General features: G+C 33.6%; 1 protein-coding gene across 1 annotated transcript; it reads right to left on the reverse strand.

The window, feature by feature from the left end:
- Window positions 1–36998: 36998 nt before the first annotated feature.
- Window positions 36999–39887, reverse strand: LOC149160190 (uncharacterized). The gene is made up of 5 exons (XM_089434534.1): window positions 38917–39887; window positions 38762–38833; window positions 37943–38507; window positions 37440–37843; window positions 36999–37146 (listed from the first exon to the last, which is right to left on the reverse strand). Exons 1-5 carry the CDS (start codon window positions 39885–39887, stop codon window positions 36999–37001), a joined length of 2160 nt encoding a protein of 719 aa, XP_089290660.1.
- Between the last annotated feature and the right edge of the window lie 32202 nt (window positions 39888–72089).

Genomic DNA, 72089 nt, shown 5'->3' on the forward strand with positions numbered 1-72089 from the left:
GAAGTTGTGAACAGAAGTTTGGCCAATATTTTAAGGAGTCTTACTACAGAACATCCAAAGCAGTGGGATCAAGTATTGGCACAAGTTGAATATGCATATAATGACTCACCTAACAGGAGTACAGGACAGAGTCCATTCCATATTGTTTATGGAATGCATCCAAGAGGAGTATCTGAGTTAAGAAACTTGGGAAAAGATGAGATGAGAAGTGCAGAGGGTGAAGATTTTGCTTCAGAAATGCAAGCAATACATGAACAAGTGAAACAACAGCTGCAGGATAGCAACATCAAGTACAAAACCAGAGCAGACATGAGAAGAAGAGAGGTGAACTTTGAAGTTGGAGATCTGGTTTTAGCACACCTCAGAAAGGAGAGGTTTCCAAAGAGGGAGTATAACAAATTGAAGTTCAAAAAAATTGGACCGTGCAGAGTGTTGAGGAAATTTTCTGCAAATGCCTATGAGATTGAGTTACCCCCTGATGTTGGAATATCACCAATTTTTAATGTTGCAGACCTGTACAAGTATGAAGGTGAAACTGCAGATGATATAGCACAAGATCAAGAGACCCAAGAGATTGACTGGGTAAAACAATTACCCACAACAAAGAATTTGCAGCTAGAAAGAATTCTGGACAAGAAGGTGTTTAAGAAAACAAGGGGACAAGAATACTTCCAGTATTTGGTAAAGTGGAAGGATATGCCAACTGTTGAAGCTACTTGGGTTACAGAAGACATGCTACAGAAACTAGGCAATTCTGTAGATGAACTCATGGACAGGAGCCCATGAAGAATTTTGTCCTCAGGAGTCTGATGTAGGAGCATGTGACTTGGAGGGAAAATCTTCAAACTTATTCCAAAAATCCAAAAAAATCTACAGGCAAAGGAGTGGGGTCCTTTAGCCAACAATTTCCATGCTTTCTAGTTTAAGATAAGGATAGAATTAAGAATAAAAGCATTCTATAATAATCGCTTATGGATAAGTGATAATAAGTTTTTATGCATGATTGCTTTAAATCACTCTATGTAAAAGGCATGTTTTTGTATGGATAAGGACCAAGACGTCTTATCTATTATTTATAAAATGAAATGATGGGATGCTCAGAGTTAAGGGAAGCCTGGAAGAATTATCATCTAAAAAAACCTCTCTTTGTGCATCTGATTGAATGATTCTCTGTCAACTGGAATTTGTATGCGCTTATTTTCTTCTAAACTTTGTTAATGTTGATTCGAAATTGGTTCTTCTATTATATACTTGATTTAAGCTTGTTGGTGAGTTTTCCTCTTGTATCGGCACACCTGGTTCTCTGTTACATGCATTGTTGAGTTCTGTGGTAAAACTCTGTTTACACAGGAATTCTTTGAAAAAGACTTAATCTGGATGTAGTTCCAGACTTGAAATATTATTAAGTTCTGGTTCATTCCCGTATTGGGTCCGAACCAAGATTGCATCGCATAATCACAAGTGGACTAGAAAGGGCCTTTGGAGCTGCCGAAGTCCAAAACTCCGATAGCTCGGAACCGAAACACTATAGAGCAGAATGAATAAGGTGTCGGGTCTGCGAAGCTAATCACATCGCAAGGTCGAAAGCGGGAGGAGCTAGCATTGGAAGCATTGAAATCACCAATTGCAACCTCCGATAACACTACATGTTATCGCATTGGGGAAGAGGCTATCGAAAGGACGAACCAAGAATTGGTGTATTAAGGTCGCCGACAGCGATTGTCGAAAGGCACGTACTATCGCATTAGGGTTATTGGAGTGTTATTGCTCCATTCCATGTGGAATTTCTGACAACGATTATAACCGCTGATAGTGTTAATTGCCTTAGATATATTTCTTGAAATTAAAGCGCCGATAGTGTAATTCTTTCGAATTAACACTATAGTAGTATTAAGGCACCAATAGTGTATTTCCGTTCCTTGGGAACAAAGGCCTGCAACTGTGTTAATTGCGTTTTAAAATGCATTTCCCTCTATTATAGGAATGATAATTATTTATATAATTCCTATGGAATTATAGGTCAAGAAAAGGGGAAAATAGGCCTATCGCATTAAAGCGCCGATAATGGAGGTTAGAGTGTATCAGAGGAAACTCATGAAGCTGTCAATAGATGACTGATACACCTGTTGAAGCAGAAAGAGGAATTCAGCCAGAAATTGAAGAAATTATATCAGGCTTCGGCCATTTGTCCATATCGCCTGCACGCAGGCCACCAATATGTTATAGTTATATGTTAGTTGTTTTTATGAGAGAATATGAATAAGAGCTTAGTGTACGTCTTTCAAATATATATATAACCATAAATGAGATTATACATGTTGTTCATTTATTGAAAGTAAATTTTCAAGAAGATAATGATGCCTTGATTACCAATGGAACACCATTAAATTAATTAAAATCAATGATGTATGATTAATTTAAAAAAGAAATAGAGTGGTCTTTACCAAGTTTCCATCTATTTTTTCTACATTCCATTAGTTTGTTGAGATGTAACAACAGATTTTTGGTTTAAGAATAATGAGGCAGTGATGATACTTTTTTAACAACATCAATGAATGCTAGTACTTACTAAATATATAAGTTATGTTGTTTCCATGTGGGTCTACCCTTAGCTATAAATTGGCTCCTAAAAACATGAAGTTTGCTCCCTAAGCCACAAACTACCTCAAACCATAAAATGCTCTATAGGTCACACATGTACAATAGGGCTCCATATTAGTTTGGGCATAGAATTAATGGCTAGATCAACAATCTAGAGTGTTTGTGTATTCATTGTTTGCATGTTTCATGGCTACTCACACCATTTGCTGAATTATTATTATTATTATTATCCAATTTTAAGGTCACTGCCAAATAGGTCCTTTTCAACTTTAAGTTGTGAGTTATCTCTATCTTTACTTTCATTCTTAAAGGTCAATTGCGAGTCCTTTTAAATTTGAGTAACCACTTTTTCGTGTCATCATTTTATTAGCAATATTTACTCAGAATCCCATTAGCTACATTCATTTAATTGAACAAATTTTATAATATAAACATGATCTCTTTTTACTAAAAATAATACATTTTTTCACAATGTAAACTAAGTCAATAAATACAAAAAAAAAAAATTCATCACCATAACAAGGAAAATAAAGGACCATTAGCTACATTCATTTAATTAAACAAATTTTATAATATAAGCATAATCTCTTTTGATTAAAGATAATACATTTTTCCACAATGTGAACTAAGTCAATAAATACAAAAAAAAATTCATTACCATGAGAAGGAAATAAAGAACCAGTATAACTATAACTTAAAATTATAATTTATAATAATTATAATTGGTAATTATAGTAAATTAAATTAAAGAATATTGGTTGTTTTTTTCTTTAATTTAATATTATAATGTCATTCTATTGATTATATAATATACAAAATATATATAATAAACATATATAAGAATGAGTTCTAACTATGCTATAATTTTTTTATCTTTTATAATAAATTTATATTTAAAATTGTTTTTAAATATATAAAATATTGAATTAAATTTATTTATAGTTTATTTGTAAAATTTTATAATTTTAAATATAGAATATTATTTTGAGTGGGTTAAATGATTAAGAAGATGTGTTTTATAAGACTATAAGTTTAAATTCAAAGGAGTAGAGTATATACATTTTTTTTTCTTTTTCTTTAACAAACAAATTTTTATGGGAAAGAGAGGTCCTTGTTTTACAAACAAAAAGATGACATGCACCAACTTGATGTTTAATTTAATTGTAATTTTATATAGAAATCTCATGCACCAATTTGATGTCCAATTTATATATATATATATATGAAAATTTTATATTCCTATTATTTACTTATTACATAATTTATTTTTTAGATGTATAATTTGAATGTAAAATCTAAGAATGATCTGAGTTATATGAAAGGATAAGAATATGCTATGATCTTGATTACTAGATAATTATAATAGTTCTGTGGATTATAACATATTTTTAGTTTTTAATAAAATTTAGATAATTCATGATTTTAAAATGTAATTTCCATTTTTTTTGCTATAACTAGCACAACTACATTAATGGATGTGGTTGATGTATGCCGATAGGAATCAATCATATGGACTTAATATTAATATTAACATTGATATTAATAATAATAATAAAGGAAGCACTAGTGCACACTTACCGTGTTTTTCATTGGGAAACCAGTAGCTATTGTTTGGGAAATGGTTGGGTGGTGGATTTAAAAAATAATTATTTGTGTTCTGGGAAAGGTTAGCTCGTGGATAATATATTTATGTGGTTTAAGAGAGCATCTGCATAACCTAATGAAAAGGGCTTTGCTTAGAATGAGAGCTTTGAAATCAATGGGATCTTGTCTTTTTTTGATGTCTTAATTTTAAAGAAGGACGATGGATCATTTTTAGACTAGGTTTTTCAGAAGAAAACTCACACAAAGGAGTGTCTTCATGTTAAGTCTCATCATTTCCCTGCTCAAAAGTTGGGTGTTCTCAACACTTTAGCCACTCGTGCTTTAGAGTTTCTGATCAAAGCCTCCTTGAAGATGAGAAAACCCATCTCCTCAAGGTTTTAAAAATAATGGCTATAATAAGCTCCAATGTCTTAGGGCTTTCTTTAAAGCAGGAAAGGGGTTACAAGATCAAAAAAGAACCTACTGATCGGTTTTCTAGGGTGTCCCTTCCTTTTATACAAGGGACCACTGACAAGATTGCAAGGATTCTAAGAAATCACAAGGTTCCCTCAACCTTTAGGCCCCTTAACACCATTCAAAGTTCCCTAAGATCTGTAAAAGACTCGGTGGACCCTAAGAATATGAAAGGTGTTTATATAATCCCTTATTCATGTGGTACACCCTATGTTGGTGAAATTGGTCGCTCAATAAATTAGAAGATTCAGGAACATGCGACAGACATAAAAAAATGGGAGGACTTGCTCCTCAGAATTAACAAAGCATGCAGAAAAGACAAAACACCACATTTGCATTGAAGACGCCCGGGTCATTGCTAGGATAGATAATTTTCATCACCGTAAGTTTAGGGAGGCTATAGAGATTGAAAGGAGGCCAAACAATCTGAATAGAGACGATGGCTGGAAAATTAGCAGTTGTTGGATCCCTCCCATTTCCTCTTAAGTTTTTATTTATTTCCTTGATATTTATTTATTTTATTTATTTTCATTTTTCTCCTAATTTCTTAATTTTTATTATTTATTTGTATTTTATTTTATCTTGACTACTACAATGATTAATTACTTTATTTTCTTCATTTAGTTAATTATTTAATTTTATTTGTTTATTTATTTATTTTTCAATTTATTTAATTTTTTTTTGACGATTAATTATTTTCAAGATTTTATTTATTTATTTTTTTTTTTTTTTTAAGTTTGAAACATATATTAGTTTTATTTTATTAATTCTTTTGATTATTTAGGTTTGACCTAAATATTATATTTATGTTAGATTTCATTTCATTAAAGAATTTCTTTTGATTAATTATTTTTTTAATTCAATATTAACAACTATTAATTATTTTTTTAATTTAAGATCTCATTCTTCATTTTGTTTTGATAATGAACCACAATAGATGGTTCAAAATGGTCGACAAAACTCTGATGATGTGATTTAAAAAAAAAAAAAAAAATGTTACTTTTTTTAATGATATAGATCATGGGAACCTAAATTCAATTATTAACTAATTTGTAAAAAATTGAAACAATTATTTTGACAAGAAAATTGGAAGTCCTTAAAACAAGCTGTATTAAAAGAATTGAAATGGTCAAGTTTGGTCCAAGAACGTGGTATAGACTTTCACTTAATCACTTTTAATTTATTTATTGGGTTAATTTTAATTTATTATTTTTTTAATTATTAATTTAATTCAAATATGTTGTCTTTTTAATTAAGTCAATCAACTTTATTGGGTCCATTTCACTTTTTTCATTGAATTAGGTTAATTTCAATTCGCAGTTTCTTTAGTTAAATCCATTTTAATTATTTCAGTGAGTTAATTTTTTTTCTTCATGAAGTCGGCTTAACTTCAATTTGCTACATCTCTATTTGAGTTAATTTCAATTAATTTTTGGGTTAATTTGATTTTTTTTCATTAGATCAAGTCATTTTCAATTTGTTACTTAGTTAAGTTAAGCAATTGGTTTATTGGTTTAACTTCACTTCTTTTATTAAATCAAGTCATTTTTAATTTTTTGCTTCTTTAGTTAAGTCAATGGTTCATTGGTTTAGCTTCTCTTCTTTCATTAAATCAAGTCATTTTTAATTTTTTACTTCTTTAGTTAAGTCCCTTTATTAAGTTAGTGATCCATTGGTTTAACTTCACTTTTTTCATTAAGTTTATGAGAGATTTTTGGGCGTAAATCACAAGAAATTTCATTTGTCAAGGCTTTTGGAACCAACTAGTGTGGTTCATCGTCAAGACAAGTTGAAGAGTCAGATCTAGATTACAAGTTAAATAGTGTGGTTCATCGTCAAGACAAGTTGAAGAGTCACATCTAGATTACAAGTTAAATAGTTAGAGCAGAACATCCAACGATAACTAACTAACGACTATATTTGACTAGGAAATGACTACAATAACTAACTAACGACTATATTTGACTAGAAACAACTAATTGAACGAGATCCAAAAAAAAGATAATATGTATATATATATAGAGTGTTAATTTTTTACTTCTTCAATTAAATTGGTTTATTAAATTAACTGCACTTCTTTATAGTTTATTAAATTAACTTTAATTCTTTTATTAAATCACATCAACTTCGATTACTTTACCATGTCACTTCCCTTATTTCTCACTTATTTCAATTGGTTTAAATTAACTTTACTTCTTTCATTAATTCACATGAACTTCAATTACTTTACCATGTCACTTCACTTGTTACCGTAAGTCAATTTCAATCCGTTACTGTTAAATATTAATGCTTATACGAAGTCCACTACAATTTATTGCTTCTAAATATCTAATGCTCATGTTTTTGTAATAGATATATCATATAAGGTCATGCTTTGCTTTTTCACACTTTCTAGAGTCCATTATGAGTAATATATAAAAATACATTTTTAGGGTGGTTTAGGTTTATGTTTATGTCTGTAATATTTATATTTTAAATAATTTATATAAATAATATTTAATAATTAAAATTAATTTATAAATTTAATTATTTTTTATATTATTTTTATAATTAATAATTTTAATAGTATGTATATATATTTTATGATGTAATAATTATTAGTATAGATTTATTTTAATCACTGATTTAACATTAATATGAGTTAGAAGGATCAAAGTGTAAAAAATAATATGTAATTTTGTATTGTTTAAATTGTATTTTTGAATGTTAAAAATATTACGTAACATGTACGTTGAGCCACTTATCAACACAATTTTGTTATTAATATATTTTTAAGTATATACCAATATTAATTCATATTAAAATATTTTATTCATAATCCATATTGGATATTTTATTCTATACAAAATTAAAATATTTTCTTTTATTTTTATTTTTTTTCTATATAGATATATATTTGGTTGACGTGTTAAAAATCTTACTCAGACATATTTTTTATTTTATTTTTTTTACTTCTAATTACTTTACATGAAATTATATTAGGTCACATGGAAAACTAATTGAATATGCATTGCATAATTTTTTTCTTTTGTTTATATGGTGGATATTGTTTTTCTATTTAGAGAATATTTTGTTTTTATTTTAAGAGGGACAAACATACTTACACATTACCTTCATACTGGATATTGCTAAAATAAAAACAAATTCTCATGAGTTTCATATGACATGTTACTTCTAATTACTTTACATGAAATTATATTAGGTCACATGGAAAACTAATTGAATATGCATTGCATAATTTTTTTCTTTTGTTTATATGGTGGATATTGTTTTTCTATTTAGAGAATATTTTGTTTTTATTTTAAGAGGGACAAACAAACTTACGCATTACCTTCATACTGGATATTGCTAAAATAAAAACAAATTCTCATGAGTTTCATATGACATGGGGTTCTAGTCAAGTCCTAAAACACCATAAAATAATTTAGAGTTTGTTACCTTTGTGGTACTAAGAGAATTGAAAATGAAAATCACTTTTTCTTAGATTGTCCATTCTATATTCACATTTAATCTAATTTTCAAAATATGTGTCACACTCACAACTTTCTTGACCTTTCAAATCAACAAAATTATAGTAATTTTCAAATATTTCTCTTAAATCTTTTTTTAGTATAAACTATAATATCAAAATTATATATTTAATATACTTTTAAGGCAATAGCACTTTAAGAGAAACTTTTTGTGTGTCAAGTGGATATCAAATTTATCAATGCAGTGCCATGCTGCTTTGACCTCTTTTTCTATAGTAGAATAGTTTTTTTCAAGTGGGCCCCAAGTCCCTTAGACAAACTGAACTATTTATTCTTCTCCTTATTTCTTTTGCTTCAAAATTCCTCCTTGCCCTTCATTGTTGGCATCTGTTTCAAAATTTTTGAAAGAATCTTCATCAACGATATGAAGAATAGGAAGAGTTTTTACCTTCATTTTAGTTCTTCTGATAGCTTTAGTGTGGGCCTGAGACCAAGGTTCTGGATGTTTTTGCAGTCTTCTATTGAGTAATGATCTATCTTTGGCGCAATCTTTGTAAAAGCTGCTTACATAGTTTAAATATCCCAAGAATCTTTGTAATTGAGTTTTGTTAGTGATAATATCTAGAAATTTATCAGCAAATTGCAGAGCATGTTTTTGCAGAGTGATCTGCCCATCTTTAATTGTATGGCCAAGAAACTTGATACTTATTTGAAAAAATTCAATCTCTTTCTTACTAAGAACCAATCCATTGGTTTTGACAAGTTGTACAAATTTCTAGATATGTTTAAAGTGATCATGGACGTTTTTAGAAAATACGAGTATATCATCAATGTATACTAGTAACCAGTCAAAATATGGCTTGAAAATATTATCCATAACCTTTTGGAATTTGGAGGGGGCATGCTTTAGTTCGAAATGCATGGCGTTCCATTCATAGTGTCCTGTTGGGACACTGAAAGTTATCTAAATTTATCATCTTCATTGATTGCCCCCTTGCAAAATTCTGATTTCATATCAAATTTAGAAAATACTTTAGCCCTTGCTATTCTTGCTAGAAGATTTCCTTTGTGAGGAATGAGGTAAGTAGCATCTGAGAGTACAGTATTCAGAGGTTTATAGTTTATGACCAGTCTTGGGATACCTCTTAAATTTTTTGAATGTTTATTAACATAAAAACCATAACAGTTCCAAGGACTGTTGGATTCTCTAATCAATCTTCTTTCCAGGAGGATTTCTATCTCTTTTTGATAGAGATCTCTATATTCTTTGTTCATAGGGATTGCTCTGCTCTTGCAGGGTTTCCCTTCATACTCATCTTTGTAGGGCAATTCTACACACTGATGTTTTCTATGCCAAAACGCATTTGGTTCTTCAACACATAATTCTTTTTCTATCTATGATCTCACACTTGAGATCCTTTGTTTAATTATAGGAGTCTGAAGATAGTCTCCTATCTTTATGGTGGTCTTTAGCTCCTTAAGCTCTTCAATTTTATTTTTTTCTTTTTCTATCTGCTGCATTGATTGTACCATAGTAGACACTCTGGGAGTAGAGACAAAGGCTAACTTGATTGTTTGTAATTTCCCATCTGAGCTTGGTACAGATATAAAATAACCAACCTTGCCATTTTTCAATGTGGTTGATCCATGTGGTTCTACAACTGCTAAAAACACATTCCCCAAAATACAATCAATAGGAATGTCTGCAACAACAAATTTTAATTTGATGCAATGCTCTTTAAAGCAAATAGAGGCCTGAGGGACTTCATACAGTAGATATTTTTTTCCTAACCCAATCACTTGTCTAAAAGATTTTACCCAGTACTTTGCAGGTACTATTTTTGAGTTCAGAATATTGACATCTGCCCCAGAGTCAATAAGTGTTCTTAGGGAAAACATTTCACCATTTATACAAATATCTAGCATAACATGATGTTGTTGATACTGGATAGCCATTACTCTCATGTCGGTGAAACCTATAGTATCATCCTTTTTTCCTTCAAATATTTCAATATTTGGGTTAGTGTAGTATTCATCATATGCATCCTCAGTTTTCTTCCCTTTTTCTAACTCAGAGACCTATGCTTTTAGAGAGACAATCTCTTTTTTGAGATGATGAATCTCTTGGCTGACTTCTCCTAATGTGAGGGCTCTAGTCTTAGATTGTTGTTGGCTTCTTTGGAAAGACCTTGTATTTCTTTCAAATGAGGCATCAATGAATAATGCCTTTGGTTCAGTTTTAGAGGCAGTCTTGCTACTGCTCCCCTGATTTTTGTGCATTGTGCTTAGAAAAGTTTCTAGTAAATTTTCCTTCAACTCTCCTTCTCCTAATGTTCTGATATGGGCAAGTAGCTTTGTTGCTGCATCATCCATGGTTTGTGCCATGAGAACTTTCTCCTTTGGCTGAGAAACATGGTCTTCATCAGATGGGATTTCTGATTCAGTGCTTCATTCACACTGGCAGTTTAGGACTTGACCAGAACCCAATGTCATATGAAACTCATGGTGTGGAGGAGAACTTGAATTGCCAATAAGCATGTTTAATTTTTCATCAGAGCATTCTGAAGAAGAAATTTAAGAGGATCCAGTGTTGAACAGATTTTTCATTGTTGTATCTGTTCTTTAAATGAGATGTTTGGACAATTTTTAGATTTGTGATTCTTAGAACCACATTTATAACACAGGATTAGCACCATGCCTTCTGTTTTTACTGTCCTTTTCTTCTTTGCAGCTTCAAAGGATTTCTTTCCTATGTTTCTCTTAGATTCTTCTGATAAAGGATAGCAATTGGAGGTATGTCCAGGTTGGCCACAGAGCCAACAAATCAATTTATTCCACTGATATTTCTTCTGTGTCTGCAAATGAATATCCTTGGGTTCATAGTAATGTGTTTTTGGCACATATTTATAGTATCCTTTCTTGGTCCCTTTTCTTTTCCTTTGTGGATATTTTCTGTATTCTTGTCTTTTTTCTTTCTTGGCCTTCATTTTACTATGGGGTCATCTAGAGCAAGGCCATACTTGTTACAGATGGCTTTGTTGTTTGGTAATCTTGACATCTTCTGTAGAGATTTATTAACTTTCATACTAGTGCATAAATTTACCAGAACTTTTGTTATGATGTTGTATATTTCTCCCCAAGTAAAAGATTCAAAAGGCAACTGAAAAGCATCTTGTTGTCTTAGATAATCTACAAATTTTGAAGGCAATGCTGCTAAGTAGATTTGCTTCCACAAGAGATTTTTGCTATCTTTAACCTCATTTATTCTTTGAATTCAATCTCTATGAAAATCTTCATAATGAGACATTTTATTACATTTAATATTCATGAGAATTATCTCATGCTTATTGGCAAGTTCAAGTTCTCCTCCACACCAATGTTCTAAAATAAATGAAGTTAGTGCCTCAATCATATTGCTTTATGGAGCTCCATCAGAATTATGAATGATATCTCCCGCTTCATCTTTCAAGAGCTAATTTTCCATTTTTGCCACTATTGCTCGTGATGAATCTGTTTCCCACCATCTCAACAAAGTTCCAGTAAAGCACTGAACAATAGATTTACAAGCTTCTATTTCATTTTTTCCCCTTAGACACATAAGCTTGTATTCTGTAAACATAAGATCTATCATTTTTTGAATCTGAGCAACACTGAGATTGTCAATATTCCATTCTTTGTGTGATTCGGGATGGAAGTTATGTGTTTTTGGAAGTTTCCCTTTTCCAGTGAGATCTGGTGTTGGATACCTGGTATATTGACTTTGGAGAGGCTCATAGATAGGGAACAGATGTGGTTCTAAGCTTTCAGGAGATAGTCATTGGCTCAGATTTTTCTTCAGCCATTTCTTTAGGGAAGAGAGAAGGAAATCTATCAACAGGCTTAACAAGATGCTGAATATTTACAGATCTCTTGAATAGAGAAGAAATAGGAATCGATTTGTCTCTCGGAGCTATATGCAGTTTATCAGTTTTTTCAGATAGTCCTTCAATAGATTCTGGAGTAGATTGTTTTCCCAGATCTACTTTTCTTTCAACATCTTCTATCCTTGTTAACGATTCTTTAAAAAAGCCTTTTAGTATAGTAGTGGAATAATTCACATCATTTAGAGTTCTGTTAATACTATTTACAGAGACTTGTATATTGTCAAAACCTTCTTTAACTTCAATAGACTTTGCACAACTCATTTCTAGCCCTCTGATGCGTAGGCTTTCTAGATTTGACTCTAAAGAGATGGAAGCAAGAACTTCCTCCTCGAACTAAAAAAACTCAAAAACATAACCAAAATCACACTCACACTCTGAATGCCCCAGAATGAGCCTTACTCCTTCCTTATATAGTAAAATGAGGGTACAAACATCTGACAGTCAGGTAGACAGATTCAGTACTATCTTTCGTTAGTCAAAGAGATGTGGCTCAAAGCTCACCAAAAGTTGGAGAAGTGCTCCGAGTCTCGTGATTGAAGAATCTTCGTACTAGGTTACACTGTGGAAGATTTGAAAAAATCCCACGGAAAACATTGTACTGTAAATAACTTTTACATAGTGGATGCTTTTAAACAGAAAATCCCACGAGAAAACTGGTCACATTCAGTCTTGTGACTAGACATCATTATTACACTGTGGAAGCTTTAAGGACAAGCCCACAAGAACCATTAGTCCCCCAAGGGTGTGGCCCCTGGAAATCTTATATGAGAATATCTACAAGAATCCCAAGCCTTTGTATAAATTCTTCGTACAATCATAGGCTTTCTTAAGATGATTTTTTGTTTAATCTTAGTCATGACTAACCATTCATGGTGTCTTTTCATAAAGTAAGCAAGAATTTGACTGTCTTGATAATTATTGACATCTCCAATAGTTTTACATGGAGAATGCCAACATTCAGTTAAAAATCCGCAAGTGTCACATTCATATTGAAAGTTACGCTGGAAGAAAAGAGGATCCATAGTAGTCTTGTTGAGGCCAAAATTGTTCCACCATTGTTGAAGCCATTCACATTGGACCCGTATACTTTGATTGCTATCCAAACTTTTCTGTATACACATTTGATGAGCACATCAAAGATATCCCGCAACTACAAGTTCAAACAACAGGGTTTGATATGAAGAAAAAGAGAAATAATATTGCCATTCAAACTCATTGTTGTTTCAGACATACAAATACCCTCTATCCTGTAGTCTTCCATGCTCCCAGCAAAGGATCCAAATCCAGTGTGGTTGTTCTAACAGATACCCAAAATTAGAAGTTAGAACATCAGATTATTAAATGGGAAGAGTTAAGTTTCCCAGAACTTTGGGTTATTGATAACCCAAAACTTCCAACAATGCAAAAGATCACTTCTACTGATATACAAGAAGGACCATCATCTGTTGTAGTGTCCTTTCCTAGAAGATCTACAATATATCACAGAAGGATCGATTTAGCTTGCAAGTCATCGTCTATGTATATTGATATACAAATAGTAGATACTACCAGTTCTTTTACACCATTTGTAAATTTCCCGCATATAGATCTATTTGAATATGCCCATATTGTTAATTTTTCATCTCTGCAAGTCATTTTTCCAAGCCGCAATCAAAAGATAAATCTTAGCAGCCTTGCTGATTTTGTCATACATCAGAACCACCATCTAAGGACAGGAGAATCTCCTCCTACAACCTCTCTCACTCTGTGTCCAAATCCTAAGTGTTATGAAATACCATTCCCTCATAATACTGGTCATGTATTAATGATTCATGAGCTTCCATCTTTGGAAAATGAAGATCCCCGTCTCAAAGACATTTTTAGCAAAATGTGTCCTACTGGTATGTCGCGTTATGGTCTAGGGTATTTGGAACAACTTGATGAAATAACCCTCAGTCTAGATTTAACAACTTTGTGCCTTCTGATTGTAAGAAGCCTTCAAAACCAGAAATGCACAAGTTCTTTTTAGTAATAAAATTTAATAAATTTTAACATAATAATATTTTAGTTTTAAAAAATAATAATAAATATACGTAAGGATTTAATTAACTTTGTCGTATTTGTAATATGTGAAGATCGGGTGATAGTAGGGCTAGAATTAATCCAAGAGATGGAGGAACATGTAAAACAAATTAGACAACGGTTAAAAGAAGCACATGATAGAAAAAAGAGTTATGCTGATGCCCACAGAACTGTCAGGAAGTATGAAGTAGGGGATCATGTTTTCGTTCGCATCAAACTAAATAAAAGCACTATCCGATTCCGAAAAGGGACAAAGTTGTCACTCTAATTTATCGGACCATTTAAAGTCATGGAAAGAGTTGGACCTATCGGATATCGTCTTGCACTGCCACCTCACTTCCATAAATTTTATAATGTATTTCATGTCTCTGTATTAAGGCATTACATAGCTGACAAATCTCATAACCTTCAATGGAAGGAACTGCGGGTATCAGACGAGAAAATCATTTTGGTCGAACCATTACGTATACTGGAATGTAGGGTTTTGACAGCTTAGGAATCGTCTGGTAGACCAAGTTAACGTCTAGTGGGACAAGTATAGCCTTGGATCGAATACTTGGGAAGATACATAAATCATATGTCAAAAAACCCCAATTTGTGTCAATTTTGAAAAACTTTAAGCCATATTTTGAATATATTTACTTTACTTTAAATCAAATACTCAAAACCATTTTTTGGAAGGATCATATATAAACGTGAATTTTTATGTTACTGAAATATGATATATGTTATTTGCTTAATTCTACTGGTACGTGGATACCAAGATGAAATATGTTATTTAAATTAACCTTACTGAGTTATGAATACCAAGATGAAGTTCAATATTTGATTAACCTTGCTATAAAATCTAAATCATGAATTATGATATTATAAATTTTGCTTCATTTATGCATATCGATATAATTAATGAGATAGAAATAAAATAATGATTACAATTTCAATGTGAAAGCTAATAACATGAGCAGGACATGACCAAATATGTTATACTAGAGATAACAACATGTATGAGCTATACAGAAACTGTTTATTTTATATATATTGATGCATATGTTATACTGGAGATAACAACATGTATGAGCTATACATAAACTATTTATTTTACATATATTGATGCATATGTTATAATATATGGACAAGTGTTTACGTTGCAGATAGCATTGTTACCAAAACAACCACGTGATGATAAAAACTTCAGTACAATTAAGACTCAATGAGGTTCCATGAAAGAGCATTGGCTCAGGTCGCACTAGGAGGGGTGGAGGTATTGCTCATCGTTTATCCTCCAAAACCTGGAGTCATGGGAGGACTGTGTGAATCACGCTCCCCTAGACGTGTGATGATGATTGCTAGATGCCTACTGAGCAATCAGGTTGATATAATCGACGCTGACACCCTTAAGAGTCTATGAATGGTTAATCAGTATAGCTAACGCCATGGCACACTCTAGTAGAGGACGGATAGGATGGAAGCGAAAGAGATTAGGAAGGATAGGATGATTCTAGAGTAGCTTGGGGAACCAACCGAGGCAGAACATGAATATTATAGTTGTAAAATTTTAAAATATTTAAGAAAATAAAACTTTAAATACCCATATAAAACGAATTCAATCTTGAAATATAAAAACTTATATACTCACATTAATCACTAATATATTTTAGAAACCCTAACTTCGAGACGAAGTTTTTGGAAGGAGGGATGTATGTAATGACCCACCTATAAATAAAATATGAGTATTAGCATACATACGAGACCTCCATACGATAGCTACATATGCATGGACCTACATATATCGCACTACATATAAGCTAGTTACTACAAGAGGAGATATAAATTAAGATAATGGATTAATATCTCACCAGAGTATCATATTTATGATAAATCCTTAAAACCAGCAGAAAATGTTAATTTTAATTTACAAATTAAAATTTAAAATTAATAAAATAATAATATAAATCAATTAAAATTATAAATTAAATAAATTTAATTAATTCATTAAAATAATAAATAAACTTTATTAAATCAAAATTGCGTATCCAAATAAAATCAATGAAATCAAATGAGATTTGATTTCATAAAAGTTACACGTAACCAAAATATTGACACGAATATGGGAAGAAGGTGGTGGATGAGGAAATAAAAGAAGGAAGGAAATCTTGAAAGAGATGGAGAAAAGCTATTTTTACGCAGGGAGCAAACATGAAAACAATTTTGGAACACGGTGGTACAAATATGAAGGGAACTTGAATTTTGATTGTACTGGAGTTTTTGTGCACGGGGGATCAAATCGCTTTGATTGGAAAGCATTCTAAGACTGAGTACCCAAGTTGTACCCAGTTCGGTAGGGTGGTTTTGGTCCTTTTGGTAACGCAACCAGAACAAGAATTGCAGCCATGACAAAATTACAGTAGAACAATTGTAGTAGAGCTTTGCAGCAGATCAGACAGGTTGGTATTCATTAGTTAAATTAGTTAAATTATGTGTTAAATTACATATTCTGATATTTGAATTTAAGGTTCTTACAGTGATTTTAAAATTTCTATATACTGAAGACCAAATCTTCCCCCTTTGATTTGAAAGCTGCTAAATATAGAGCCTGATTTCAATATCTATTTCCTTTTCTTTTCACTTTGCTTTGAACACGAATTCAAGAATTGAGTACTATCGTTATTTACAACACGAAGTTAATAGATAAACAATTTAGTTATTTGTGTGGAAGGCATTTTTTTTTCTTTGTCTTTTTCGACATTAATGTTTATTGGAATTTATTGGAATCAAAATGTTTGTTTGATAATTTTTTTTTGATAAAAATTATATAGAAGAAAATCTCCTCCACGAGTTTCAAACTAATTAGTGTGGTTTATCTTCATGACAAGATGAGGAAGCTGATCTACGCATCGAAATAAATAGATGTAAAGAAAAGCCAACTAGCCATTAGATTATAATGGCTAGTTTGACTCAAGAATTTTTATTAATATTAATCAAATAATTATATAGAAAAAATAATTTATTCAAATGAATTAATTATAAATAATAATATTTATATAAATTAATTATTATTAAAATATTATTATTAATAAAGTGAATTATAATAATAATATTGCCAAAGATTATAATGACCAATTAGATTAAAGAGCCGTTATTAATAAAATAAAAATTATTTTATAGTAACAATATTTTTTATTTATAATATTTATAAATCTATAGAAAGAAATTGTTATAATAAATTTGTTAAAATAAATAAATAGTAATTAATTTTATTATTATAAAATAAACATATATATATATATATATATATATATATATATATATATATATATATATATATATATAATACTTTTATTATTATATATATATATATATATATATATATATATATATATATATATATATAATACTTTTATTATATATATATAATACTTTTTTTATTATAAATATTTTTATTAAGTAAAAAATAAATAAAAACAAAAATCATTTCTAAAAAAATTTAAGAAGATAGTTCAGGGATCCAACACTTGCTGATACTCCAACCATCATCTCTTTTCAGATTTATAGGTTTTTGTAAATTTCCAAGACCTCTCTAAAATTGATGACCTTGGATACAAATATATAGATGTATAAATGTACAAGTATATTAAGTGGCATCAAAAATGAATTTATAGCCATAAAAGTGCATGTTTTTAATGTCCAAGCAAAGTGAAGAAGATAAAATGTTAAAAATGAAATATTAAAAAAGATGATTTCTAATGAAAATGTAAAGTATTAAATTTAAGAAAAAGTTGAAGTATTAAGTTTCTTATCATCCTAACACTGAGCTATATTGCAAAGAACATCAAATTTAAAATGGGTTATTAAATTTAAGAAAAAGTTGAAGTATTAAGTTTCTTATCATCCTAACACTGAGCTATATTGCAAAGAACATCAAATTTAAAATGGGTTGATGTGGTTTTTTATATAGAAACAATAATATTTTAAAATATTCTATGAGTGAGGCCTATGTTGAAAAGACTCTGACTAACTAACTTGGAGTGAGGCCTACGTTGAAAAGACTCTCACTAACTAAATTGTAAAGTATGAAGTCATGAATCGCTTCTTGAAATGTGGGCTGCTTCAGGAGACATTGAAATGTGGGCTGCTCGTGGAGACAAGGAAATTGAAACGGCCCTATCAAAAATGTGAAGCAAATTGACCTAGTCCATGGAACAAGGTATATCCAAAGAGTAAAGCATGGCCAGGTTTGATGCAAGAGGTTGGCAGAGAGTTTCACTAAGTCAACTTCAGTTTGTTGTTTCTTTAATTAAAATCAAAATCAACTTCAATTAGTTTAGTGGGTCAACTTCAATTGGTTCACCCCGTGACCTCAATTGTTTCAGTTGGTCAATTGGTTCACCTCGTGGCCTTACTTGTTTCAGTGGGTCAATTTTATTAGGTTGCTTTTTAAATACTTAGAAAACCATGTTTATATTCATTGGACTTGGTGGAAGGGGTTTATTTCTAAGTTCACTTTTCATATATATAATTATAATAATTTTATATAAATAATAATTAAGATATAAAATTATTTATAATTTTTAAAATATGATATGATAAAAAAAATAGATGTTAAAAATGATAATTTTAGGATGTAAATTTGTGCATTATATTTTTTTGGTCAAGATATTCTTTAAAGGTTATATCAAACTTAATCTGTAATTGAATGGAAAGAGTTTATTTCTAAATTATATATATATATATATATATATAATTAATATTTTTATATAAATAATAATTAAGATGTAAATTAATAATAATTTTGATATTCTTTAAAGGTTATATCAAACTTAATCTGTAATTGAATGGAAAGAGTTTATTTCTAAATTATATATATATATATATATATATATATATATATATATATATATATTTATAATTAATATTTTTATATAAATAATAATTAAGATGTAAATTAATAATAATTTTTAAAATAGTATATGTGATAAAAGTTTTTTAAATGTTAAAGATGATAATTTTATGGTGTAAATTTGTACACTATATTTTTTTTTCATTTTTTTGTTATTGGTTAAGTTGTTTTTCAAAGATTATATCATGCTTGATCTGTAACTTGATGAACCTTAGGCTTCAAAATCACTTAAGGATCACAACCAATCTAGGCCACACTAGCCATTAACATGACTAGATTTTTTCCCATGGAGTTTCCAACCAATGACACCTTAACATCAATACATGACTTAACAATACATCCCATCACTGTTCTATTCCTAATGAGCTTATGTTTTTTATTTTGTTTTAGTATTAAGTTTTTTAATAATTTTTATGTCATTTTATATAAATTTTATAATGTAATAATAGGATATTCCAATTCTTGATTGCAAGTTTTGTGGTGGTCACAATTTAAAGAATATCTATGCAAAGTTTTATTTACAATGGTCATTTTTAATGGACGATTGGAATCCATACCAAGATCCATCATAGCGATGTAAAAATCTTCAAAAGAGGGGCAGAAAAAGAATAAACAAATAATTAAAAGAAAGAAAAAATAAATACATTAGTAGTAAGAAATGAAAATGGAAAAAATAAATGAAAAGAATAATTAGTAAAAAAATAATATATTAAAATTAATAATAATATATTAAAAGAAAATTAAAAATATTATTATCAATAATAACGGAATTATAATAAATTAAAATAAAAAGGGAAAATAGATGAAAGAAATAATCAGTAAAAATTATAATATATTAGAATTAATGATAATATATTAAAAGAAATTTAAAAATATTATTATTAATAGTAATAGAACTAATAATAAATTAAAATAAAAAATAAATGGCATGTAAATTAAGAACATTAATAAATTAAGATATCCCAATTTAAGATGATGTTGGGAAGTTTTTGAAGTTTATATTTAATTTTGGAAAATCTTTAAAGGTATTCGAAAGTACTTAGAGTAGAAAACATTTGTAAATCTTTTCTTTATTTTTTTAAATAAAATATAAGATTTATAAGTTTTGGTATTTATTATTATTATTATTTTTTATTCTTAATTTTTTAAATAAAATATAAGATTTATAAGTTTTTGTTATTTTTTATTATTATTAATTTTTAATAAAGTAATATATTTATTTCAGTAAAAAAATATAATTTATTTTTTCTATAAATAATAGTGGGAGTGTTAAGTTGTATTTGAATTCAATAATTAGATTTTGTTATTTTAAATGATGATGATTAACGTCCATTAAGACCAATTTAGTTTATGGACCTTAAGAAAATAGCAATCTAATTGCCATTTTTCAAGATTTTATTTCTAGGAAAGAAGCCTTCCAATATCACTATAGTTGGGTTGACTTAACATGTCAACAAGATTGGAGGTTCAGCAAATGTTGGGGAAATGAGAGAGGATGTGAATAAAGATTAGGTAATCTAAGAGTAAGTGTTTTTCATCTTCCACCATCTTAGTAACACAAAAGTGACAGATTCTTTATGAATTTTGGGAGTAATCCATCACTCATAAAAATTAATTCTTGTCTTACATAATTTTAATATAATTAAAATATAAAAATAAACCTTTTATAAATAAAAATGTATATATTTTAAATTTTTTAAAAATTAAAAAAAATGTAACCAAACCCGTTCAATATTTATAAATAATATTTATCATTTATTACTTGCAAATCGATGTCTACTTGAGATTTATAACCTAAGAAAATATAACAACGTGAATTTCGCTGCAATCGACGTAAAAACCGTAAATGCCGAGTTCACGGGGTGGCGGGGTCGACATTTTCTCTACTCTTCGTTTGGAAACATTTAAACGAGCAACCGTGATAATCATGTTTTACCCATTAAACTAAATGAAGTTGGCTTACTCACATAAACAATGATATATTTATATTTAATTTTTTTAACGCTTTGTGTGGTTTATATAAAAAATAATTAAGATGTAAAACTAATCATTGTTTTAAAAATATTATATTGATAAAAGTTTTGTAATATAAAAAGCGTAATTTTATGATGGAAGTATGTAAATTTATGTGATAATAATTTCTTTTAATTTTACTATTAAGGTTTTTAATTATTTAATTGTTATTTTATATAGATAGTATAATATATAATAGTCATAATAATAAGATTATTTAATTTAAAGAATTTTGGAAGTGTTTGGAGTTGTCATCTAATTTTGGGAGACAATTAGAAAAAATGGAAGTAAAGAGAAATGAGAAGAGTTAACTCTTATTAATTATTTTTAGTTTTTTATTGAGTTTAAATAGAGAATTTGATTACATGGATGAAAAAAAAATCAAATAAAAAAGAGCAAAAAAGAGATGAGAGGATTACTTCCATTTTATATTCTATGTAATTAATGTATTGTCATTAGACAAAAAATGAAAAACATATAGTAATAAATGTAAATGAACTAACCCTTCAACCCCATTTAAATAACAAAACCAACAAGCATTAAATTATTTAATTAAATTTCTTGTATGCCCTATGGTTTATCTATTCCTTGATGAGAATGTTTAGCTATGTTTGAAATTATTTAACTTAAACTAAATAATGTATAACAAACAATTTGACCTTAGATAAGAGAAGGAAATAATTTAGATTAAACAATTCTACTTTTGAGATAAAAGACAATGCTAATATAACATTGTTTCAATGTGCAAACATTGAAACTAAATCTTTGAAGAAGACCATCCAACTTTAATTTCATTTGACTTTGGCATCATTTTTCTCAAACATTAATATAATGACCTATAAAGTTAAGAATGTTGGTTAACACACATCTATTAATGTTGATATGAATAAATTATCTCTTCCTTAAACACCACTTAAATGAAGTTCATGAATGTCATTTAAAAGTCATTAAATACACATTATGCACATACCATGCCTAGTTGAATTTGACACTAACAAAATGGCAATGATGCTAAAAATAGTGATAAGCAATGACCAAGGAATGAAAATGATGTCATTAACGACAATATATAAAATTTAGAGGACATACTTATCTAAAACCCTCATCCCACACTTTTGCATTCCTGTCTTTTGAAAACTATTTCCAATGATGTACAATAGTGATGTTAGTGATCTTGAATTCAAGCTTGATAATTGTGATGATTCTAGTCGTAATACATAACATTATTGAAAAATCATAAATTTTGTCACCCTTGATGCAACCATATATCATCCCCATTGCTAGGCTTGAATTCATAACAACAAGAAACACAAATTTGAAGCATTGGTATAGGAATACAAAGAGAAAATCACAAAAATGTGGGATGGAAATTACATAGGGAAATGCATAGGGAAAGAGATATATCATGAGAGAAAATATGCCTATCACATCTAACTTCTATTTACAATTCCTAAAAAAATTAATGTCAAGTTCATTTCAATCACTTATATAACCATTTCTAATATATGTAATATTCACCAAGCCTTAAATGCCATCAAGGTTATAGATTATATAATGCAATTTTAAGTTGCAAGTGACTCTATGTAACAACGTTGGTCAAAATCCATGTAATAAAGTTAATAAAGGCAAAATAAGACCTTGGTCATGGGACACATATTCCAAGCTGAATGTGGGGCAAAAACATAGTGATGAGGATCACTTGTGATTAATTAATGGTTATGGAAATTGGCAAAGGTAATGGAAAAGGCTTTGGAAAAGCATGAGACATCAATTAACATTTTATTTATGAAAATAATGAAAATTAGGAGAAAAGGAAGGTGAAAGGTCACAGGGTTCATGTGAGGAGGAAAATGAAGGAAAATAATGGAAAATTGAAGAAAATAGAGGCCACAAAGGCTTCTGAGGATCGGTTTGTAACCTTTTGCCATTTTAGTTTTGGAGCTCTCTCTCTATTCTCTCTCTCTCATACTCTTGGACACTTAGATTTTTCTTGGAGCACTCTTGGAGGAGTGTGGCATACTTGGCGTTTTGGAGCAAGAAAGCAAAGGAAGAGTAGGAAAGCATAAGAGGACATCAGGATCGACAACTACAAGAAGTTTTTCTTGTAGGTACCGAGTTGCATGTATGATTTCCTTGCTAGTATTGTCATGCATGGCATCTGCATGTGGTTTCTTAGTTATTATTTGTCATTAACATGGAGGAATGCGTGGATTGACGGTGGATTTTTCTTAGCCTTTCTATTTCTTGGATATCCATGGTGTTGTCAGTTTCTTTCCTTTTGTTTTCTGGTTGGTTCTCATACTCCTTTGGCTGTGGGTTGAGTTATTAGTTCTCGGAGCCTTGATTGGACAAATGCTTAGGAGCCCTATAACAACTTGGGTTGAATTATTAGTCCTGGAGCCTTGGTTGGACAAACGCTCTGGAGCCCTTGGTGGGTTGAGTTACTAGTCCTGGAGCCTTGGTTAGACAAATTCTCTGGAGCCTGGAAGCAACTGTGGGTTGAGTTACTAGTCTTGGAAACCTTGGTTGGAACAAATGCTTTGGAGCCCTAGACAACTTGGGTGGAGACCAATCTTTTGATGGTTAGTGATGTCCGACCGTGAGGTGGAATCACTAGTTGAGGGTTGAGGTGGTTGGCCTATGGAAGCACTGGTTTGGTTTTGTTGGATGTGTTTCATGAAATCCCACATTCATTCTTGGAATATGGCACAAGGGTGACTAGCTAAAAGAGAGATTTGGTTTAGCCTAGTCTATAGTCGGGTGGTTCATGGAAGTCCCAGACCTGGTTGCATTTTGCATATGTTAATAAGAGCTTATTTCCTCTTGTACTTGATGGGTAAATATACTTGTTTATATGTGGTATTTATGGTTGAAATATCCTTTTTATTTCTGTTGGTAATACGTTGGTTATGAGCATGTTTTATAACAGTGATGATGTATGGCTCTCCTCATGTTTTGATTTGTAAATGAATGAACAATGAATATGTTACCTAATAGATGATAATGAAGCTAATGTGATAAGGCATCAATGCTTCTTAGCGATTCTCAGATAAGTATGAGACCCCTATGCTCAGATATGTTGTTAGGACCTATAGAATGCATATTTGTGACATGTTTGACGAAATTCATGTCATGGCTAATAGGGGTCCAATCAATTCTTTGTTCAAGTATTTGAATTAGTATAATTTTTTCACTATTACTTTTCATTCTCGTAGGTTTCATGGAGGTCTAGGCAGTGGCATGAGTCTTGGCCCTTAAAAGGTGGCACAAAATCCGAGGTCATTGGCTATGAACTAGCTAAAAACGTCCCTAGTCGTTTGCATGCCCTTACTACGGGAGAAACTGGAGGGTCCCAGTCGCATGCATTCCCATGTCATGGGAGCGACTAAGGCCCTAGGAGAGTAAAATGTTAAGTTTCCTCGGGGTGGGTCACTTGGAAAGGTTGGTTGGCTCCTGAAGGTTTTGTAGCCTGTGTAGAAGGTCAGATTGGTGTGTTGTGTTGGTTCCACTTCCTTAACTATACATGGGGAGTTGAATCAGATCATAGTATCCTATCGTCACATGTTTACCCCAGCGAACTGGTTAACTTGGGTAAATGTGGGAGGAGGGTGTTACACTCTACCATTATGATTTGATATTCCATATTTTCTCTCATAAATGGATTTTTTAATTGGATAACCATATCCTTATACTCTCAATTAAAACCTTTTTCAAACAAAACCACTTTCACTTTGATTCTACTTACAAGTAAATTGGATTTAATCAAACCCATATTGTCATTAGTAATTACTCATGTTGAATGAATTAATGGTGATACAAGATAACATACTCCATCAATCCTAAGTTCTAGCTTAATAAAGTTTGCAAATTCTTTGGCCTAATTTATAGTGTTTTCACAACATTTAAAGGATGGGTAGATAGGGACTCAAGTTTATAGGACAACTAGAGGGAGGACAACTTTTAAGGGATGACCTATTTTGGTGCTTTGTGGAATTTAATACAATTTTGTTTCATCTAATTATGGAAATGATTAAAAGGGACTAAATAATGGAAAAAAGTATCCTTGGGTGCAAGATTAAATGGCCTTGAGAAGGAAAAGTGATTAGAAATGAGAGTCCGGAGATGAGGATTTCATAGTTATTCATACAACTTAGGTGTGCAAGAAGGTGGACACAAGAAAATCCATGACAGTAGAAGAAATACTTTCTCAAGGAAGTATTTGAAGCATTGAGTTGGAAATTCCAACACTAAAGCCATATGATCAAGAAGAGTTGAAGTCTTTGAAGAAGGCTTCTAATGGTTGAATGCCATCTTAATAAAGAGAAATGGAACGTTTTGAAACTCATGAGATTCAAAAGATATCTACAAGTCAACTACATATCTAGTTGTAACTAACTTTTACACTAATGCTAAAAAGTTACATATCTCAAATTCAAACTCACAATGAGTATGGATTTTTCTTCCAAAGTTATTTTGAGGTGTCCCTTTCTTGATAAGCTTGGTGTCTTCTTCAAGTATAGTATGTTATTTCAAAATACTCCTATTGGTTTTGTTAATATTTAAAATTTTAGAACACCTATTACATCTTCATGTCTACCCAAATATACTCTTTCTTTCTTCTAGTGCACTTCTATACAAATCACATAGTTACTTTGAGGTCACTAATAATACTAGTTGTATATGAGTTTCAATAATTTGGATTAGTTTAAACACTTGGGGTAGAAGCTTGAAATGTGTGCAAACAATGTCCAAAATGAAAAAAACGAAAAAACAACAACAACAACTATGAAGAATGAGAAAGCTTGGTGAAAGAGGTTGGTAGGGACATTCATTTGGTAAATTTTCAATTTATTGCTTTTTTTATTAACTTCACTTCTTTCACAAAGTGAGGTTAATTTGAATTTGTTGTTTCTTTATTTAAGCCAACTTTAATTGATTCATTGAGTAAGTTTACTTATTTCAACGATTCAACTTGAATTGGTTCACCCTATCACCTCACTTGTTGCACTTGGTCAATTTCAATTGGTTGCTTTTAAATATTGATGACAAAGTTCAAATTGTTGCTTTTAAATAGCTAGTGCTCCATGTTTATGTAATAGATTTATGGTGTATGGGTCATGCTTTACCTTTTTTCATACCTTCCATATTTTACTTTTATACACACACACACACACACACACACTCTTATTGTTTATGTTGTAAGTAATTTTATATAGATAATAATTAGGAGGTAAAAGTAATTCATAAAATATTATTTACGATAAAAGTTTTTCCATAAATTTTTAAATTTATGTGATAGTATTTTCTTTTACTTCAATATTAAGATCTATGTAATCTTTATAATATAACAATTATAGTGATATACTATATTATTTAAGAAGAAATGTCTAGATTAAAGATGCCTGTCTAGGAGAAAATTACTAAGCGGAGAAGCAAGAGAGAAAGGATCAATGTTAATTGAATGCTTAAATTAATGACCTATAATTGGTTATTGGGTTTAAAAACACAATCTGATTACATTGACAAGAAATGACAATGAACTAAAGGATTAGTTCCTTCTATTCTATGAAATTTAATTAATTTGTTGACATGAATAAAAAAAAATGGAAAGCACATAGTATCAAATGTAACTAAATTATCCATTCAAACCCATCTAAACAATGTGACCAACAAGAATAAAGTTAATTAACCCATTTTCTTTTATGTTCAAGCAATTTGGATGACATCTTTGGGTTTATCCATTCCCTGGATGAGAATTCCTAACTAGCTTTGAAACTATTTAATGTGAAAAAATATAATTTATTGCAAGAAAATTAGGTTGGAGAATCCCAGGGTTTGTTCCTTCCCTTAGTTTGGGAGAATTCTTAGCTAGGTTTGAAAGTATTTAACATAAACTAGTATAATAGCAAACAAATTGAGCTTGAAAAAGAGAAATTAATAACATACAATAAACAATTCTCGATATGGGGTCAAAAGGAAATGTTAATATCACATTGCTTCAATGTTTAAATGTTTAAATCATATATTTCAAGAAAAATATTCAAATTTAATTTGATTTGACTTTGACATCATCTTTGAAGCATCAATTCAATGACCTCTTGAGTTAAGAATGCCATTTTACCCACATCTATGAATGTTAATCCAGTGAAAACTATGAAAACATTATCTCCTTTAAACATTCCTTTAATGATGTTAATCATAGGTAATTTAATGATGTTTAAGACCAATAATGCACTTCAATACCTTGTCGAATTTTACATCAGGTGATTGGAAACAATGTTAGAAACATCAATAAAATAATACCTAGGGAATGTAAATGATGCCCTTAACATCAATATATTGACTTCAAGGAGCATGATTATTAAAGTAACCCTTGTCCCACACTTTTGCATTCCTATCATATGAAAATCACTCATAGTGATGCAGAGTACTAATGCCAATAATATTGAATTCAAGCTTTAAAATGATGATGACTCATGGTCATAGTAGTCTAACGTTGTTGATGAATCATAAATGGTTTTAAGCTAATGCAATAATGAATCATCAACATTTCCTATCTAAAACCCATGACAACAAGAAACACAAATTAAGAGCATTGATATAGGAAACTATACAAAGGGTGCAAAAATGCCGGTGTAATAAAAAGTACATAGAAAAATGCACATGTATATCTGTGTGTGCGCACATGTGCACACGTGTGTGTAGCTTTCCCACCAAGTGAGGGCATGGCCCTCTTATTTCATTTGTGAAAATGAAATATTTTATTCTTCATCAACATGATGGACACTAAAATAAACTTCTAATTTATGCAACCATTGATTTAGCTTTAGAGTGTCGATCTCACCTTGTTATGGCTTGATATCGACCTCCGCTTCCATTTTTGATAGGGACTATAAATTATTCATGACACTTGAACTGGGTTGATTTTTGCCTGGTCGTTTCTTCTGTTCGTTCTTTATTTCTTCTCGATCTCCTGATCTCCCCTCCAATTTGTCCTCTGCATTAGGACCCCCATCTTCTCCAAATATATTGAACTTATTACTCAAGGTTGACATGAGGAGATTCATATTACAATTTATATATGTAACTTGTGCTTCGAGTTGTGAAATCCTCTCCTTTGCAGGATCACGAGCGTCATTCACATATTCGTTGGCCATGATTAGGGTTTTACGAGTTTTGTCATAGTCGATCTAGATCCCCTGCAAATATCCACAATATACCCAAAGAAACTTGCTTTGATAACAATATGATACATAAATTGTCGTGGATATTCCATTGGACAGTTCATCACAACATATATGATAAAACTATATTTAAAAATATGAAATGTACACTATTAGGGTTTTATTTATATTTAAATTTATGGATATGTAGATTACTATTAATTGCATATGTATGAAAATTAAAATTATGCAGAAAATAGAGAACAATGAAATAAAAACTCACAAAATAGGATTTGACAGAAATTCTCTCTATGTGCTTTATCACCTATCCCTCTCAGTTATTTTTTATCACCTATGGAACAAATGCACTCGAAAGAATGAATTGCATATTCCTTCTAGTGGCCCGGTTATAACATAGCTCGATAACCCACTAGTGGTTCTATTGGACTACCTCAACCCTTAACCATATTTACAATATGGACCCTTCTAGAGTTTTCTTAATCATAATCATGTGGGTAGCCCTTTTCCATGAATAATGAGGGACGATGTTGCATCCTCTCAAATTATGGTGGTGTAAACAAGAAGGTCAATTTTGAGTGGCATAACTTTTGCATACAAACTCTGATTTATGTCATTCTTGCGTCGCCGGAAAGGTTAATGTGTGTATAATAGAAAAAAAAGGTGTTGTGCTCAAGAGACAAAAATTTACACCCAAAAAATTCATTTGATGCCTTAAAATGATCCTATAAGGTTTCATACTCCAATCTACCAAATTGGGTCCTGCCCGCAAAAATGGTCCTGTGAGTTGATTCCTCCAATTTATTGAAAACATGATTACTTTACTAACTTAATATAGTAAGGTATTTTAGTAAAAATAAAATGATAAAAATAACAATTCCACAAAAAAAGCCCAAAACTGAACCTTAAATCCTATTCCAAATATGCTAAAGATCTGGGAGAAGAAGTTTAAAAAGAGAGTAAAAACATGGCAAATAACAAAATGGTTGATTGTTATCGAACTTTTATCTGCAGAATTCTTTCCCTCTTGACAACTTGTAAACTCTTTTCATTTTGTTTATCCTTTTGAGAGTGATTGCACGTATTATTTTTGCCTCTTTCCAATGTTGATGTTTTAAACCTAATTTGTAGTGCTTTAACCCTAAGTGATAAGTATAAATTATAAAATACTATATTAAGAAACATACTATACTACTTTTGGTGGATTAAACCTACTTTATATTACTTTAACTCTAATCAATAGATATAAATGATATTAAAACATGTTATTTATATTAAATTATATTAACATTGGATATAAATTATAAAATGGTATATTAAGAATAGTATTATGCCCATGTGAGTGTTTTAAACTGAACTTATAGTGCTTTAACTATAATTTATGGGTATAAATTATATATTATAATAAATGTTGTGTATGTTAAATTACATTAACCGTAAGATAGTTGTAAATAATAAAATAATATAATTATGCAATGTGTAATAAAGATGACATTTAAAAATGTTGACATATTATCTTTCTTACATTGTGCCTACACATCTCCACTATAATGAGTTGTAGAGTACCTCTCGGTGCAATCTATTTTTGGAGAAAATAATGTTATTTATATGTTTTACATCATAATTCACATGTACACCAATCATTAGGTCTATAATTTTTCAATAACAAAATATTCTTGTAAGTTGTATTTCTTTTATGGAAAGGAAAATTGTTTTCTTGTAGGTTTTTAATATATGTTTTGTTTGTTTGTTTGGACATTGCAATGATATCCATAAAATAATACGATATTTTGATTTCTTTTAAAAAATAATTGAAATGGTTTTTACAATTGGACCAATTACCCTATAAAAAGAATAATAATTTCATTTTGTTTGAGGAATGGAATATATAAGATGAAAGAACAAATTATCCTATTGAAAACCCTTTATATGATTGCTACAATATTGGTGAACTGTTGTCATGTATGTGTACTCATTATCGGAGTCTAATCTATACAATAGGAGCTGTAATTGTGATCTATGCCTAAAATTTTAAATTATTTTTTATGTTCATATGAAACTAGCCTAGCTCCATCTTAACCCTGGATCTATGAAGCGTTGAGGGGGATCAAATCTCTTGAGGTGAAAATTTCATTTTTGAGTGAAAAACTTGAGGAAAGGTTTTCATCTCGAGAGATTTGATCCCACTCGACGCTTGATAGATCCAGGGTTAAGATGGATCTAAGTTGGTTTTAGTTGTGTGCGATCACACAACATTTGATTTTATCTCTTTCTTAATGTTATTTTGAATGCAAAGTGACAACGTAACAGTGTTGAATAATAAGAATGTAGTCAATCACAAATAGTCTTCATTGTGATTAATCTCAAACTATTTCCTTTTATTGTTCTTATTGTAACACTTATTAGTTTTTCCATCTTTTCATATTGATCATATGAAAAGGGTGGTTGAAATCATAGACCATTAAAATAGTTAAATCAAGCTATTGTAGTAAAAATGTCATACATTGTCTCTCTTGCTCTCGAATATTAATGGTAACTTTCTCCAAAGTCAATCATTGTGACTTATGGAGTGTTAAATCCCAAGTAATTTTCAATAGTAGTTGTTTTCTATTACCTTGTTTGAATTCAAAGTGACTATAATGTTGAATTATGGAAAGTAAGAATAATAAGAATGTAATAAATTACAAATAGTTTACAATTTCAAGAAGCAAACATTTTAGGTAAGATGAAAATTCAAGTATTTTATTTATGGTTAAATTACTGTAACACAGAAATCAATGCTCGCCGTCAATATTCTTTTATGATTACATTGAAATCAATGCACACTATTAATCTAATTACTTTGAAATGAATGTACATCATACATCTAGTTACATCAAATCAGAAATCAACATCTACACTGAAATCAATGCATCTAGTGGAAGTAATCAAATAGGATTAGAAATCAACATCTACATTGAAATCAATGCATCTAGTGCAAGAAATCAAATATGATTAGAAATTAACATATGCACTGAAAGCAATGCATCTAGTGCAAACAATCAAACAAAATTATAAATCAACAACTACAATGAAATCAATGCATTTAGTGCATCAATCAAATAAGATTATAAATCAACAACTACACTGAAATCAATGCATCATGAAAAATCAATAAAATAGGATTGCAAATCAACATCTAGACTAAAATCAATGCATCTATTTTAGTGAAAACTCAAAATATTCATAAGATGAAAGAGTGAGTTTCTCTCCCTCTCTCCATCTATCTCTTTTTCCCTCTCTCCCCCCACCATGTATATCTATATCTCCCTCCATCTCTCCTTTGTATCTCTATCTCACCCCCCCATACACACACACACACATTCTCTCTCTCTCTCTCTGTCTCACTCTCTCTCTTCATATCTATCTATCTCTCCTTACCTCCCTCTCTTTATCTCTCTCTTCTTTCCTCTCTCCCCCCTCCATCTATATCTCTATCTCTCTCCGCCTCTCCTTATTTATCTCTCTATCTCAGCTCCCAAATGTAGAAAATCTGTGATAGGTTAACCCAATAATGCAATATAAATCAAAGAAGAATTTTATAACCTACTTCTACTATCAATTTGTGGAAGCTTAAAGATGGAGCTGAACAACATAACCAAAAGAAGAAGAATCAATGGCACAATACACATGAAAATACTTTTGGGGAAATCCTTAGATAAAAACCCCACACTATTGTATTATCATACATGGTGGAAATACATAGGAATTATACAAAGCCTTAGCTCTCACAGCTAGCCAGCTCTCAGTATAATCCTCACAGATGCTCATAGGCAATCTTGGCTTCTCTCCAGCCTTTCTCTCTACCCTCCAAGCTCCTATTTCCTTGCGATGTTCCTTGTGGATGATTTGCCTATTATCAAGTGGAAAACCAACCTTCAAAACTGCACAATCCTCAAGGATGAGTCCTTGATTGCATGCATAAGTTTTCTCCATGAGAAAACACATGAAACTGATAGTACACTGTCCTTGAACATTAATCTCAACTGGCTCTTTCTCATAATAGACATGCATGAGTTTCTGATGAGGGAATCTTTAGTTAACTGGAGTAACACTAGTTGAGTGCATTAATGCATCAACTGACTGTTAACTCACTATTAGTTCCTCAAATAGTTTGGAACTAATTTAACTGGACTTAACTCAGTAAACTGAGTTAACTAATTACAACTCAAATATAACTCAATCTTATCTCCTTAATTTAAGGGATAACTCTTACATGACTTTAGAAAGACTTCTAACTTGAATTTCTCCAACTAATTAATTTAAAATAAATTAATTAATTATTTCCAAGTAGTTGTTAAGACTAAATTCGATTTTAATTCATAATTTAATTCAAGGACAAATTAAATTGGAATATTCTTGTTGGCATATTTCAACACCAAACACATATACTCCCTCAATCTCCATATCTATCTATCTCTCTCTCTCTCTCCATCTCTCTTCCTCTCCCCCTCTCTCTCTCCCCCTTCTCTCCGTCTCTCTTTGCTTCTCTCTCTTCCCTCCTGCTCTTCTCTCTCCTTCACTCTCTTTCCATCTTCCCCTTATAACTCGCTCTCTCTCTCTATATATATTTCTTCTTCCCTCCCTCCTTCTCTAATCAATAAGATTAGGAATAAATATCTACATTGAAATCAATGCATCTATTTTAGTGAAAAACCACAATATTCATGTTGGGTGTGTGTTATATTCTTTCCATGACTAGCCTCACGTGCGAAGCGGGGGGTTGAAGGGGGGGCTATAGTCTCCCCTTCATTGAGCCGGGTGCAATAGGGGATCAAAGGGGGGGAAGGTAATCTCCCCTATCAGGGGGTTACTACCCCCCTCTACAGGGTCTGGGGTAGCGCCCAAGGTTTTTTTTTTTGGACCCTATATTAGGTGGGTGGACCTACTTATGGTTTTGTGCATGGGTTTTTCACATGTTTCTGGTCATGATGGTTTTCTGCCCATGGTATTTTCTAGATCCGGTCTAGGGAACTATGGTTATGTTCTAATCCAGGGTTAATGGATTGGGTTAATGAATGCTTTGACATGTATATATATATGTGTTGTAACATTAAAATGAATATAATGAAAAATCAATCTAGTAATCTCGGTTTTGGGATCCAGGGGAAATCTCTGTGTATATATGTTTTATGTTTTATGCTATCTACATTGTTTATTTTTAGTTTTTAGAATTCTTCTGTAGGTAATTTCTATACAGGGTTAAAATCTATAATTCATAACATCAAAGAGTTTATCTCCCTCCCTCTCTCTATCTCTCTCTTCTTCCCTCTCTCTCCCCACATCATATATATCTATATCTCCCTCCATCTCTCCTTCTCTATCTCTCTATCTCACCCCCCAAAAAAAATGCTCTCTCTCTCTCTCTCTCGATATCTGTCTAGCTCTCCCTCCCCCCTTCTCTCTATCTCTTTCTTCTTCCCTCTCAGCCCCCCTCCATTTATATCTCTATCTCCCTCTGTCTCTCATTCTTTGTCTGTCTATCTCACCCAAAAAACATACACTCTCTCGTTCCATATATATCTATTTATATCTCCCCCCTCTCTCCCCCTCCAACTCTATCTCTCTCACCCTCCTTCTCTTATTCTCTCTCTTTATTATATAATATAATATTAATATCCATAATTTTGAAACTTAATATTCATGCATTATATAATATTATATTATATTAAAACTCTTTATCCTAATATATTAATACATAGTATATATGGATATTAATTTTATGATATTAATATATATTCTAATGTATTAATTTATATTATAATATATCAAATTTAATATTATATAATATATTACAAAAATAAATAAATAAAATATTTATACTAGCTTAGATCCATCTGAATCTACCAAGAGCCTAGAGTGATCAAATATCTTTTCACTTTAAAGAGGTTTTCATCCCAATAAATTTGATTTTTTTTGGGGCTTGGTAGATCCATTGTTAAGATGGATCTAGGTTGGTTTAATTGTTAATTATAATTATAATTATAATTATTAATTTTATGTTTTTTAATTTTATTTTTACCAAGTCAAAATGTTAAAGATTACAACATCTCTACCATAGTGAGATCAAAAGGAGTCAAGTTTACGTACAACCTCAAATATAAAGATTTCTTTTAATAAAAAGTGAATTGGGTGAAGGGAAATCTTGGATAAAATATAATCTTACAGTATTTAATACTACCCCTGCCGGAAAAAAGTGGTGAGGGATGGTGGGAAATACTAATTAAAATGTAATATTATTACATTTTACCTAATATCTCTTGTCACATCAAATGTAATATTATAATATTATATTTTACCCAATATAACTTAGTAAACATATCCAAACAAATATTTAAATTTTTAATTATTTGTTACCCCGCATAGAAAACAATCGGCTCGTTGGCGTTCCTTTGGAGAGGGGTCTTCAACGGCTATTTTAATTTCGCGGCAATCGGACGTAAAATCGTAAATGGTGAGTCCACGTGGTGGCGGAGTGGACACTTCCAATGCTTTTCGTTTAGAAACCGTTAGATGGTGAAACAAACGAGTAACTACGGTTTGGGAAGGTGAAGGAAACGAGTAGCTATGGTTTGGGAAAGCATTAGGTGGTGGGTTAAGAAAATTGGCATTACTTGTGTTTTGGAAAAGGTTAGGTGGTGAATAATATTAGGGTGTTTAAGGGAGCACCTATACAACCTAATGAAAAGGGCCTTAGCTTAGAGTGAGGCCTATGTTGAAAACACTCTCACTAACTAACTTGTAAAGGATTGAGGTCATGAATGCCTTCTTGAAATGTGGGCTGCTCTGCTCTGGTCTGGGGACAAGGACAATGAAACGGCCTTATCAAAAAAGTGAAGCAAATTGACATAGTCTCTGGCCCAAGATATATCCAAACAGTAAAGCATGGCCAAGTTTCACTAAGTCAACTTCAGTTGGTTGTTTCTTTAATTAAATCAAAATCAACATCAATTATTTTAGTTTAGTGGGTCAACTTCAATTGGTTCACCCCGTGGCCTCACTCGTTTCAGTTGGTCAATTTCATTAGGTTGCTTTTAAATACTTAGAAAAGCATGTTTATATTGATTAGACTAGGTGGAAGGGTTATATATATATATAAATAAACTTAATTATAATTTTTATAATTTTTAAAATATTATATGTGATAAAAAAATGTTAAAGATGATAATTTTATATGTAAATTTGTGCATTATATTTTTGTTTTTTTTGTTAACTTGTTCTTCAAAAATTATATCAGACTTGATTTGTAATTTGGTGGAAAGATTTTATTTCTAAATTTACCTTCACCATATTTATAATAATTTGATATAAATAATAATTAAGATGTAAAATTAGTAATAATTATTAAAATAGTATATGTGATAAAAGTTTTTTAAATGTTAAAAGATGATAATTCTATGATGTAAATTTGGATATTATATTTTTTTTCATTTTTTTTGTTTGTCAAGTTGGTTTTCAGAGATTATATGAGGTTGATGTGTAATTTGAGAAAGTGAAGGGGCATCTAAGTCGTCAAAATCACCCTAGCCATACTAGCCCTTAACATGATTAGATTTTTTTTATTTTTATTTTTATTTTATTTTATTTATTTATTTATTTATTTTTTATCCAGGGAGTTTCAAACGAGTGACTTTAACATAACAACATGACTTAACAACATCACAACATAGCTTAACAGTACAACCCATCAGTGTTCTATTCCTAGTGAGCTTATGTTTTTTATTTTATTTTAGGAATAAGTTTTTTTTTGTTTTTTGTTTTTTGTTTTTTTTTTTTTTAATAATGCAATAATAATATATTCCAATTTTTGTTTAAAAGTTTCTATGGTGATAAGAATTTGAAGAATATGTGTGGGGAGTTTTATTCACAATGGTCATTTTCAATGGACATTTAGAATCTAGATCAAGACCTTTCATCATGATGTAAAAATAAAAATTGTTGAAAAGAGAGACAGGAAAAAAATAATAAAAAAGAAAAAGTAAGCACCCTAGAAGTAAGAAATGAAAAGAGAAAATAGATAAAAAAAAATAATGAGTAAGAAATTTAATATGTTAGAATTAATAATAATATATTAAAAGAAATTTTAAAATATTATTATTATAATAATAAAATAAAATAAGATAATAGATGTAGGTAAATAAGCACAATTAATAAATTAAGATATTCCAATTTAAGATGTTTAGAAGCATTTAAAGTTTATATTTAATTTTGAGATTTTTTTTTTTTTTTTTTTGAAGATAACGGAAAGTATTTAGAGTAGAATTTTTTTGCAAATCTATTATTATTATTTTTTAATAAAATATAAAATTAATATTCTAAATAACTTATTATTATTATTAATTTTTAATAAATTAATTTTATATATATATATATATATATATATATATATATATATATATATATATATATATATATATATATATATATATTTCCCTTGGAAAAAAGTCGTAATTTCCATTAATAATAAGAAATTACATTTTGTAGATGCCGTAGCATATGCATGTTGCGGCTATAGCTGGTCAGATGAGTGATACAAAAATGATACAAAAATATGTACTCCTCATAGGGAGCGCTGTAAAAACCATCCCAAAAATGGAAACTGTCTTCTCACAGAGAGGAAGATAAACTGTAAACTGTCCAAAAATGGAACCTGTCTCTTCGCAGAGAGATCTGTAAAACTGTACTATATGTTCATGTGCATCTTAAAAAACAAAAAACATGTTTATATACAAAATGTTCGAAAAACATGAGGGGCTTATGGCCCCTGTTGAGCATGCAAATTGATGAAGGGTCTATGATAATGCTGGTAGAAAACTCCATCGATTTCTTCCTGAATTAACCAATCATCATCTTGCCTGTGTGCTGCCTCCTTTGAGAGGAAGTCTGCCCCTATGTTACGCTCCCTGTAAATGTGATGACAGACAAATGAATCAAAAGCTGATATAAGTCTGTGTGCCTCATCCATTATGTGCCTCAATGAATATGCAGAGCAATGTGAAGTTCTATTTAACCAGTTGCATACTATTTTGGAATCCCCAAAAAGTTGAAGATGAATGCAATGTTTTTCAAGTGCAAATTGAATGAGATGTTTTGCAGCACTTAGTTCAGCAAAGTTATTAGTGCCCCTCCCCAATGGCATTTGAATTTTGAAGTAGTGAGCTTCATTAATATATAATATGCGCCCCCCCCCCCACACCCACAACCATCCTCCTGGGCTGAGCCATCAAAGAAAGCCCATGGGATGGATTTATCAATAGCTTCAGGCCGAATGATTCTGGTAGAAGGGTTAGAGTCTTCTTCAGGAAGGAGATCAAAATCAGCGATGACCCTGGACAATATGGAAGGCCAATGAGGGTCCTTTAGATTGAAGATAGTCTGATTTCTAGCTATCCAAATAGCCCAACACATGATTAATGGCATATTCCTTTCCTTGCCACTGTGTCCATTACACCAATTGTTCCAAGCTTCAGTAATGTTCCTGCCCTGCCATGATTTGAGAGAAGGGTAATGTGCAGTAATGAGATTCCATTGTTCTGTAATGACAGGGCATCCAAGAAAAAGATGCTTAGTGCTCTCTTCATCCCTTCTGCAGAGGTGGCACTAGAATGGCCCATAAAAAGATCTTTTCATCAAGTTTAGTCCGGTCGGGATCTTATTAAACAAGATAGTCCACATGAGCATGTGTGTCCTGGGTGCAACCTTAAGTTTCCAGAGTGCTTTCCAAGAGTTCTCAATATGTTGCGGCTTAGCAGGGTCCATCAGCTTCAAATATCCCTCCTTAGGAGAATATTTCCCGTGTTTGGCAAAGGCCCATATAATCTCATCCTCTCCATCTGTAATCCTGATATGGGCTTGAGTAAGAGCTTCAGTGTATTCAAGCCATTCCTGATGCCACTGAGCAGGAAGATTTATTTCAAGGGAAAATTTCCAAGCTTGTTGGAAAAAAGTAGAATTTGTATGATCTGCAATATGGTTGATATAAGAAATGCCCTGACTGGAAAGGAATCTTATCACTTCTACAGGAAGTCTATGGGCATTTCCACATCCAATCCAAGGATCTGCTCCAATACGCACTGCATTTCCATCTTGAATTCTCCAAGTTAACCCCTCTCGTATAAGAGAGATGGAGTTAATCACTGCCTTCCATATTATAGAAATGTTGTTGCTGCTCCTTTGGTTCTGCCTGACCCAATCCATGATATTAGCAGGGCTGATATATTTTTGCATAGGCAACCTTGGTCCATAGACTGTGAGATGTAAGAAGCTGCCAACACAGCTTAGCAGCCAGAGCTCTCGAAAAAATATCCAATTTCTTTATACCCCATCCTCCCCATCGTTTAGGCCTAGCAATAGTGTCCCATTTAACCCATGCAAATAATCTCCCTTACTGCTTTCCCTTCCACAAAAACCTGCAGCAAATATTTTGTAACCTAGCCAGTATTCCTCTTGGGATCCATGCCAAGGTCATCCAGTACACTGGTGTCGCTTCCAGAACAGCTTTTATAAGTACCAACCTACCTGCTCTTGATAGGCACTGATGGTACCAGATATTGAGACGTTTTTCCACCTTTGAGATCAGCTAGGTCCAATCTGCAATTTTATAACCTTGGGGTTTCAGCTTGTATCCAAGATATCTTAAACCCTCTTCTAAATTAAGGAGAGTAAATGGAAACCTTCTTATTGCAAATTGGATTTCATGCTGAGAGCACTCGGGAGCAGTCAAGGTAGACTTGCTTTCATTGATGACCATGCCTGTGGCCTGCTGAAAGAGGTCAAAAGTGTTCTGAAGAGCAGATATGTCCCCTATGCCCCCATTTAAGAAAATTAGGATGTCATCCACGAAAAGAAGGTGAGTTAGGGTGTAGGTATCTACGATTTTGATGCCAACAATTCCGCCTCTTCTATGTTCAGCACTTATTATTTTACTTAGGCCTTCCATGATGAGAAGGAACAGTAAAGGAGACAGGGGGCATCCCTGGCTGAGACCTCTCTCCGCATAGAAAAATGGAGTGGCAGCACCATTAAGAAGAACATTGAATGGGACATTAGTAATGCAGCTCATAATCCATTTGATATATAGGAAGGGGAATCCCAGATGAGTTAAGAGAATTCTGATGTATAACCAATTTTCCCTGTCAAAAGCCTTTGATAAATCTACTTTTAAAATCATGCCTTTCAGCTTTCTCAGATGAACTGAGTGAATCAATTCTTGTGCAATGCCAATGGCTTCATGGATTTGTCTGTGATGGAGGAAAGCGAATTGCTCAGGGGATATGTGAGCCGACAGGACATGTTTGAGTCTATTGGCAATGATCTTATATAGACGATCGCATAAGGGAATAGGGCAGAAATCATTGAAAGTTGAGGGATTATCTATTTTGGGTATGAGAGCTATAAAGGTGGATTTAATGGCTGAGGACATCCTACCTGTCTTTTTGCTATCCTCCACTACTTTAAGAAGGTCGTTCCCCAGAATATCAAAGAACGCAATGTAGAATTCGATAGTCCAACCATCTGGTCCCATAATCTTATCCTTGTTGAAACATTTGATGGTGGCCTCTAGTTCCCCCAGTGTCACTTCCTTAGTGAGATCATCTTCATCCTCCTGATTGATGAACCGAGGGAAAAGATTTGCTGTACGCATAACTTCCAAAATGTTTGCTCCCAGGGGGGCCTTGTATACACGTTTAAAATGTGAAGTGGATAAGCTTGCCAAATCTTTGGAAGTGTTAACAATGCGCCCTTATTCATCCTCAAGCTCCCAAATAGTATTTATGGCCTTCCTTCCATTGGCGAACTTGTGGTAAAACTTTGTATTGTCATCCCCTTCTTTTAACCAAGTCGCCTTGCTTCTAAGCCTCCAGCTTTCCTCCCTGTCTTTTAAAATTTGAGTTCTCTATTTGATGAGGCCAGAGATGTGCTCTTTTTGATCTTCAGAGGTAAAGGTACCATCTGTGCTTGCTTCAAGATTTGTGATGGCTTGTTCTGCTTCTCTGAGGATAAAGTCCTCTTGCTTCCTTTTCTTGTGCGCCCATTCTTTGGAAATGCTCTTTAACTCTTTTAGATTACGAACAAATCCCTCTCCAGTGTCCTCATTTTCTCTGATCAGGTGAGATTGCCAATATTTTGTCACCAGCTTTATATATGCAGGATCCCGAATCCATGACGAGTTGAATTTGAACGGAGCGCTGATTCTGTGTACACTGTCATCTAGTTCCAAGTATATTGGGCAGTGATATGAAATTCCTCCCATGCCCACCCATTGCCTGATATGGGGATGTTCAACATGAAGTGCTTCCTTTACTAGAAAATGGTCCAATCTCCTGGCCAGACTGTGTTCCCCAATACGATTGTTCTTCCAAGTGTACTGAATCTTTGCTGATGGTATGTCAATCCAATGATGATCCTCTAACAGGTTTGTGATAACATCAGTTAGTCCATCCACCTAAGCCAATTGTCCCCATGATTCCATGAAACCCAGAGAGAAATTAAGGTCTCCTCCAAGAATGATGTTATCAACCTGCATGATTGAGGTGTTGAATAATCTTCTCCAGAAGACAACCCTATCTTGACAGGGACCATATACATTGATGACTATGAAATCGGTCTCCAAGGCTGCAGAGTATATGTTTGCCCCTATAAATCCTCCACCTCCCCAAATACTTCGCAAATCAATAGTGCAGTTCTGAAAACCAATTACAATACCTCCAAATCACCCAAATAAATCCACAGCATGAAAAGTCCATCCCCACATCCATGAATCCAATAGAGGAGTGATCGAACTAGTCATGCTTAGGGTTTCTTGTAGGAAAATTATGTCCACAGGAATAGATGAAAAGAGTTGCCTTAGAGCTAGTTTTTTGATAGGGCTAGCTATCCCTCGACAGTTAAAAGATAAAATCTTCATGGAGGGGGAGGGGGAAGGGCATTCTTTGCTCTAAGAACCCTGTCTATGGTTTTTTGTTTCTCGAGGGCTACCTCCTCCCCAGCCTGGAATTTAGCTTTGGAAAGAGATGAAGGGCGCCCCTTGGTTGGCTTATGGGAAGTAGGAGAAGCCTCTGCGTCTAAACCAACTGCATTCGATCCTTTATTTTTGGCTTTGGAGTGAAGAGGGTATCTCGAGGAGGAGGATACTGATGGGGAAGGTGGAGGGTGAAAGGAGAGTGGAAAATTAAAAGGGTGACAAGGAGTGTATATCGGAGGAGGTGGGACAGGGAGTAGGATAGAAAGGAGGCCAGAGCCTGTCTTGCTAGATGAAGGATCAGATGATCCAATGAGGCAAAGATGGGAGGCGAGAAGAAGTGATCTGGTGGAGCCAATGCATGATTAATAAAATGAGATGAATGAGATGAAAGAGATGCCTCATGATAAGATACAGGAGCATGAGAAGAGATAGACATACCCGATGAGAAAACTTCACCCTGGGCTGCCCTGGATCTTGTCATTGGAGGAGAGGAAGGCTGAATGGGGGCCTTGCCATGCTTTTTCAGAGGTCTTTAACTACTCCTCTGTATGATCCACTACGGCAGGCTGTTGAGGCTGATCAATAGGGGGATCCATATCCACATCCTGTGCAATCTTTATGTTTTTTCGATTGAGTGGGCAATCCCTGAAGAGATGTCCCACCTTATGGCATCTTCTACAACGATATGGAATACCTTCATAATCTAAGAGTTGTTTACGCGAGGAAGATTTCCACTGAATCGTGATATGCTCCTGCAGTCCGCCTTTAGTGTCCAGATGTACTAAAATCCTCGTGAAAGCCATCATGCCCATAGTCTGGTAGGATTTATCATACTCCATATAGGTGCCAAGCGAGTTCCCAATCCTTCTGAAAATGTCCTCAAACCAATACTGTAATGGCAGGCCGGGTAGCCTGATCCAAATAGGGCCAACACCAATTTGCTTAGTTTCAGGGTCAAATAGAGGCGTCCATCGCTTTAGTAACACAAGGGCTTGTTCAAAGTGCCAAAAAGAGGAAAGGATCCAATTCATGTGATCAACCCTAGCAAATCTCAATGCAAACCATCCCCTCACAAAAGTTTGAACAAAAGGGATGTCCGCCAGGTGATGACCCCAAATCTCTGTTGCCCAGGTCTTCAATCGAGCTGCCGAATAGTTCCTGCCTCTGATTCTGCCCACCAAAACCCTATCTGCAAAGTCCATAGTATCACCCCACTGAATGTCCTCTTCTAGTCTCAAGATCACATCATCCACCTTAGACTTAAAGCACTTTTGCTTCTTCTGGGGGCAGGAGGTCGAGAGGGGGGGGGGGGGGGGGGGGGTAGCTCTGAAACCCTCGCTGGGTTAGGGACCTCGGTCGAGGGGTTAGGGTTTGAAGGATTTTCAGGGATGGCCTCCAAGAGCGGCAGAATAGAGGTAAAGCTACCCGAGGGGGGCACAACAGAGGAGGAGGGATTAGGGTCGATAAACTGTGGCTTAGCTGAGGGTATCTCAGTGGATGGCTTGGTCAGGTGGGGCAATTGGTCCAGTAAAGGAGCTTCCAAATCCAGCGAAGGGTTAATACATCCCGTAATAAACCCTAGGGTGGACGGGGACGACGGAAGCGATGAGAAAGCCGGCCAAACAGGGGGTTCCTCCGATAGTATAGGAGCAGAATTTTCCGGTCCAAAGAACTGTGGGTAACCTTCAAAATTGCCAGAATAACCCTCACTGAAATTTAACATACCTTCAGAGGCGGCATACGTGGACTGCCAGATGGAGCCTTCCTCCAGCGGTTCATCCGAATAGTCTACAGCATCGAGGTCCATACCGACAGCTGCACCGAAAAACCCTAGTCATTTAATAAAGTTATATATATATATATATATATAGGAAGTATTAAGCTGTATTTAAATTCAATAATTAGATTTTATTATTTTAAATGATGATTAATGTTCACTATGGCTAATACCGTCTAAGGATCAAGTAATTTAAGAGGAAGTGTTTTTCAAAAAATAACAGATACTTTTGTTTGAAAAAATTTCTAAATAATCCACCACTTAATTTTACTTTAAAACTCATAAAAATTAATTCTTAACTTAAATAACCTTAATATAATTAAAATAGACCCGGATGCGGGTGAAATTAATGAAATCCAAGGTTCTTAATGATGGACGGACAAGCATGGTACCGCCAGCTGCAGACCAGCGTGGCAACCCAGGAATTCATCTGGCGCAAGATGGGTAATCTTAAGCGAGGAAGATTTGGTAGGATTTCTGAATTAATGGCTCGCTCCGTCCAAGGTGAAGTTATGGCTGTTATAATCATGGCGCTCTGGGCTATCCTTCCCACTATTAGCGTTCAACCTTCATGTTCCAGGCTCTGGCTAGCTGCGGGTCTTGGTGGAAGGTTGGTCTCTGCAAACAGAGGTAAGCTTCCTGTTTGCACCCCGCCCTCTTGTCTGTGGTTCTGTTCTGCTGAGGGTCTTGATGGCAGGTTAGTCTTTGCTATCAGTGGTAAGCTTTCAATTTCCCTTGAGGTTAGAATTGTTCTGCCCTCCTCGTACTCTCAAGCCTGTTTTCTGCGATCTAAGTGGTTTCCTGTGTTGTTTTACTGTGCCTCCCCCTCATCACCTCAACATGGTACGCCATCGTATGAGGAGTTGCTCCGGGGGGAGCTGAGGTGGCCGAAGGCGTTCGAAGGCAAGCTGTTCCGTGGATCCTGCCCTGCCTCCTGTTAATATCCCCTCCTCTCTGGTGGATTTGCCTCCTCTTAGCCCTGCTCGCAGGCCGATTCCGCACAACGCGTTTCAGACCACTCACTTCAAGTTTCAGAGCAATCTTAATAGGCCAATGATCACAGCTCATATCACTATTATCCTCTCTGAAGAAGAAATCCCGCCTCATCCTATGGTGCGCGTGGCGTCTGAGCCTTCTCAGAGCGGTTGTAGAGAGGCGGGCAGTCAGAGCAGTGAGCAGTTTACGGCAGAGGGAAGCCTGGAGAATCGGAAGGGGAAGATGCTCGACAGGGGCGATGCTCCCAGCGTTACTCTGCCTCCTGAAGCCTTTGTCTCGGTGGACGGGGAAGGTAATTCCACTGCCACTCATCCCCTCACGGCGAACCCAGAGGGCGAGAATGCAGGAAACGAAGATATGTGGATTGGCAACGTGTGTCCGGTGGTGGAGGAGCCTCTGAATGAGGACGTGGCAATATAAGGCCACCTGGGCCTACCCAAACATTTTCGGTTTTGCTGATGTCTCGTATGGTCAAGTTCAGGCGGTTTTGGTTGCAGTTCTGGTTCAACATCTACAGCCAGATGGTTTTGTTATTCTTCTCGGGCAGCAGTAGTATAAAGATCTTCTGGGTTGCTGGGCAAAGTCTCTGTCTTGCTTTCGGGTCTTGTTTTCTAGCTAGGTGATTATACCGTCTTATCCTTATGTTATGTTGGTCTATCTCTGGTTTCTACATCTGTTCTCTAGCTTCCTGTAACTGGTTCTCCCAGGTTCTCCCTATCCTGGGGCAGTTTTGCTACGTTGAGTGTTCTCGGTTGATGTTGTCCGAGGCCTCAACCCCTTGTAATATCATTTTGCTTTTCAGTTAATAGAATTAGTCTTTGCCGAGAGAAAAAAAATATAATTAAAATAGAGAAATAAACATTTATATATTTTAAATTTTAAAAAATTTTAAAAATAACTAAACCCATTCAATCTTTTTATATAATATTTATCATTTATTACTACCAAATCGAAGTATACTTGACATTTATAACATAATATAATATAGCAACTTGAATTTCGCTGCAATCGGACGTAAAAACCGTAAATGCCGAGTTCACGGGGTGGCGGGGTCGACTTTTTCTCTACTTTTCGTTTGGAAACGTTTACCTTTAAGGAAACTGGATTAACAAAATCGTTGCTTGTGTTTCGAGAGAGATCATCTCGTGCATAATATGTGTGTTTAAGAGAGCACCCACACAACCTAATGAAAAGGACCTTGGCTTAGGGTGAGGCCTATGTTGAAAAGACTATGCATAACTAGCTTCTTAAAATTTGATATGCTCCGGGGACAAGGAAATGGAAAGTCTCCATGAGAGACAAGATATAACAAAATGGCAAAAAAAACAAAGAAAGTGAAGCAAATTGAAATGGCCCCAAGACAATGTATATCCAAAAGGTAAAGCACAACCAAACTTGTTGAAAGAAGTTGGTAGGGATTTCCACTAAGTGGATCAGTCAACTTCAGTTGGTTGCTTCTGCTAGTAAGCCAACTTCATTTAGTTTAATGGGTCAACTTCAATTCCTTGCTTTTAAATACTTAGGGCTCTATGTCAAAGTAAGTGGATAATCATGTTTTACTTTTATCACAATCCTAGGTTTTGGATTTTGTTATTTACATGTTGATTTTTTAAATTTTAATAAATATAATAATAATGATATAATTTTATCGTGGTTTATATTTAATTTTTTTAACTCTTTGTGTGGTTTATATAAAAAATAATTAAGATGTAAAACTAACCATTGTTTTAAAAATATTATATTTAATAAAAGTTTTGTAATATAAAAAGGATAGTTTTATGATAGAAGTGTGCAAATTTATGTGATAATATATTTTTTCATTTTACTATTAAGATTTTCAATTATTTGAATGTTATTTTATATATATGATATAATATATAATAGTCATCATTCAATTTAAAGAATTTTGGAAGTGTTTGGAGTTGTCATCTAATTTTGGGAGACAATTAGAAAGAGTGGAAGTAAAAAGAAATGAGAAGAGTTAACTCTTATTAATTATTTTTAGTTTTTTATTGGGTTTAAATAGAGAATTAGATTACATGGATGAACAAAAAAATCAAATAAAAACGAGCAAAAAAGAAATGAGAGTAATTACTTCCTTTTTATATTCTATTTAATTAATTTATTGTCATTAGACAAAAAATGAAAAACGTATAATAATAAATGTAAATGAACTAACCCTTCAACCTCATCTAAATAACACAACCAACAAGCATTAAATTATTTAATCAAATTTCTTGTATGCCCTATGGTTTATCTATTCCTTGATGAGAATGTTTAGCTAGGTTTGAAATTATTTAACTTAAACTAAATAATCTATAACAAACAAATTGACATTCGATAAGAGAAGCGAATAATTTAGATTAAACAATTCTACTTTTGGGATATAAAACAATGCTAATCTAACATTGTTTTAATGTGTAAATATTGAAACTAAATCTTTCAAGAAGACCATCTAACTTTAATTTCATTTGATTTTGGCATCTTTTTTCACAAACATTAATATAATGACCTATAAAGTTAAGAATGTTGGTTAACACACATCTATTAATGTTGATACAATAGTAGTTATGAATAAATTATCTCTCCCTTAAACACCACTTCAATGAAGTTAATGAATGTCATTTAAATGATGTTCAATACACATTATGCACATACCATGCCTAGTTGAATTTGACACTAAGAAAATGTCAATGATGCTAACAATAGTGAAAAGAAATGACTAGGGAATGAAAATGATGTCCTTAACACCAATATATAAAATTTAGAGGACATACTTATCTAGAAACCTCATCCCACACTTTTGCATTCTTGACTTTTGAAAATTATTTCCAAATAATGATGTACAAGAGTGATGTCAGTAATCTTGAATTCAAGCTTGATAATTGTGATGATTCTAGTCATAGTACATAAAATTATTGACAAATCATAAATGTTATCTAGCTGATACAACCATACATCATCCCCATTGGTAGCCTTGAATTCTTAACAACAAGAAACACAAATTTGAATCATTGGTATAGGAACACAACGAGAAAACCAAAAAAATGTGGGATGGAAATTGCTTAGGGAAAGAGATATATAATTATCTTATGTTCTCATGAGAGAAAATATGCCTATCACATCTTATATTTACAATTCCAAAAAAAAATTAATTCCAAGTGCATTTCAATCACTTATATAATCATTTCTAATATATGTAATAATCACCAAGCCTTCAATGCCATCATGATTATAGATTAAATATAATGTAATTTTAAGTTGTAAGTGACTCTGCCATTATGATTTGATATTCCATATTTTCTCTCATAAATGGATTTTTTAAGTGGATAACCATTTCCTTCTACTCTCAATTAAAACCTTTTCAAACACAACCACTTTCATTTTGATTCTACTTACAAGTAAATTAGATTTAATCAAACCCATATTGTCATTAGTAATTACTAATGTTGAATGAATTAATGGTGATACAAGATAACATACTCCATCAATCCTAAGTTCTAGCGTAATAAATTTTGCAAATGCTTTGACCTAATTTATAGTGTTTTCACAACATTGAAAGGATCAAGTTTTTAGGACAACTAGAAGGAGGACAACTCTTAAGGGATGACCTATTTTGGTACTTTTTGGAATTTAATACAATTTCATTTCATCTAATTATGGCAATGATTAAAAGGGACTAAATAATGGAAGAAATTATTCTTCGGTGCAAGATTGAATGGGCTTGAGAAGGAAAAGTGACTAGAAATGAGAGCCTGAAAATAAGGTTTTCATAGCTATTCATACAACTTAGGTGTGCAATAAGGTGGACACAAGAAAAACCATGACAGTAGAAGAAATACGTTCTCAAGGAAGTATTCGAAGCATTGAGTTGGAAATTTCAACACTAAAGCCATATGATCAAGAGGAGCTGAAGTCTTTGAAGAAGGCTTCAATGGTTGAATGACATATTAATAAATTGAAATGGAACCTTTTCAGACTCACAAGATTCAAATGATTTCTACAAGTCAACTACATATCTAATTGTAACTAACTTTTACACTAATGCCAAAAAGTTACATATCTGAAATTCAATCTCACAATGAATATATACTTTTCTTCCAAAGTTATTTTGAGGTGTCCCTTTTTTGATAAGCTTGGTGTCTTCTTCAAGTCTAGTATGTTAATTCAAAATAATCCTATTGATTTTGTCAATATTTAAAATTTTAGAACACCTATTGCATCTTCATGTCTACCCAAATATACTCTTTCTTTCTTCTAGTGCACTTTTGTACAAAACACATGGTTACTTTGAGGTCACTAATAATACTAGTTGTATATGAGTTTCAATAATTTGGATTAATTTAATCATTTGCAGTAGAAGCTTGAAACGTTTAGAAACATTGTCCATAATAATAATAATAATAAAACAATAACAATGAAGAATGGGAAAGCTTGGTGAAAGAGGTTGGTAGGGACATTCATTTGGTCAAATTTCAATTTGTTACTTCTTTGGTTAGGTCAATTCCAATTTCTTTATTTTTTAGTTAAGTCAATTTTATATGGTTTATTGGGTTAGCTTCACTTCTTTCACAAAGTGAGGTTAATTTCAATTTATTGTTCCTTTATTTAAGTCAACTTCAATTGATTCATTGAGTAAGTTTTCTTCTTTCAACGAGTCAACTTCAATTGGTTAATTGAGTTAACTTCACTTATTTTACTAAGTCAACTTCAATTGGTTCACCTATCACCTCACTTGTTGCACTAGGTCAATTTCAATTGGTTTCTATTAAATATTGATGTCAAACTTCGAATTTTTGATTTTAAATACCTAGTGCCATGTTTATGTAATAGATTTATGGTGCATGGGTGATGCTTTACCTTTTTTCACACCACACACACAAACACAGAAAGTAATTTTATATAGATAATAATTAGGAGGTAAAAGTAATTCATAAAATATTATTTACGATAAAAGTTTCTCCATAAAATTTAAATCTATGTGATAGTATATTATTTTACTTCAATATTAATATTTATGTACACTTTATAATATAATAGTTATAGTGATATACTAGATGATTTAAGAAGAATTGTTTAGATTAAAGATGCGCGTATAAGAGAAAATTACTAAGCGGAGAAGCAAGAGAGAGAGGAGTAAGGTTAATTGAATGCTTAAATTAATGACCTATAATTGCTTATTAGGTTTAAAAATTTCATTGACAATAAATGAAAAGGATTAGTTCATTCTGTTCTACAAAATTTAAATAATTTTTTGACATGAATAAAAGAAAATGGAAAGCATGTAATAACAATGGTAATTGAATTAGCCATTCGACCCCATCTAAATAATGCAACCAACAAGAATCAAGTTAATTAACCCATTTTCTTTTGTGTTCAAGCAATTTGGATGACATCTTTGGGTTTATCCATTCCCTGGGTGAAAATGCTTAACTAGCTTTGAAACTATTTAATGTAAAAAAATATATTTTATAGCAAGAAAATTAGGTTGGAGAATCCGAGGGTTTGTTCCTTCCCTTAGTTGTGAGAATTCTTAGATAGGTTCGAAAGTATTTAACCTACAATAGTATAATAGCAAACAAATTGATCTTGAAAAAGATAAATTAATAGCATACAATAAGCAATTCTTGATATGGGTCAAAAGGAAATGTTAATATCACATTGCTTCAATGTTTAAATGTTGAAATAATATATTTCAAGAAAACCATTCAAATTTAATTTGGTTTGACTTTTACAACATCTTTGAAGCATCAATATAATGACCTCTTGAGTTAAGAACTCCAGTTTATCCACATCTATGAATGTTAAGCCAATGAAAAATATGAAAAAATTATCTCCTTTAAACATTCCTTTAATGATGTTAATCATAGGTCATCTAAATGATGTTTAAGACCAATAATGCACTTCAATGTCTTGTCAAAATTTACATCAATTGATTGTAAACAATGTTAGAATCATTAATAAAATAATACCTAGGGTACGCAAATGATGGCCTTAACATCAATATATTGAATTCAAGGAGCATGCTTATCTAAGTAACCCTTGTCCCACACTTTTGCATTCCTATCCTATGAAAGTCACTTGTAGTGAGGTAGGTTAGTGATGCCGATAATATTGAATTTAAGCTTTAAAACGAGGATGACTCATGGTCATAGTAGTCTATTAAGCTCACGCAATCATGAATCTTCAACATTTCCAGTCTAAAACTCATGACAATAAGAAACACAAATTAAGAGCATTATTATAGGAAATTATACAAAGGGTGGTAAAATGAAAGTGTAATCAAAAGTACATTCAAAAATATACATGCATGTGTGTGTGTCTGCACGCGCATGTGTGTGTCCTTCTCACCAAGTGAGGGTATGGCCCTCTACTTTTAGTCATGCAAATGAAATCTTGTTTTCTTCATCAACACGATGGATACTAAAATAAAAATCTAATTTATAATCTCACCTTGTTATGGTTTGATATCAACCTTTGCTTCCATTTGAAGCAGGGACTATGAATGATACATGACACTTGAACTAGGTTGATCTTTTCCAAGTCCTTTCTTTGGTTGGTTCTTTGTTTCTTGTTGATCTCCTGATCTCCCCTATAATTTGTTCTCTGCATTAGAACCCCCATCGTCTCTAAATATCTCGAGCTTATTTCTCAAGGCCGACATGAGGATATTCAAATTATGACTTATATATGTAACATGTGCTTCCATCTACGAAAAAATATCCTTTGTAGGATCACAAGGGTCATTCACCTATTTGTTGGCCATGATTAGGGTTTTATGACTTTTGGCCTAACCGATCTATATCCCCTGCAAATATCCACAATATACCCAAAGAAACTTGCTCTGATACCAATATGATCCGTAAATTGTTGTGGATATTCCACTGATCAGTTCATCACTTCATATATGATAAAAATATATTTAAAAATATTCCACTGGATAGCCCATCACTTCATATATGATAAAAATATATGTAAAAATATGAAATCTACACTATTAGGGTTTTATTTATATTTAAATTTCTGGATATGTAGATTAGTATTAATTGCATATGCATGCAAATTAAAATTATATAGAAAATATTGAACAATTAAATAAAAACTCACAAACCACGATTTGACACAAATCCTCTCTAGTTGCTTTATCACCTATCCCTCTCAGTTATTTTTTCTCACCTATGGAACAAATGCACTCTAAAGAATGGAACCCATTTTCCTTCTAATGACTCATTTATAACATAGCTCGATAACCCACTAGTGGTTAGGTTTGAGTACCTCAACCCTTAACCAAATTTACAATATGGACTCTTCTAGAGTATTCTTCATCATAATCATGTGGCTAGCCCTTTTTCCATATATAATGGGGGCTAATGTTGCATCCTCTCAAATTATGGTGGTGTAAACAGGATGGTCAACTTCTGAGTGGAATAACTTTTACATAAAGACTAATCAATGTCATTCTTGTGTCATTGGAAAGGTCAATGTGTGTATAATAGAAAAAAGGTGTTGTGCTAAAGAGACAAAATTTTACCTCCAAAAAATCCATTTGATGCCTCAAAATGCTCCTAGAAGGTTTCAAACCCCAATCTATCAAATTGGGTCCTGCCGGTAAAAATGGTCCTGTGAGTTGGTTCCTCCATTTTATTAAAAACTTGATTTCTTTACTAACTTAATATAGTAAGATATTTTAGTAAAAGTAAAACGATAAAAATAACCATTCCACAAAAAATGCCCAAAACTGAACCCTAAATCTTATTCCAAATATGCCAAAGATTTGGGAGAAGAAGTTTAAAAAGAGAGTAAAAACATGGTGAATAACAAAATGGTTGATTTCCATCAAAATTTTATATGCACAATCATTTCCCTCTTGAGAACATGCAAAATCTTTGTAGAAAATCTTGTAGATTCACAAGCTCATGCAATGTACTAAAGCACAGGACAAGAATTTAATTTTACTTTCAACCAGTGGAAGCAAATAGTTCGATGAAAATAATATGAACAAGAAGAAGATAAATCAATGGCACATAACACAAGATGTATCTGTGGAAAGCCACTGCTCAAAACCCCGCTATCTGTATTGGATATATTAGAAATATGAGTGAAGATACAAAGCTTGTTCTCTCTAGAAAAATTCCACACAAGTATGCTCAACACTCTTAGCTCACTAGCTAGCTCTCGGCCAACACTTAGCCAATTCTGTAGCTCTCCAAGTCCCTAATCTCTTGTGTAATTCCTAGGATGAATAGCCTGTATTTAAAGGGGATTCATGCTTCCAAAACTGTGCAATCCAAACATAGGATCAATCTCTGATGACTGCTTGATATTTACACAATCGTAAATAATACCACTGATAGTACACTGTCCTTGCACTGTAGTCTCAACTAGGTCTTTCTCAAAATCGACATGCATGAGTTCTCATGAGGGAATATTCAGTTAACTAGAGTAGCACTAGTGGATGCATTAGTGCACCAACTAACTGTTAGTCCTCTATTAGTTCCAAAAACAATTTAGAACTAATTTAACTGAACTTAACTCAATAAAATGAGCGATCTAATTTCCAACTCAATTTAAACTCATACTTGACCCCTAAAACTTAGGGAGAACATATACATGACTAAAAAAAGACTTCCAACTCGAAATTCCTAAGCTAATTAAGTTAATTAAACTTATTTAACTATTTACAAGTTGCTATGAGAATAGAATTCAATTTTAATTCTTAGTTTAATTCAAGGACAAATTAAAATGGAATTTCTTGTTGCCATTTCTCAACACTCCCTCTCAACAAGAAAGGGATTATTAGCAACCTTGATCCTGTCTCTGTGAAAATAAAATTTACATATTGACAATGCCTTTGTCAAAATGTAAGCATCTTGCTCCTCCGTGGGAATGTAATCTAACAACATAATCCACCTCAATACACAATATCTGAGAGGATGATATCGAATATCAATATACTTGGTCCGATCATGAAAAACTGGATTTTCAATGAGTTTGATACAACTCTAATTATCGCAATAAATCACAGTTGGATCCATCTGCTGAACAGATAAACCAACCAGGATCTTCCTCATCCAGATGGCCTCACATGCTGCCTAACTAGCAGCCATGTACTCTGCCTCTGTCGAATTGAGTGCAATCGATCTTTGTTTCCTATTGTACCAAGAAACTCTTTCTGACCCAATACTGAAGATCCCTCGTGATGTGCTCTTCCAGTCGAATGGACTCCCTACCCAATCTGCATCAGTCAAGCCTTGAAGCTTCACTCTGTTTGTCTATTTGTACCATAATCCATACTAAGAAGTGCCCCTGACGTATCTCAACACATGCTTTTCCGCCTTCCAATACAACTTGGTAGCCCTAACCATTTCTTGACTAAGTTGGTTAATTGCATAGCACATATCCGGTCATGTGTTCACCAAGTAAATGAGTGAACCCACAAGCTTACTATAAACAACAACTTCCACTACTTCCCTTGTAGTATCATCTTCCTTCCTCCAGCTACCTGCTAGAGGAGTCTCCATGGATTTGCTGCTCTCAATGCGGAATCTCCTGAGTATCTCATTGGAATACTTTCCCTAAGACACAAACAATTCCCCATCTGCCTGCCATACCTCCATGCCAAGAGTTTAATGCATGAGCCCCATGTCCTTCATCTCAAACTCTCTTGCAAGGTCCTCCTTGCAATATTTGATTAGTTGATCATCACCCGTGAGTATGAGATCATCAACATAAAGTGCAATGATCAACAATTTACCTTCCACCACTATGTGGTATAGATTCGCATCCGCTTCACTCTTCATGAAGCCCAACATGGTGAAGTAGTTTTCTATCCTAGTGTACCAAGGACAGGGTGTTTGCTTCAGCCCATACAATGCTCTCTTGAGCCGACACACATGCGACTCATGGTCAAAGGTCTCAAAACCTTCAGGCTTATTTATGTACACCTCTTCCTCAATCATGCCATTAAGGAAGGTTTTCTTCACATCCATCTGATGTATCTTCCAACCCATCTATGCTGATAGTGCCAATATAGATCTTATCAATGAGTACCTTGCAAAAGGAGCAAATGTCTCATCATAGTCAATCTCCTCTACCTGTGAAAAGCCACGGGCCACAAATCTAGCCTTGTGCTTCTCCACACTACCATTTGCAGCTTGCTTTACCTTGTAAAGCCAATGAGAGCTCACCAATGACTTGTCATCTGGTCTTGGTACCACATCCCAAACACTGTTATGAAGTATGGAGTCATACTCCTCCACCATGGCATCAACCTAAACCGGCTGCTGCACTGCTTCCTTAAACGAAGAGGGATATGTCACAACACATTCGCCCATAAGATCCATGTATCCAATGTAACTCTTAGGTGACCTCCTCTGCTTGCGCTGAGAAGTGGGTTCTCTCACATTCTCTTGTTCATCATCCAACAATTTGTCAGCCTCTCTGGTGCGCTTTCTTCCCTCTTTGGAAGACACTGCTTGAGTGGATGTCTCCACTCCTGAATCCTCTACATGTGGCTACTCCACATAAATCTGAGGCTCCTCAACCATAGAAGCTAAAACCTCCTCATCTGCATGTAGCTAAAGCTCCCTCTCAAGGGAAACTCACATGGCCTTCTCCTCATCGAATCTGAAATCCCTGCGAATCATTGTCATCTTGCTGGTCGACACGTACACCTGATAGTTGTGAGGTGTATCAGAGTACCCCAAAAATGTCCCCAACTTTGTTGTCAACTCAAGCTTCTTCTGTGCATATTTGGTCACATGGAAATATATCGATGACCCAAAAATCCTAAAGTGACCAACATCTGGCCTCTTATCGGAATAAGCCTCCTTTGGTGTCTTCATCTCAAGTATTTGATGCGGCTACTATTCAGAACATAAACCATTGTGTTTCATGCCTCGGACCACAAGTGTAGTGGTGGGCCCTAATCAGGCAACATCACCCTCATCGCCCCTACTATGCTTATGTTCTTGCTCTCATCCACCCCATTCTGCTGAGGGTTATGGGGTGCCATCAACTCCCATTTAATCCCTTTCGCTGCACAGAAGATCTTAAAATCGTTTGAGACATACTCATCACTGTTATCACACCGAAGAGCTTTAACCTTCTTGCCTGACTCTTTCTCCACCAATGCTTTAAACTCACAAAACTTTGTGAGAGTTTGATCCTTTTTTTCTTGAAAAATATCCAACAGTTACAAGAATAGGCATCAACAAATATAACATAATATATGTATTTGGTTGTGGATGCTGTCGAGAATGGTCCACACACATGTGAATGGACTCGTTCTAGAATAACCTCTTCTCGACTGTCTCTGCCGTGAAAGGAAGACTTGGTGTATTTTCACAAAGTACACCCTTTGCATGTATCAACTTGCTCAAGCGTACCTTTGGGAAGATCGATAGAGGTCTGCTGCAATATCTTCAAAGCCCCATGATGAAAATGGCCCAATCATCTGTGCCACAACTCACCAATGTCTCGGCTCTGAACCCTTTCTGCTTTTGTGCTCAAAGGAGTGGGCTCCTCTACCTCCAACTTATAGAGACTCTTCACCTGAATCCTTATCTTCTTTACTTGACTTGTGGCTATGTGTCGAAGGAATTCCTTTCCTTTCGAGAAGATCACATCATAGCCTCTATCCTCAAGCATGGAAACAGATACCAAGTTCTTCTTCAGCCCTGACACATACATAACATTCTTCAAGGTGAGTGGAGCCCCATGCTCCCTCTAAAAACTAATCGTGCCCAATCCAGTAACACTATACTTCCCATCATCACCCATCTCGATATGCATCTGGAGATCTTTCTCCTCTAGGTCATTGAATAACTCTTTGTCTCCAGTCATGTGGAATGAAGCTCCACTGTATAAGTACCATACACTTGGTGTATTTTCACAAAGTACACCCTTTGCATGTATCAACTTGCTCAAGCGTACCTTTGGGAAGATCGGTAAAGATCTGCTGCAATATCTTCAAAGCCCCATGATGAAAATGGCCCAATCGTCTATGCCACAACTCACCAATGTGTCGGCTCTGAACCCTTTCTGCTTTTGTGCTCAAAGGAGTGGGCTCCTCTACCTCCAACTTATAGAGACTCTTCACCTGAATCCCTATATTCTTTACTTGACTTGTGGCTATGTGTCGAAGGAATGCCATTCCTTTCGAGAAGATCACATCATAGTCTCTATCCTTAAGCATGGAAACAGATACCAAGTTCTTCTTCAGCTCTGACACATACATAAAATTCTTCAAGGTGAGTGGAGCCCCATGCTCCCTCTAGAAACTAATCGTGCCCAATCCAGTAGCACTATACTTCCCATCATCACCCATCTCGATATGCATCCGGAGATCTTTCTCCTCTAGGTCATTGAATAACTCTTTGTCTCCAGTCATGTGGAATGAAGCTCCACTGTATAAGTACCATACACTTGGTGTATTTTCTTAAAGTACACCCTTTGCATGTATCAACTTGCTCAAGTGTACCTTTGGGAAGATCGGTAGAGATCTGCTGCAATATCTTCAAAGCCCCATGATGAAAATGGCCCAATCGTTTATGCCACAACTCACCAATGTCTTAGCTCTGAACCCTTTTTGCTTTTGTTCTCAAAGGAGTGGGCTCCTATATCTCCAACTTATAGAGACTCTTCACCTGAATCCCTATATTATTTACTTGACTTGTGGCTATGTGTCGAAGGAATGCCTTTCCTTTCGAGAAGATCACATCATAGCCTCTATCCTCAAGCATGGAAATAGATACCAAGTTCTTCTTCAGCCCTGACACATACATAACATTCTTCAAGGTGAGTGGAGCCCCATGCTCCCTCTAAAAACTAATCGTGCCCAATCCAGTAACACTATTCTTCCCATCATCACCCATCTCGATATGCATCTAGAGATCTTTCTCCTCTAGGTCATTGAATAACTCTTTGTATCCAGTCATGTGGAATGAAGCTCCATTGTATAAGTACCATACACTTCCCATTATTGATGACACCATGCATGCAATGAGGTAAAAGTCCAATTCGAATTGAGAGGCCAAATCCTCACTCATTGCTCCTCCTGAACACTTCTTCTTGGACTTCTTGAGTGGACAATTTGTATCAAAGTAACCCATCTCATGAAAATGAAATCACTTAACTTTTGTCATGTCTTTCTTCTTACCTCTATGATAATAATTCGATTTCGAATGGGAAGATTTCCCTTTCCCCTTCTTCGCCTTAATTGCTAAGGCACATTTCTTTTCATCATCAATATTTGATGAAGAGCCATCCTTGGTGTTCCTCCTGATCTCCTCCTGCATCAAATCCGACCATAGTCGTTCCCAATATGGTAGCTTCTCTCGACCATTCACAAAGCCCTGATAACTATGCCAACTCTTTGGGAGTCCTAGAAGACCAATACTCACCATATCATCCTCACAAACTGTGATTCCAACACTTCCAAGTTCATCACGAGACTGAGTGAACTTGGTCTTGAGTATTTTGGAATTGTCTCGCCTTTCTTCAATTTGATTTTTCGACGTTTGTTCTTCAGTGCCTATTTCCTTTGGCCACTGTTGTTCTGATACAAGTCCGTCAATGTTTTCCACATAGCATACGAAGTTTCCTTGCCATGGAGACTCAAGACAATGTGGTCTCGAACTCCCTCAAGGATTATTCGCCTCGCCTTCGCCACACACTTCTTCCATTCGACCAAATTCTGTGCATCCGATGCTGCTAGCCTAGGAATTTCTTGATCAATGAATTCCTTCATGCCATTATCCTCTAGCAAGGAAATGGAAAGCCTTCGGGGACAAAATGGAAAAAAAACAAAGAAAGCGAAGCAAATTGAAATAGTCCCTAGACAATGTATATCCAAAAGGTAAAGCACAACCAAACTTGTTGAAAGAGGTTGGTAGGGACTTCCACTAAGTGGATTAGTCAACTTCAGTTTGTTGCTTCTGTGAGTAAGCCAACTTCATTTAGTTTAATGCATCAACTTCAATGGGTTTCTTTTAAATACTTACAACTCCATGTCAAAATAAGTGGATGGTGATGTTTTACTTTTACCACAACCCTAGATTTTGGATTTTGTTACTCATATATTGATTTTTAAAATTTCAATAAATATAATAATAGTGATATACTTTTATAGTGGTTTTTATTTATTTTTTTTCAATTCTTTGTGTGGTTTATATAAAAATAATTAAGATGTACAAGTAACAATTATTTTAAAAATATTATATATGATAAAAGTTTTGTGATATAAAAAGGTAGTTTTATGATGAAAGTGTGTAAATTTATGTGATAATATATTTTTTCATTTTACTATTAATATTTTCAATTATTTTAATGTTATTTTATATAGATGGTATAATATATAATAGTCATAATGATAAGATCATACAATTTAAAAAAAATGGAAGTGTTCCAAGTTGTTATTTAATTTTGGGAGACCATTAGAAAGAGTGGAAGTAAAGAGAAATGAGAAGAGTTAACTGAGTGCTTATTAATTATTTATAGTTTTTATTGGGCTTAAATAGAGAATCTGATTACACGGATGAAAAAATAAATCAAACAACCAAATAAAAAAGAGAAAAAAGGAAATGAGAGGAATTACTTCCTTTTTATATCTATGTAACATTAATATTCTATGTAATTAATTTATTTCCATTAGACAAAAAACAAAAAACAGATAATAATAAATGTAAATGAACTAACCCTTCAACCCCATCTAAATAACACAACCAACCAACATTAAATTATTTAATCCAATTTGCGGTATGGTTTAATCTATTCTTTTACTTGACGAGAATGCTTAGCTAGGTTTGGAATTATTTAACTTAAACTAAATAATCTATAACAAACAAATTGACCTTGGATAAGAGAAGCAAATAATTTAGAATAAACAATTCTACATTTGGGATAAAAAAACAACGGTAATATAACATTGTTTCAATGTGTAAATATTGAACCTAAATCTTTCAAGAAGAACATCCAACTTTAATTTCATTTGACTTTGGCATCATTTTTCTCAAACATTAATATAATGACCTATAAAGTTAAGAATGTTGGTTAACACACATCTACTAATGTTGATACAATGGTAGTTATGAATAAATTATCTCTCCCTTATACACCACTTCAATGAAGTTAATGAATGTCATTTAAATGATGTTCAATACACATTATGCACATACCATGCCTAGTTGAATTAGACACTAAGAAAATATCAATGATGCTAAAAATAGTGATAAGAAATTACTAGGGATGAAAATGATGTCCTTAATGCCAATATACAAAATTTAGAGGACATACTTATCTAGAAACCCTCATCCCACACTTTTGCATTCCTATCTTTTGAAAATTATTTCCAATGATGTACAATAGTGATGTTAGTAATCTTGAGTTAAAGCTTGATAATTGTGATCATTCTAGTTATAGTACATAACATTCTTTACAAATCATAAATGTTGTCATGTTGATCCAACCATATAACATCCCCATTGCTATCCCTGAATTCATAACAACAAGAAACACAAATTTGAAGCATTGTTATAGGAATACAAAGAGAAAACCACAAAAATGTGGTATGGAAATTGCATAGGGAAATAGATATATAATTACCTTGGGTTCTCATGAAAGGAAATATTCCTATCACATCTATCTTCTATTTACAATTCCTAAACAAATTAATGTCAAGTGCATTTCAATCACTTATATAACCATTTCTAATATATGTAATAATCACTGAGCCCTTCAATTCCATCAAGATTATAGTTTATATAATGTAATTTTAAGTTGTAAGTGACTCTACCATTATGATTTGATATTCCATATTTTCTCTCATAAATTGATTTTATAATTTGATAACCATATCCTTCTACCCTCAATTAAAACCTTTTCAAACAAAACCACTTTCACTTTGTTTCTATTTACAAGTAAATTGGATTTAATCAAACCCATATTGTCATTAGAAACTACTAATGTTGAATGAATTAACGGTGATACAAGATAACATACTTCATCAATCCTAAGTTCTAGCTTAATAAATTTTGCAAATGATTTAGCCTAATTTACAGTGTTTTCACAACATTTAAAGGTTGGGTAGATAGGGACTCAAGTTTTTAGGACAACTGGAGGTAGGACAAATTTTAAGGGATTGCCTATTTTGGTACTTTTTGGAATTTAATACAATTTTATTTCATCTAATTATGGCAATGATTAAAAGGGACTAAATAATGGAAAAAAATATTCTTGGGTGCAATATTGAATGGCCTTGAGAAGGAAAAGTGACTAGAAATGAGAGCCTGAAAATGAGGCTTTCATAGTTATTCATACAACTTAGGTGTGCAAGAAGGTGGACACAAGAAAATCCATGACAGTGGAAGAAATATTTTCTCAAGGAAGTATTTGAAGCATTGAGTTGGCAATTCCGTCACTAAAGCCATATGATCAAGAAGAGCTGAAGTCTTTGAAGAAGGCTTCTAATGGTTGAACAAAACTCAATAAATTGAAATGGAACATTTTGAAACTCACAAGATTCAAATGATCTCGACAAGTCAACTACATATCTAGTTGTAACTAACTTTTACACTAATGCCAAAAAGTTACATATCTCAAATTCAATCTCACAATGAATATAGACTTTTCTAACAAAGTTATTTTGAGGTGTGCCTTTCTTGATAAGATTGGTATATTCTTCAAGTATAGTATGTTATTTTAAAATACTCCTATTGATTTTATCAATATTTAAAATTTTAGAACACCTATTGCATCTTCATGTCTACCCAAATATACTTTGTCTTTCTTCTAGTGCACTTTTGTACAAAACACATGGTTGCTTTGAAGTCACTAATAATACTAGTTGTATATGAGTTTCAACAATTTGGATTAGTTTAAACATTTGCCGTAGAAGCTTGAAATGTGTGCAAACAATGTCCAAAATTAAAAAAAACAAAAAATAAAAAACAAAACAAAACAAAACAAAAACAAAAAATAAAACAAAAACAACAACAACTATGAAGAATGGGAACGCTTGGTGAAAGAGGTTGGTAGGGACATTGATTTGTTCAAATTTCAATTTGTTGCATCTTTGGTTAGGTCAATTCCATTTTTTTTATATGGTTTATTGGGTTAACTTCACTTCCTTAACAAAGTGAGGTTAATTTCAATTTGTTGTTCCTTTATTTAAGCCAAATTCAATTTATTCATTGAGTAAGTTTAATTCTTTCAACGAGTCAACTTCAATTGGTTTTCAATTTTTTGTTTCTTTATTTATGTCAACTTCAATTGGTTCACCCTATCACCTCACTTGTTACAGTAGGTCCATTTCAATTGGTTGCTATTAAATATCGATGCTAGACTACAAATTGTTGTTTTTAAATACCTAATGCTCCATGTTTATGTAATAGATTTATGGTGTATGAGTCACACTTTACCTTTTTTCGCACCTTCCATATTTTACTTCTAATGATAGTCTCTATAATGTGTGTGTATATATACATATATTGTTTATGTTGTAAGCAATTTTATATAGATAATAATTAGAAGGTAAAAGTAATTCATAAAATATTGTTTACGGTAAAAGTTTTTCCATAAATTTTTAAATCTATGTGATAGTATATTCTTTTTCTTCAATATTAATATTTATGTAAACATTATTATACAATAGTTATAGTGATATACTAGATTATTTAAGAAGAATTTCCTAGATTAAAAATGCTTGTCTAGGAGAAAATTGCTAAGCAGAGAAGCAAGAGAGAAAGGAGAAAGGTTAATCGAACGCTTAAATTAATGACCTATAATTGGTTATTGGGTTCAAAAAAACACCAATTATATTGACAAGAAATGAAAAGGATTAGTTCCTTCTATTTTATGAAATTTAATTAAGTTTTTGACATGAATAAAAGAAAATGGAAAGCATGTAATAACAAATGTAATTGAATTATCCATTCAACCCCATCTAAACAATGAAACCAACAATAATAAAGTTAATTAACCCATTTTCTTTTGTGTTTATGCAATTTGGATGGCATTTTTGGGTTTATCGATTCCCTAGGCGAGAATGCTTAACTAGCTTTGAAACCATTTGATGTAAAAAAATATAATTTATAGCAAGAAAATTAGTTTGGAGAATCCCAGGGTTTGTTCCTTCCCTTAGTTTGTGAGAATGCTTAGCTAGGTTTGAAAGTGTTTAACCTAAACTAGTATAATATCAAATAAATTGAGCTTGAAAAAGAGAAATTAATAACATACACTAAGCAATTCTTGATATGGGGTCAAAAGGAAATGTTAATATCACATTGCTTCAATGTTTAAATGTTGAAATCACATATTTCAAGAAGACCATTCAAATTTAATTTGATTTGACTTTGACATCATATTTGAAGCATCAATATAATGACCTATTGAGTTAATAATGCCTATTTCTCCACATATATGAATGTTAATCCAGTGACAACTATGAAAAAATTATCTCCTTTAAACATTCCTTTAACGATGTTAATCATAGGTCATTTAAATGATGTTTAAGACCAATAATGCACTTCAATGTCTTGCTGAATTTGACATCAGGTGGTTCGAAACAATGCTAGAAACGTCAATAAAACAATACCTAGGGAACAAAAATGATGCCCTTAGCATCAATATATTGACTTAAAGGAGCATGCTTATCTAAGTAACCCTTGTCCCACACTTTTTCATTCCTATCCCATGAAAATAACTTGTAGTGATCTAGAGTAGTGATGCCAATAATATTTAATTCAAGCTTTAAAATAAGGATGACTAATGGTCATAGTAGTCTAACATTGTTGACGATCATAAATGGTTTTAAATTAATGAAATCATGAATCATCAACATTTCCTGTCTCAAACTCATGACAACAAGAAATACAAATTAAGAGCATTGGTATAGCAAACTATACAAAGGGTGGAAAAATGCAAGTGTAATCAAAAGTACATAGCAAAATGCACATGCATATGTGTGTGTGCGTGCACATGTGTGTGTGGGTGGACTTACCACCAAGTGAGGGCATGGACCTCTAATTTCAGTCGTGCAAATAAAATATTTTATTCAACATGATGGACACTAAAATAAACTTCTAATTTATGCAACCAATGATTTAGATTTAGAGTGTCGATCTCACCTTGTTACGACTTGATATCGACCTTCGATTCCATTTTGGATAGGGACTATGAATGATTCATGACACTTGAACAGGGTTGATCTTTTCCATGTCCTTTCTGTGGTTGGTTCTTCATTTCTTCTCGATCTCCCGATCTCTCCTCTAATTTTTACTTTGCATTAGAACGCCCATCTTCTCCAAATACCTTGAGCTTATTTCTCAAGCCTGCCATGACGAGATTCATATTACGACTTATATATGTAACTTCTTCTTCTAGCTGTGAAAATATCTCCTTTGTAGAATCACGAGGGTCATTTACATATTCGTTGGCCATGATTATGGTTTTACGAATTTTGGCCTAACTGATCTAGATCCCGTGAAAGTATCCACAATATACCCAAAGAAACCTTCTCTGATACCAATATGGTCCATAAATTGTCATGGACATTCCAGTGGACATTTCATCACAGCAAATATGATAAAACTATATTTAAAACTCTGAAATCTACACTATTAGGGTTTTATTTATATTTAAATTTCTGGATCTATAGATTACTATTAATTGAATATGCATGCAAAGTAAAATTTTGCAGAAAATAGAGAATAATTAAATAAAAAATCACAAACCACGATTTGCCAAAAATCCTCTCTGTGTGCTTTATCACCTATCCCTCTCAGTCATTTTTTCTCACCTATGGAACAAATTCACTCGAAAGAATGGAACCCATTTTCCTTTTATTGGCCCATTATACTCACCAGTGAGAGGGTTCTGCCTGCAAGGACAAAACCAAATCCCTTTCAATTTACTTATTGGGTGGCCCCTCTCAAATAAGTCAAAAAAAGGGCATAGCTTGATAACCCACTAGTGGTTAGGTTTGACTACCTCAACCCTTAACCAGATTTACAATATGGAATATTCTAGAGTCTTATTCATCATAATCACGTGGCTAACCCCTTTTCCATGAATAATGGGGTCTGATGCTGCATCCTCTTGAATTATGGTGGTGTAAATAGGAAGGTCAACTTTCGAGTGACATAACTTTTGCATACAGACTCTAATTGATGTCATTCTTGCGTTGCTGAAAAGGTCACTGCGTGTCTAATAGAAAAAAAGTGTTTCACTAAAGAGACAAAATTTTACCCCCCAAAAAGTCGCTTGATGCCTCAAAATGCTCCTAGAAGGTTTCAGACCCCAATATACCAAACTAGGTCCCGCTCGTAAAAATGGTCCTATGAGTTGATTCCTCCACTTTATTGAAAACTTGATTACTTTACTAACTTAATATAGTAAAGTATTTTAGTAAAAATAAAATGATAAAAATAACTGATGAGCACCAATATTGTAGCAAGGATGCTGCAACTCCTAGGGCTATCGACTTTACTTCATCAACCCGAGGTTTGTACAAACTTGGAGGTGACAATGTTGTATACACAAATAGATGTAATTGGTCTACTCTTTGTCACTGTTGAGCTGGGGTGATAGACCACTAGGGTTTCTCAAACCAACCTTCTATTGACTAGAAGAAGTCTGATTACCAACTTGGAGAAGGGAAATTTACCCTAATTGGAAGAAAATAAATGTTGTCTATTTTATGAAATAAAGACTGAAAGAAATGCATGCAAAACAACATGAAATATTCTATCTACTTGCTAACATAAATTTCTTGCAAAAGAACCCTTCTTTAACACATGTGAAGTATTAACAAATCTAAGCAAGAAATTTGATCTAAAGAGTGCTAAATGCTGTGTGCAAGAATAAATATAAAAGAACTTTTTTCCTTTTTGCTTGAAAAATGTAAATGCTAACCTTGCTTGTTTCTTTGGAAGGAGAGACAGGTGTCGAGGAAAAGGAGTACAATGGTTCACATGGTTTGGAGGGAAATTAGGGGTCTACTCCTAACTTTAGTGATGATTTTTTCTCAAATCGGGCTCGAAATAGGCTACTACAAGATGTCTATAGGAAGTACTAGTTCACCTACAAGATCACATGTTTTACTACAGGAACATATTGAAAGCTTGGGGAATGGTCTAGAAGGTGGGATGGAGCTTGGAAAAGGTGAATGAGGATTGAGTAAGGCATGGGAATGGTAGGCACTTACTTAGAACTCAAGCCAAAGCTTTGAGATGGTTGGATTTGCTCAACGGAGATGACAAGTTTTCCTCATAAGACAAGAATTCAAATTTATACCTTAGTGACTTTTGGAAATCATGGGTGGATATGGCTTGGATTTGGATGATGAGATGATGTCTCCATGCAATTGAGAAACTCCTGCAACAACACACATAATTCTTGGCATTTATACATGAATTCATCAAAAAACAAGAAAGGTTTATTCAAGTAGAAGAAAACAGAGTTGTCACCATTTACTTACTAAGTTCATGCATGGGAGTGCTTGAAACCAATATGAAAGCGAGATAAAATTAGTGCAAAACCTAAGAGATCATAAAATACCAATTGCAACTTACACTATGAAACTGAAAGTTAATGACCTAATTAGCAGGAAAACCCTAGATTACACAAAAAGCAAGAATTATGTCTTTTTGGGCTGTATGAGAAGTGTTCCTCAAACCATGATCCCTGAAAGGGAGAAATGAGGTGAAAGCCACTTGTTGTCAACCTTTTTGGAATAAATTCTTATCACTACAATGCTACTGTTAGAACTATCCACAAATGGAAGCAAACTAATTAAATCTACCAATTCTTGCAATTTAACAACACCAAAATCAGTTTAACAACTAACTATGAGTATAACCTAAGCATACATATACAACAAGAGGAACCTCTACTGCTATGGTTGGGCCCTAACCCAAGAGCTTCAACCCTATGAGTCAACTTAGTGCTGGATCAAGGGAATGCTTCTCATTTTCATTAAAGAAATCAGGAATACATAAGAGTGCTTGGTTACAATCCTTCAACTCAAAAACTACTTAGCTATCTTGAAAAAAAAATTTGAATCCTAATGAGGCCCTAGGCTTCTTGATTTATACAACTGAAGTTACCAACAACTTCCTTAAATTTATGGAGGCTTGGCTCCAATCTTGAGATCAACTAGTCTTCAACTAGCAATGGCTTGTTTGCCAATGAACTTCATGACTTCGTTGCTTGCAACTCCGAGCTGATTAGATTTGATTGAGGAATCTTCGAGTGAGTCAGGAGTTAAGGAGGGGGATTCTGTCTCCTATCATCCCTCTTTCTTGTCTCCATTCGAGTTCCTACACTTTAATTAGCCAAAATTTTCTCCAAAACCAACAATCAATGCACATTAGACCACTAGACATGACATCTCATATTTACTCTCCTCATTAAGAAAAACATAATTAAAACATGTAAAGAATGATGAGAAAAGTTGATTTTAGTAAGTTGGAGGTGAATTAAGGTCCATATAATTTACCCATTGATGAGCCTCATCATCACCCCCTACTGAAAATGTTTCTCATCCTCTGAGAAACTCAATCTATGTCCATGTATTTCATTGCTTTGGTGGCCTCCCTGACATTTGAGGCTTCTGCTATAGTCTCCTCTTCTTATGGACAAAACCCTGCATTCCTCTCTATTTCTTCCCACTGATTTCTTTCTTCTTCTTCCTTTCTCCCCTCTAGCATACCTATAAGCAATGGTGGGTTGAGTTTCAATCCAATCCAGTTGACTTTGAGTCTATGTAATGTTTGCTTATACATTGGGAGTCTCTCTAGTGCATCCCTCATTCTATCATGAGAATGATATTCTTTGATCTTTAGGCTATAGGGTAAGCTGTTCCATCCCCTTTGGAAGGCTTGCTATTTCTCATCCCCTAAAAATATTAGCATGTCTTCAAAATTAGTGACTTCTTGTTCTTGTACAACAAGGTATCGTGGTGCAAGCTTGGGAACATTTGCGATGAGGTTGTGAGTGCTGATGAGAACCATTGGGTTAGATTGTTCTGCTCTAATGAGAAGGGGTTCTACTTCTTCTCTTGCCAATACCATTTTATTTTTGTAGCTCTGGTTTCCTCATGAATCATCTAGGATGACAAGGCCATTAGTTGTAAGTCCCCTAGCTTTGGATTTGGGTCCCACACATTTAAATTTGTTAGAGCTAAATTGTGTAGGTAGAACTTAGATATCTTTGCTCTATCTTCCAGGGTGCTTTGATCACAAAGGTAAATGAATTTCCTGTAGTCTTGGAAAGGCATAGTTCCTCTTTGTGCTAGGGTTTTTGTCTGAAATTGCAAATATTTTTCTTTGAGGTATAAGGCATATGACTTTGCTAGCATCCTACGTTGAATTGCCTACATGGATAAACTTGCCATAGTTGCCAATTAGCCTTCCTTTTCCTGTAGCTGCTTTCTTAGCCATGTGTTCTCAGCCTCTAACTGAGATTTCATTATTGTTTCCCTGTCTCTTATGCTACTTAATTCTCTACCCATTTCTTACAACTTCTCTTCCATGTGGCCTACATCCTCTACCCCTTTTGATTTAGCAATTTGCATCCACCTATGTGTCCTTTCTCTCTCTTTTTCAAGTTCAAAGAATAGAGGAATGGAAAATTTTTGTGGTATCACCCTACCTCCTTCAATGAATCTATAGTAGGAGCTGAGGTTTGGCTGTGGGATAGGCTCCTTCAGCTCCTGGGCCTCTTCCTCTATTTTTTCTTGAGTAATTTCTTCCTCTTTTCCTTCCCTTTTCCCTTGCAACCTTTCCTTCTCTTTTTTCTATGTTTCCTATAGGTTTGACATGGTTTCTTGTAGGATTGTTTCTGCTTCTTGTAGGTCTGACTGTGTTTCCTGTAGGAGACCTTTTCCTTTTGTTGAGGCTGACCTTGTGACAGGTCTCCTAACATAGATGATTGGTGACTTGGGAGAGGCTTTTTTTGATGTTCCTTCTCCTTCTTTCTTCCCTAGAGGGACTACTTTCTCTTGTTGTTTTGGTAAGTCCTCTATGACAATTGGAGTTTTGGTAGGGGTTTGAGGTCTCCCTTGTCTAATCTTGGTACTCTTCCTTGTCCTGAAGTAAAGTGGAGTTTGCCTTTGTCTCTTTCCCTTTGATTTGACATTTTTACTTAGGGAAATTAGAGTAGTTGCTATCTCCTTCTCTGTAGGTTCTGGAGACACCCTTGGTGATTCTTATTCTTCCCTATTCTGTGTTTCAAATTTTTGTTCACCCTCCTATACTTCATCCTCTTTTTCATCTTCTTCTTCATCCTCTTTGTCTTCTTCTTTTCCATTCTCTGTTTCTTCCTCTTTGTCATCGTTTGTTTCTTCTTCTTTTCATCCTTTGTTTCTTCTTCTCCCTCACTACAAGTAGGGCTCTTGTCATACTCAATGGCTTGAATGGCTCCTTCTTCCTGCATGTCTGCAAATGTTGACCATGAAATATGGATTCTTAAATTTTGTAGAGCATCTTCGAGAATGAGTTTGATCAACCCATGATGTGCTAGCTGCTGATGTTTTCCTTCTTGTACCTTGATGCTCATGTCTATTATGGATTGTAACAGAAAATAAGGTACACTAAGCCTATTATGAAGAGGTGTCTCCTTTCCAAATCTTAGCTCATGGAGGAGTCTAAAGTGGTACCCATACACTACACTGTATCTACCTTCACATGAAATATACTTGATGATGTGGTAACTCACCTCATTTCAGAGATATGGAATGCTTTCCCTTCTAACCCCATTTTTGTCTTCAATTGGTTCATTTCCTTCCAAGAAAAAACTTTTCTTTGCAAGAGTGTTGTTAGTCTTGTCCTCCTTTCTCCATTGCAACCCTAGGGGGAGTGTAGTTATTCTGCTAATACTCTCAGGGGTAATTGCTACTGACAAACCCTTCACTACAGCAGTGGCACTGGCTCTAGTGAGAGGTATGAGTGACATTGCAAATTCTCTAGCCACATCATCATCATATCCCCTTAGTAGCTCAAAGAACCCCATCCATTGATTCCTTGCAAAGATTTCTACTACAAGAGGATGCTGGTGTATTCTGGTTGTGTTGGTGGGCTCTCTTTTGTTGAAACCTCCTATCATATTTTTTGGAAATTTTTGTTTGAGTGAGGTTTGGGTGGCTATAGTTTAAGAACTCTAGTAGGTGATGAGGTTTCAGACCTTATCCTTCACTAACCTTCACATAATTCTCTCTGCCTTTATGCATATAGCAAATACTCAAAAGGAAGGAGGATTTATTTTTTAAAATGAAAAACACAGAGGGTATGGCACCTACCTCCCTTTTCTACACTCTGGTGATGAGAACTCTTGCATTGATTTCCCTTGGTGTCCTCTTGCAAATCTGTGTGGTAATTCTTTGCCCGGATTAAGCACCGCCTTCACACTCCCCAAAACCATAAGGTTTTCCTTAAGGCGAGTTTGGCGTTAATAAGGGTGGAAATAAGTAGGGTCAGAAAATCCTTGAATCAGCTTTCTCGGGTTCTTTTAGATTTGCATCTAGATCTTGGAAACTTATTTTCGGCCTCCCTTTGGACCAGAATAGATGCCTGTTCAACTTTGAAGTCCCTTCGGTTAGAGGAGATTCGAAAGCAGAATCAAGCTTCTAAGTTTCTAAGGCTAGCTGAGAATTCTGCGTTTCTTGATGGAGCTATGGGAGCAGCTTCCCGTAGCCGTGTCTCTTCTGGGCAAATCTCTGCGCTGAACGATTGGTTATCTGGCTACTCAGGGGGAGTCTTTGGTTCACCATCACTAGATAACTCAGCTCACTTTGATGGAGCCGTTTTTGTCTCTTCAGACCTGCATTCATCTATAGTGGGTTCTGTTTTACCGGAAGGGAGTAACCAGGGTCATCTCTGCGCAGAGGAAAGGAGTAACCACGGTCATCTCTGCGCAGAGGAAGAAATGGAGTTTGCTTCTCAAGGGATCGTTCGTCCTGGTGTTGCGGGAAATCACTCTGAGGTTATCAAATGCTCCCATCCTATGGCCAGTGATCCTGAACGCATTCTTTCTCCAGGCGCAAGACGGTTTTCTTATAACAACAGCCGAGTTGTTGGGACAGCTTTCAGCGTTTCTGGTTCATCTGCGCTGTCATCCAATGAATTCTCTGCCTCCCCGGGCATCAAGGGTTCCGATCTGGTGGTTTTAAGTCCGGGTTCTCCTTCCGATAGCTCCGATTCCGCAGCGCGTAGAAGGATATCAATTGGTGATTCGGCAGGCCGTTTTGGTATGATCAGCATGGTGAATTCGTTGTCGGATAGCTCCTCATCCCTGGTGCCTAACAAGACCGTGATTCCTGAAAATGATGTGGCTGGAATGTTTGAGGTCAGCGTGGGTTCGATCCTCGTTCCCCATTCGTTCAGCGTTGGAGATCCCGCAGGTTTTGCAGCGCCTCAGGACAATATCGATATGGTTAATATGAATCATAATAATAATACTATGTTTAATCATAACAGCTTTATTAATAAGAGTTATAATAACAATATGAACGGTAATGGTAACATTAATATGATTAATAATAATGATTTTATTAATAATAATATTAATAATTATAATAATAATACTTATAATAATAATAAGAACATTAATAATTATAATAATAGTAATATGAATTATCATAATAACAATGTTAATGAGTATAATAATAATATGAATAATAATAATGACATTACTAATTATAATAGTAATAATAATATTTATTGTATTAATAATAATAATAATAATATTAATTTTAGTAATAATAATAACAATAATATTATTTATAATAATAATAAATTCAATAATAATAATAATAATAATAATAAGAACTGGATGGACAAGATCGACACAGACATCTCTAACATGAAAAATAATAAGAATAAGAGGACTTCTGGTATTAATAATCTTCACCTTTCTTCTCTTTCTAGTAACAGGGTTATTAATCTTTCTAGTTTTGTTTTTCCCCCTTCTGTTTTTAAAGTTCTGGGCAAAGGATTAAATTTTGCCTTAGCCCCTAGGAAAATCCCCATGGAGGATATTATTTGTGATATTGAGTTTGGGATCAGAGGTTTACCTGATAGGATCAAGGATACTATTAGGCAGGATTGTGCAGTTGCCTTGAGAAAGGCTAGGCCGCCTAAGAGCAACCTTAGCAAGGAAGAATCTTTAGCTCTCAGATCCTTAAACCAGAACAAAGATATCATTGTTCTTAAGGCAGACAAGGGTGGTGCTGCCGTCATTCTTAACAGGGTTGATTACCGTAGCAAGATGTTGGATCATCTTCATAATAGTGGTAGCTGCAAAAAGCTTCCCAAAAATCCTTTGAAGAAGGTTGCTAGGAATGTGGCTTTGGCCATTAAATCCATTAGATCAATGAGTTCCTTGCACCAAAAACTCATTGAAAGCAACCCTATTACTCCTAGAATCTATGGTCTCCCCAAGATTCATAAGGAGGGGGCCCCCTTAAGGCCCATCATCAACACCATTGGAGGTCCTACCTACCTTCTTGCGAAGTTCCTTGCGTTAAAGCTTAAGCCCTTAGTTGGTCATACGGAGTCCTTCGTAAAAGACTCTGCTTCCTTTATTGAGGAACTCAAGGACATTAAGCTTGAGCCTGGGGACATTCTTGTTAGTTTTGATGTTGTCTCCCTATTCACTTGCATCCCTATTAATGAGGCCGTGGAGGTGATAAACCACCTAATAGATCCTGACACGGCCAGGTTAGTTGAGATCTGTCTCACTTCCACCTTCTTCAGTTTTGAGGGAGAGTTCTTCGAGCAAACCTGTGGGGTTGCGATGGGCTCACCCCTTTCCCCTGTTGTTGCTAATCTGTTTATGGAAGATTTTGAGTCCAAGGCTCTTAACTCTTCCCGGCTCTTGCCAAAGCTGTGGAAAAGGTATGTGGATGACACCAATGTCATCTGGTCTCATGGCCAGGATGAGCTTGATCTCTTCTTTGATCATCTCAACAATCAATCCTCAACCATTAAGTTCACTAAGGAGCAGGAAGTTGATGGATGCCTTCCATTCCTTGATATTCTTATTTCTAAGAATAGTGATGGTTCCCTCACCCATCAAGTTTTTCAGAAGAAAAATCATACGGAGCAGTATCTTCA

This window comes from Pinus tabuliformis, chromosome 5_2, assembly GCF_031772625.1.
Source record: "Pinus tabuliformis cultivar Carrire ecotype Pingquan chromosome 5_2, CPIR1, whole genome shotgun sequence".
Classification (NCBI taxonomy): Eukaryota; Viridiplantae; Streptophyta; class Pinopsida; order Pinales; family Pinaceae; genus Pinus; species Pinus tabuliformis.

What these genes read in the sequence shown, in the direction of transcription:
- LOC149160190 (XM_089434534.1), bottom strand. Translation starts at nt 39,887, where the DNA reads ATGCGTACAGCAAATCTTTTCCCTCGGTTCATCAATCAGGAGGATGAA. An exon ending in ATCCAATTTGCAATAAGAAG is followed by an intron (nt 38,834 to 38,916) that starts GTTTCCATTTAC and finishes ATAAAATTGCAG; the next exon opens with ATTGGACCTAGCTGATCTCA. An exon ending in TCAGTGCCTATCAAGAGCAG is followed by an intron (nt 38,508 to 38,761) that starts GTAGGTTGGTAC and finishes CTGTGTTGGCAG; the next exon opens with CTTCTTACATCTCACAGTCT.